The 72,089-nt window shown below is 33.0% G+C and overlaps 2 protein-coding genes across 2 annotated transcripts in view; one reads left to right on the forward strand and one right to left on the reverse strand.

The window, feature by feature from the left end:
- Positions 1-6,449: 6,449 nt before the first annotated feature.
- Positions 6,450-32,774, reverse strand: LOC145248565 (transmembrane emp24 domain-containing protein 2-like). Its single transcript, XM_080110302.1, has 4 exons — positions 32,063-32,774; positions 13,209-13,404; positions 10,224-10,331; positions 6,450-7,713 (listed from the first exon to the last, which is right to left on the reverse strand). The coding sequence occupies exons 1-4, from the start codon at positions 32,240-32,242 to the stop codon at positions 7,589-7,591; spliced, it is 609 nt and encodes a 202-aa protein (XP_079966428.1). The 5' UTR covers positions 32,243-32,774; the 3' UTR covers positions 6,450-7,588.
- Positions 32,775-62,933: 30,159 nt separating this feature from the next.
- LOC145248768 (DNA-directed RNA polymerase II subunit RPB7) overlaps positions 62,934-72,089 on the forward strand; it is a 26,740-nt gene continuing 17,584 nt past the window's right edge. The window contains exon 1 of the mRNA XM_080110419.1: positions 62,934-63,228. Within this exon, the coding sequence (XP_079966545.1) occupies positions 62,985-63,228 (244 nt within the window). The 5' untranslated portion in view covers positions 62,934-62,984. The remainder of the gene's footprint in view (positions 63,229-72,089) is intronic.

A 72,089-nucleotide genomic window follows, 5' to 3' on the forward strand; every position in this document is an offset into this window, starting at 1 on the left:
TTTATGCCTCGTTCACTGTGCACTCACGGGGGACCATGCATGCTTCACTTGTTTTTATTACTGTCAAGATGATATCACCAACATCATAACCCCAACCAATGTCATATTCACCACTGTTCAAAACTTGTCAGATGTACTATTTTTGTTCATACAATCTTGGATTATTTTCATTTTCTCATTAGTATATGATATGGACTTAAAATAAAAAATAAGTTTATCACAAAAAGTTTACATGTAATATAAAGATTTGATTTTGATGTAAAATATATCTATTAAAACGATCTATTGAAATGAATTTATAAAACAAAAATTCATAATTTGAAATATTTTAATCTGCATCAATGTCACAAAATCTCGTGTAGCAGTGTTTCTTTCATAAATTTGCATTGAATTTTATTTAATCATTTTACTGTTAGTAAAATTTTAAAAATGTTTAAATTCATTTTTGTTTCAGTTTTATTAAAACTCAAACATAACTAAAATAATCATTAAAATTGTTTTTCTAACCCTTTCACACAGTAATTTTAGTTTAAATAGTTTCTGCTTTAACAAAAACACTATTTTTACTTTACTAACATCTTTTTATAGGTTTGTTTCCACACCTTTATTATTGCCCCTTCTCTCTCTTGTTATACTTCTAGAACATGTCTTTACTTAATTTTGGCTTCTTAATTTTGTTTTTTATTTTTAAACTCCTTGAAGTATTTCCACAATAGTTATTTCCTTTTATGACATTTTTTACAATTTCTAGATTTTAAAAATTTTGTTAGTCTATATAGTTTAGGTTGGATTTATATTAAAAAAATTTCAAGTGCGTAAGCCTAATAATAAATCCTTTGACAAGTGTTAATCATAGAATTAAGATTTAAATTTTTTCTTCTGTTCTTAAGAATTTTACTTGAACTATCTGGTTTCAAATTCAGTTTGGTGACAGTTTCTCGTAGTTTTATTTCTTTCATTTGCTAACGCTGTACAAAGGTGATGTTTTGTTGTAAGCGCACATTTCTGAGCTGAAAAAAAAAAAAAAAAAAAAAAAACTTTCAGGTGCATTTTTTTTTTTTACTGAATCCATTATTTAATCTGCAAAAGCAGATTAATTTGGTAGAAGTATCAATTCTTAATTATTACTGTCTGTAATAAAGTTTGAAGATCCTTATAACTGATTTTTAACCAATATTTTAAACCATGGCTCCATGTAGAAATTCCATAAAGATTCATTTTTCAGTTGATGTAACCTCTGACCTTTAGGTGTTTCTTCTTGAATTCATGAATTTGTATATAATTTTTTTTTTCATGAAACTCTTTATTTAATCCATGGTGGGTAGCTTGCTCTCATTCTGTCAGCCATGACTGGGTTAAAGGCTTTATTCATAATTCTATTATCTGCCCATACTTAAGATTGAACTTTTAAAAGACAGCCACTTAGGATTTTTATCTGTTGTGAATAATTCTAAGAATTTTAAACATATTCCCCATTTTAAATGTGTAGTCTTATTACTATATATTTCAATGGTTACGTTAATCAAAACATGAAAGATATGGATGTCTGAATAATCCCAATTACAAATTTTCATCTAAAAAAACATTCTGAAACAATGACTTTGAAAAGATGCAATTGTTGAAGGTTGCATTAGTAAAAATGTGAATAGTAGCAACAAGTTTGGTTTGGTTCGTCTTATGGCATATCAACCGTCTATGGATTTTTAATGCCAAATAAAGTCAATTTTATAGGTAGAATAACCTATCCATATAAAATTTTGCATTCTGCAATTATAGGAAAATAAGTGAAGATTTCCAATGCAAATCTTTCTCACTGAACACCATCAATCAGCATGTTTCAATAAAATATTTTTACATATTACAAAAATTTACTACTTTCATTCAGAAATTCTAGAGGGCACAGTCGTAAAAACACTTAATATATCTTAATTCATGCAGATTTCGTATTTATTATTACAGATCCAATTCTCTATTAAACATTATATTGTATCTAATATATAGAACTGATTTAAAAAGAGTTGGATTTTGGCTCAAGTAGCTTTCCAACGTGTTCGCTTTCATTTGAGCTAACCTGACAGAGAAGTTATAAAATTGAACCACTTTTAACTACGATTTAGTTTACGCATGCAAACTAATACAAATGTTGGTAAGTTGAAATTAACATTTTACATTTCAACTTGCCGACTTCTGTATGTGTTATTAATCCATCCAAAATATTTTATTTGTTATAAACCATCCTTGGTATATGATTATTTCCTGTTAATTTCAGTGTTATGTAACCATTAGTTTAAGAGTTTATCTGTTAAATAGTTGCACACAGACAGACACATTTTATTTATACAGCTTAATGCCTTTCCCAAAATCATCTTCCAAAGAGAGGGTGACAATCATTTACCCTCCCCTATATCTACTAAAAAATTTACATAAAGGGAAACAATTTCAGCACATTGCCAAATTTTTTTCATTCCAGCTACTTAAGGATACATTTTGGGTAAACTCTTTCAGTTTCAGCAAACACATTTAATGATTCCCCTTAACAGACAAATATATCTACATCTTTACTTTCTATTGTTAGACAATACACATGAAAGAATGGAAATTGCTTAAAATATCTCAACAATGGCATACATGGAAAGAGCTTGATGATCTAAGAAAGAATTTTTACATTTTTAAAATCTGACCAAAAATAAGCAAGCTATAACCTTTTTTTTTGTGCTTCACATGTTTGGATATTTTTCTGCTCTACAACCATGTGTTTCGTCACATTTTTTTCAATAAAAATATTATATCTTTGTTAAAACTCAACAATGAAATTTGCCATATAAGTGTACTTCTGTAGAAAGAATCCTAATATGGTATCGAAAATCTCCAAAAATTGTTTCCAAGTAATCTACAGTAGATTCACCTTAGTACTGTAATACTATAACAATTCAATTAAAAAAAAAAGTTAGAACTCAAAGTTGAATTATAATGCATTTTATGTACAAGAAACTGAAATCTAATACTAGAACTGTTTAAAAATGAATATATTATAGGATTTTATTTGTATTATTGTAGATTAACACCTGTTAAATCGCCACTCCAAATATGTGATTGTCCTCCCCTTTTTTAGGCAATCACATACAAATACATAATATATATATATATATATATATATATATAAATTTAATGTAAAATAATCTTAGATTTTAGAGCCATTCTAACGTTTTAGGGGAGTTAAACAATTTAAAACGATTGCGTGTGATTCTAATAGTCTCCAAGATGGAGGTGACTTGCCACTTGGCCTTAGGGTTAGTCATAGGGTTATGAAAGGGTTATTTTGAAGTAGGTATCATTTGGACTTAAGGTTAGTGGTAATGTTAAAGGAGATTTTTCAGGGTAGAGTTTTTCACTCAGATTGAAGTTTAATAATACAACAGGTTAAAAAGAGGCACTTTTAGGTTGGCTTGTCACTCAGACCTAGATTTAGAAGTAGCGTAATTGTTTTCATACATATGCTAACTTTTCAATTTATAAAAAAATATCAAACAAATTTGGAGTGCTAACTGCTATAAAAGGCAATAACGGCAGGAAATGGGATATCATCATGCATTAAATTTCTGATATTGATCCCCTCTACTCTAAATGGAAAAAAATTTTTTTCTTGTTTTCCACAAGTTTTTTTAGGGTATGCACATATAATCGCCTAAAAAGTTTAATTTTTTTAGCTAGAAAATCATTTACTACTACAATTAAGGTTAGAAACTTAGGCATATTTGAAGGAACCACTATCATATAACAAAACCACAATTTTAAACAAAAATTGTTTTTTTTCCTATAATACAAACTAAACAGCCAACAATGGCCACTGTTGCTTCAGCTTCTGACTATTCAAATTGTTTACTTTTGCTGAAGTGTTTGAAATTATGAGGGATTAATTAAAAATGGCTAGTACCAAAAGAGAAATCAAAGAATTGTCATTTTAATGCATAAAAAATAATAAAAACACTTCTTTATTTAGTACTTGGGGTATGAAAAATATTTAGAAAAAAAAAAAAAAATGTTCGAGACACGTCATGATGAAGTCTTATTCTGAAAACACAATAAAATAAAAACGAATGGACCAGTTTATTTCGTACTCCAACAATGCGAGATTGAGTTTTTTTCTGATTTTTTCCAAATTTCATATCAAAATTCCTCATACGGAAATGGTACCAAGCTTTTACGCACTGGGATGATAAAAAAAAGTGATTCAAAATGTCAGTTTTATAGCGTTGGCTTTTTATCATTACTTTCCTAAAAACTCTCCAAACATATGTAGATTATTTATTAACACACGTGAAAGGATATTCATTTCTGAACAAAATGGCGGTATTTTGAGAACTTGAAGTGTTTTGTTTTTTAAAATATTACTATTTTAATACAACTAACTTGAAATTTGTAATTATCCAAAAGATTTTATGGTTTATGGGCATTGCTAAGTACATACTTCTACAAATACAAACATCTCCAATTTAATTAGTTTTTGTTACATGGGGTGTGATCCTGCTATTGCACAAATCACAAGAAAACATTTTTAGAGACCAAAAACATTTGTGTAACAAATTACGCATCAACAGAATATTTGGCACTTCTACAAAAGGGCGATGAGATTTTGTAGTCGATAAACGGAGTTTTCAGATTAAAAAAAAACAATGGTTTCTACTGATTTTTTTGTCAATTCTAATGAATTACAAAGGTAGCTTCTAAATTATGCGGTCAAAATTACCTGAATATTGCTGAATTATTAAACAAAACAATTTTAATCGTGTTAGCAGGCCATTTTGTTTAAATCAAAACGGAAAATTACCTCCCCCCCTTTTAACTGTGTCTCGTTATCATTTTCTTTAAATTCTATCTTTTTATTTTCTTTAATAGATAATTTTCTACCTTACTGATTTTTGTAATTGTTGGATACAATCATCTTAAAAATACAAGGAATGTGACATTCAGTATTATGATTTCCAAATCTTCGTCCCAATAGTGTAGAAGTGCTGAATATTTATAACTAGCAAGACCTGTGTCCCAGCGTTGCTTGTGATTGAATATAAAAAGAATGATTTAAGTATAAATAACTGTAATATTTGAAGTTTTAGAGTGGGAAATCATAACTAAATCAATTTTGCAAACTAAAACTTAGTCTACAGTTAGGTTATGATTAGTTTTACTTAGTCAAATGCAGATATCTAAAAAAAAAAAATTTTTTTTCCAAGTGGCTGCTAAGAATTGAGCACCCATTCCAAATAAGTAAAAAAAGAAAGAAAACATTGAAGTAGTACCCCCCTCCTCCTCTACTCATATTTAAAAACAGAAAAATGAAATTAACAAAATAATTCAGGTGTAAATTGTTTGGTGAAGTCGTTATAACTTAACTCCTTTTTTTTTTTTTTTTGTCAATCGCTTTTTTAAGAATTTAGAAAACACCATTCCCCTCTTTAAAAAAGGATTCTGAAATTGTACATTCCCTCATATATATTTAAAGCATGAAAAAAATTAAATTAGCTGATAAAAATCTAAAATGCCACAACCCCAATCTTCTTGTTAGAAAATTGACAAACAATTAAGCCATCAATTTTTATTAATCTTAGTAATTCCTCACAATAAAATGTGAATTTCTTAATTCATTTTTCCACACACATTTTCTGGCGGTTTCAATGTAATTGCAAAAAAGTGAATACCTTACAGAGTTAATATTCTTGATTTAAATTACTAATTTGTTATATGTACTGTTTTTTTTTTTTTTAATTTTCTTACTGTGACAAAAATACTGCTCCATTGATCGATGACCGTCACCGGATAGAAACAAAATTAAAATTGCCTTAGTCTAGACAGATTTCTTATTCATGGATTGGAGTAAATCCTTTTAGCATTTTTGAAGAATATTAACTGTAAGGTTTTCACTTAATTTTTATGTTGCAACTGTTTAAATGTAATCCAGATTGAAAAAAAAAAAGTTTTTTACAAATTACTTATAATTTAATGAAAGATAACTTTTTTTAGAAAACAAGACAAAAGTTTGAAATGATCTAAATAGGGAGTACTTACAAAATACAATTATGGAAATTATTAATTGCTCAGCAAATGACCTTCAAGTTTTCATGGATGTCTCCTAGAAATTACAATTTTTTTTTCTCTAGCCTTTACTGAACTTGAAAAGTAGGTTCATGTATTAAAGTTAAAATTTCATTTTCAAACTACTTTGTTTGAAAATTAAGTTATAAGAACTTGGTTATCTGAAGTAAATACAAAAGCTCTTGTGCAAGTGCCAATAACCCTTGGCAAGCATTTAAGAAAAAAAAAAAAAAATTCTATGAAAGTACAAGAAATTAAAGTAGTGTTTTGTTTGCTTCACATCCATGTGGTGATAAAACTTAAAATATATATTGACAACAAATTCAGTTGAAAAAAAAAAATTGTATTAATACAAACAATTTTCAAAAAAAAAAAACGAAGTTTATTTCTTTATTTTTCACATTTTCTTCAGGGGGAAAAAAAAATCAATTTTACAAGTTTGGAAGCAGCAGTTTGGCTTAAATTGAAATCTATTTTCATTTTTATGCAACTTAAGAATCCCCAACTTATGACAATGTTAATTTCCAAGGTTTGTTCTAAATGCTCCATATCTTTACATAATGGTTGTTGCTGTTACTGACCACAATGATGTATTAATAAGAAAAAAAAATTCTGCGTTTGTTTAATTTGATATAGAAAGGAAAGACGAGATACAAAAGGCCACTAATCTGAGTATGAGACCTTGAAATAGTATCAGGTATGAGAACAGAAAAAATTTATTCAATTTGTGGACAGTGTTAGTAGAGGAAACATACCTTCAAAGATAAAAAGTAAAATCAACAACTGAAACAAAGACTGGTGCAGATATAGAGTTCTAGCAAAGTTGGGTCTGCAGTCTGACTTTAGTAAGATTTTCTCTTATTGCAATTTCCATGAAGAATTCAGTTTAAACAAGTTACTAAAACAAATTACTCTTAATTGTCTGAACAAGGATCAAGAATTGACAACTCCAAATAAAATACCTTTGGGCAAAAGATTAAGTCTATCAAAGAATAATGCAATTTCAACTCAATATTTCTGTACTTTTAACTGGAATGGAATTTTTAATGGAAAATTTCTAGAGTAGTTTGTGTTTTGCCAATAGTTCAGAATTTGTATATTGTAACTAAAGAGGTTACTTAACATGAGTAGGTAGGAATAATCATCCCAATATGACAGAAGATTTATTAGAAAAGCTCCCTAAATATGATGCAGTGTTCAGATACTATAACCACTTACTCATTGCAGTCATTCAATGCTGGGTAGATTAAATGTTGAATGAAAAACCATTTACAACTTATGAGGATGGAAAGAAATGAGTAAAAGTACCCAGCCCTACTCCAACTTTTGGGGAAGGGGGTGAAAGTGTTACTGTTGGTCTCTCCCACTCGCTTCATTCATAGAAATATATATTTTTTTAAATTAAAAAAAAAAAAAAAAGTGCATGGAAAAAAAAAATAACAGGAACAAAAACAGATAAATTAAATTTCTTTAAAAAAATATTTCTTAATTTTACATATCACACAACTCGTCGAACTTCGAAAAATCTTTTAAGGTAATAAACTTGTCCAAGGGTCATAGCAACAAGGACCAAGGCTTCAAAGAATGACCATAACACCACTCTTGAGTTTGTGTTGTCATTGACTGAAAAAAAAAAAAGAAAAAAGTGATAAATTTGTAAATTTTATGTAAATATTTCATGTATTAAAAGATTAACTCCATTTACTAAGTTTATTCTATGGATTTTAAATTTTATGTAAATTATAGGTGTTTCTTCATTATTAGAGCGAAATTTAAACATCAAAATATTGAATTTCAAGTAAAACTTATCTACTTAAATCATCATGTTGCAGTAATGAACATATCTAAAAAATAACAAAAAACGATAAGGTAGAAAATTATTAATGAAAAAGTTTTTAAAAACAATTAGTGAAAATAGTTTTGTTAAAATCGAAAGCTTCAGAAAATTATTACCTCCCTTGTTACCAATCAAACTCTCTGACTGCCTTTACTCAATGTTTGCTAATTATTCAAAAACTATTTTCATTAATAATTAATTTTCTACCTATCAAATCATACCAAATTATATATATATATATATATATAGTGATAGGACGATTCCAATACAATTACTGCTTCTATTTTAAATTTGATTCCAATTCTTTTAAAATCTAAATATTTAGTTATAGAGTTGAATTTTAAAAAATATTTTTCAGATTACTATAAAAACAGTTATAGTCATCTAACATACTTCCTAACTTTCAAACTGAAAGCAGTGACAAGGCAAATCACAGTTCCTTCGCTTCTTTTCCCTCACACCTATATCTCCCGTGTATGTCATTTTTTATTTTATTATATTTTTCTGATTGTCCTTTTTTTATTTAATAATCATTGAAAAGTTTTTCAGTCTTATTTCAATAAAGAATTATGGAAATTAGTTTTTTTTAGTTTTATTTTAATAACAAATTATTGAAATATGTTTTTTTTTTAAGAATTATTGAAAACACCTTTTGTTCTTTTTTTTTAAAAAAAGAATTATTGAAAACACAAACAAAATTTTTTAAAACTATTTTGGGAATATTATGTATTGGATACATTTTTTTTGATGGTTGAAATTTTATTTTGATTTCAATAATTTTATTTTCATACTTTCATAAACATATTTAAGTTAAAAAAAAACAAAAAACCTTTCATTTTTAAAATTTAAAAAAAAAAAAAAACTTTTATAATTTCATAAACATTTCTTATAGAATTCAAATAAAATGAAAACCTTTTTTTTAATTAAAAGTGCAAATAAAGACTAGTTGTGTTATTTTTACCCATATAATTTTGTTAATTTTTATTGTATAAATTCCAATAATGTCCTTTTCTTATATTTTATTTCAATTAATCGCTTCAAAATAGAAATACTGAAAAACAATAAAAGTGAAGGAACTGATTTGCCTTGTCATCGCTTCTGGTAGCAGCCACGGTGGAATTAGGAAGTACATATACTGACTATAACCGCAAAAACCTATTTAATATACTCCCATTTTTCACAAGCATAAAATACACTTGAGGCTATATATACATATACATTTTCATTTTATTGGTAATTTAATATCAATATTTATCCCTTTTTTTTTTTTTTTTTAATTTTTTTTTTTTAAATTAGTACCTGTCATGGAAAATTAAATTTTAAAACAAAAACAAAGCAAAAAAAATGAACAATGAAAAGAATCAATTTTCGCATCAGACCCCACCCCCTACACACAGTATTAAAAATTAGTAACAAAATACAGTATATAATACATATGTATATAATCAAATAACATAACAATGTAAGGTGGGGCAAATACCATAACCAGGAACAGAAAAAACATCTTAATTCCACATCGTAACCTAAAAAATCCGTATCCTAGGGCCTCCATATCCTGAGGTTCTACTGTATTCTGATACCCCAAAATATTCTGATTTTTACAATTCCTGATTAATTGGACCAACACTAATATATATATAAAAAAAAAATTTATAATTAAAATGTAGGATTTCCTGTACAGGATAAATTAAAGTGTTTCTATTGACTATTTTTCTGTACAGTATTTATATTTTTTTAACATATGGCACATTTTGCATGTATGTGCCATGACTATTGTATTTACGTATTGCTGTTTTTCAAATAAATTTCATATATTTTTGTTTCAGGCCAAGACTAAACTGGAAATATTAAGGAAACAGTAACTTTTTCATTGAATTGAACAGAATTGAAGTTTTATCTGAAGAAGGTGATTGTATTTCAGGCGTGAAAACAGAATCTTTTTACTCATACACGTGTGCATGCCCTAGATGATATGAAGCACTGAATTTTCAATAAAATAAAATACATTCATTGCATTCAATATTATGTTTATGTGCATTTCTCTATGAAAGGAATCCAAAACTTTCATGAAATTCTTAAAGGCCTAAAGATATACAGGTGACTAGTCCGGCAATTTCCCCAGGAAAGTAGTATTCGATATTAATTATTTTTGAACTACTTCTTAAATTATAAAAAACAATAGCATGTATTTATGGTTCAGAAAATACAGCAAAAAGAACATTTTCATTTGAAAGTGATTTGAAAAACAATAAAGAAAAATTTATTTACTTCAAACAATAGACAAACAAATACTTACTGGCTCTATGTATCCTCTCTCTAACTTCCATATATTCTTGTTCATGTTTCACTCCTGTCAGCGATGTCGACAATTCCTTGATCATTTCTGCCAACTTGTTATGATGAGCTAAAAAAATGGATTTTAAATATTTGAAAGGTTTCAAGTAGTTAAAATTCAAGTTAACATTGATTGTTTAACTCCTTAACCCTTTTTCATGAATAAGTGAAAATTCTAGCGATCAATATAAATTCGTGAAAGTCCAATTGAATATTTGTCTTATTCACTCATTACAACAAGCAGGATTTTAATTTGAATTCATGTAAAGCAGGAAAATTCTTATAATCAATTTTTACGTATTAACAAATATAAACTTAGAAGTCACTTCTATTCGGTGGAGTCATAAGGAAATTGATAATATAGCAAATGAATAAAGGTTATTTTCAGAGTTAAAATTAAGTTTTTAAAAGATGTTATTACTTGAGGTGGAGTGTCTATCTGATTATTACAATACGTCAATTTTTTGCTTTTATAAAATTCTTTCATAAACTAAAAAGGTTCGTAGAATGAGGAAGTATCCTTTGTTTCCACAGTACTAAGCAAACAGCTATCTTATATACAACCAAGTGGCATCATCAATTGGTTGAAAGTGCCTTTCCCAAGGCTGCATCACAAACTAAAGACATTGGAATCAAAGTCCACCATTTTAACCATTCAACCACAGTAGCTTTTCTTTCTTTTTTTTTTTTTTTTTTAAAAGTAATCTTAAACGATCACTCATTTAATTATTAAGCTTGATGTTGCTTAACTTAGACCAGATGATAATCTGTTTTCAACGGAACATGATAAGCAATATTATTATCATTATAAAATAACAGCTAATAATTTTCTTTGTACAGTAGAACCCTTGGATACAGTAGCCCTATGATACGGTTTTTTAAGGTTATGATGTGGAACACAATGTTTCTCCAGCCCCTATTTGTCCTGCCTTAGAATGTTATGTTTTTTTTTTAATTATATACTGCACTGTATTTTGTTACTAATTTTTAATGCCATATTCCAAGGTTCTACTGTAAAAGGAGATTAAAAAAAATTATATTTGGAACAAATGTTTGAAAATTAAAAAAGTTATAACAGCATGCAAATAGCTGAATAGATATTATAAATTTTTTATTTTTTTATTTTTTTTTTTTTTAGGTACAAAACTCTTTGTTTAAAACCATAAAGGGATATGAATATTCTTTGTTTACCCAGAATAAGACGTGTGGTTATAGAAATAATATTAATGTGTGCATTTTAATGCATTTCTCCTGTGTTTAAAAATGTGACAAACACTGATGTATAAAAAAATATGAGGATATATCTTAATTATTCAATTGCAGTAAATGTGTGAGAGGTGAAGGAAGCATGGGAATTGACAGAAATTGATTTCTTAACTTGTTTCTCAGTCTCAGTCCAGGCTTATTTATAATATTTTTGAATGCCTACACATTCACTTGTAAATGACCATTCTGGGATTTTGCTTTTACTGTCAATAAAGTCACTCTTTTAGAACATTTATTTAGAGATGGGAATATTTCTGTCTGAAGGTGCTTTTTTTTTTTTTTTGTGTGTATCAAATCTCCAGATATTTGATTTTTTGAAAAGTTGTGTTTCCAGGTCAATCAACCACATTGTTTCTTTCAAGTGCCATTTCTAGTGCACAAAACCAGATATCCAGCATTCATTTAGAATACTTTAACCAAATTAAAATATAAATTCAGTCATTTGACAGAATTTTCACAAAAAATTTGTCCAACTTGTTTATTGGAACACAAGATAAACAGTACATTCTTTTAAAGAAAAACGCAAAAATTGAAATAATTAATAGACTAAAAAAAATTACTTTTAATTCAACATAAATTTTACTGTCTTTTGTTTAAATTTACAGGTTAAAAATCAAAACGTTTTTTCTCAATAAACTAGTGAACACAAAGTTTAACATCCTAATTTAATAGAAGTGCTTCTTTAAATACTTTCAGATATATTAGAAAAAAAAACATGAAAAATCAATAGAAAAATTATGTAAATACAAACAACTTTCAAAGTATTTTTTAGTTTAAAAATATAACTTTACTTTTTCAAATAATGTTAAAGTTACTAATAAAAATTTGTTCCCACTGGTTGCATAGTTTTTTTAACAGAGTTAATAAACGGATAATTTTTTCATTATATTTCTTGTGAAATTTCTTTTGTAAATCATATATTGTGGATCTTGTGTGTGAATAAACATATTCTAGTTTATAAACAAATCAACTTGAAGTCAATTTGAATAGACAATAAAACAAAAAGATATGCTTTGTTTTATGGTATCAATTCATCTTTGTGATTATTTAATGACATAAAGTCATTCTGGTAATTTCTTTGTTTCAATTTCTTAATATTTTCAAATATTTATTAATGATGTAAATGTATATACCAACAGATAATATAATCCATGTTGTGTATGAAACTGTTATATTAGACAAGTACTTTCACTCTGAGTAAGAATGGATCTGGGAAGAGTGGCAACTTATGAAAATGACTCCATACTCTTTAAAACTCTCAAATAAGAGTTTCATCACCTGATGTAGCTTAAGGTCATAAATATGCCAAAAATATGAATACATAAAAATATTTTTATCAGTTAGGACGTCTAAGTCACATTGTTTTTAAAACCAACTCTAAAGTTGAGACAAGAAAAGTCAAATCTTTTGTAGGAGTCAAGAGTTGGCTTTGTTCAGTCAAATTCTCCTCACCACTATAAATACATTTAAGAAACTTAGTTTTTAAAATTAATAATCTAATATTTTTTTAAAATAAAAATTAGGAATTTTCTGCTCTTTGATATGCATGTTCTATAACAAAAATAAAGATCTAAATAGATTTCCAATGAAGAAAATGTTTATTTTTTATTCAAACTATAAAGCAATCTTAATTACAAGTCGGAAAAAAAAAAAAAAAAAAAGGCACAGTAATTTTGCTTACCATCTGTGTCCATGTTGTTAGTGTCTTTTGGCTTTTCCCCAATATCCATACTAAACATGACCACCTTTGGTGTCATAGTAGACATCTTGTTGCTAAAGCAATATTTGTAAACACCATCCATATGGGCAGCAAATGTATATTTTCCATTAGATTCCCTGTCCGCAGTATGAATCACTTTCCCATCAGGACCATAGATCTAGAAAAGCAAAAGCTCATATTAAAGGATTTACTTTAATCACGCATTATAAAATTATCGTAAACTTAAGGGAAACAAAAACATCTGCGATATCATAATTTGAGAATTAAATTTGATATTCATTCATTTATATTTCCACAAAATTTTATTTTAAATCAATCTTTTGTAATATTTATTATGGAGATTTGGCATTTTTTTTTTTTTTTTTTTTTTTTTTTTTGCATAAAATGAAACTAAATTATGTCGTTATCTAAAATTAAATTCTTTTACTGCTCAATTCAGTTTACTATTTCAGACTAATGTACTATCAGTGGAAGAGCTAATGTAACATCTTATACCACCCCCCAGGCATTACCCCCTCCTTTTTGTTGGAGAGGTAGTATATTTTGTGGCCATGATACTATCCTTCTAATTTTCTTTGAGGTAGTAATACACTAGCAAAATATCGACCTCTAATCGTATATTTTTGCTAGTGAATTTAATAATACTTGCTCCCATGCAATACTAAATTAACAGAACGCTTAAAACAAAAGTAATTTATTATATTATGGATTTAAGATAATTAGATTCTTTCTTTCAATTGTAAGAAACTAAGTTTGGGGAATCACTGAAACTGATTTAGAAATATTTTGTTCTGCAAACTAAAGTCATTCAATATAAGGACAGTCATATTTCACAATTTTATTTGTTAATGCGAATAAATTGCAATATTTTATTTGCTTAAAATATTGATGAGATTGTCTATAAAAAATTTCTATTTTCATGGCAAGTGCAATATTTTACAGATTCATGACTTAACCAAATGGTAAAACCAAGTTTTGAATAACTAAACACTTGCCATATCTAGCTTCATTAAAGAGCTTTGATATAGCAAAACTGTCTGTGGATGACACTGTATGTAGCCACATTTGAGGCAAAAAAAAAAAAAAGAAAAAAAAGAAAAAAAGCTTAAGAATAATTTAACTGTTTGGAAGAGGTGCAATTAAAATCAATAAAAAAATACAATTTTATCATCGCTCATTGCACAAAGAATAAAAACATTAAAATGCATTAAAAATTTCTGAAAAGTGTGTTCTTAAAACAATAAATTTAAGCGATTAATTGGATTTTTAAAAGTTTTAACTTTTTTGCATCAAACAGTAAACAGCATTTTTTGTACAAGTTACCATTTCAAAATTAAGTAGTAATCAAAAGATCTTTTGGGCATTTTGCAGTATAGACAACAAAACGAAAAAGTGATAAAAAACAAAAAATAAATATATAACAAATATTATCAAAGACAAGATAAGTTTCTTTTCTACCTACCTGGCTAAGATTTTTGTGAATTAACTTATTTTAAAGCGTTTATTTACTTTGAAACACAGATAGTAATGAGTCTCAAGTTAGAATTGCTGACATGAGATACAAAACAAAATACTTTTAGAAAGCCACTCATTAAATATCATGGTGACATTTATTTTGGAGGGCTTCTAACAGTATTTTGTTTAATTATTGATTTTTAAGCGATTACTACAACTACTTAAAAAACAAAAAAAAAACTTATCCGGGTAGGTAGAAGAGTAACTTATCTTGCTTTTGGTAACATCTGTTTGTTATATATTTGCTTTTTTTACTTTTTCATTTTGTTATCTATACTGCAAAATGACTACACTTTTACTATTTCAACCCTTACCTTTGAAAGGAAAAAAAATGTACAGAAGACTATAATTCACAGGATACAAAAATACATTTATGGTGCAATTAAGAATGAAAGTTGAACACAATCTCACACCTCAATTATTTCCCCCAAAAGCTGTCTGTTTTTTTTAAACTAGCTCCATATAAAATTCATTAATAAATGAATACTGAAAATTTAATTTAAAATTGAATTCACTGATTATATATATTTTTAAAATCTGATCTAGCCTTTTGTAATCGTGCTTTTCATTTTGTCAAGACTAGTCCCACATTTTTAACCAAACTCCGACCTCTGTCTCATTGACAAAACATTGTACCTATTTTACAAGTATTTTAATGATATGTTCTCCGACAAACTCCAAGCCTTTGTACTCCCTCGGTGTAAATACTCCTGACTAATCCAACAAGCAGCAAAATCTTACCCTTTCACTTTAGAGATCTGTAGATGCTGGAAAACCTACACAAAGTTTCTTCCCTCCAACTGCTTGACTTTAGAATTCCCTCCCAGGTTCCTGTTTTTCTGACTGCATCAACATGCAGAAGTTCAAGTATAATGAGAACAGATATCTTTCTGGTCAAATCCATACATAGTATCGCTGCAAATTTTGTCCCATATAGTAGTCCCTTACATCACATGACACTGTACCTTGTTTGGGATTAAAAAACAATAAAAAGTTACAAAGGTGGAATTAACTCAAAATTTAGAGAGCCGGACATAAATTATGAATCTTATTTAATGATTTTAAATGTTTAAATTTTTTTTTTTGCTAACTTTAACATTAATAACTTATAAAAAGATTGTTTTTAACTGTTCCAAATCAGACAATTTTAAGAATTAAAATAAAAATGTTGGAATTAGTAGCAATAAAACTGACTATTTTAAAAGGAAGTGAATTTATTAAGAAAACAGTAACCATATTAATATTGTGAAAATATAAAAACTTAATTAAAAAAATTTTTTTTTCTAATATAACTAATTTCTCCTAGTTAGTTGGGAATTGAAATTGTTATCAATATAAATAAAACAGTAGTTGTCTGTGGGTGTCTGTGTGTGTATAAAAATATTTAACTGATAAACTCTTCAACTATTGGTCACATAACACTGAAATTAACAGGAAATAGTAATCATACACCAAAGATGGTTTATAATGAGTAAAATCTGTTTAAGTGGATGAATAACGTGTGCAGAAATATGTCGGCAAGTTGAAATGCAAAATGTTCATTTCAACTTTTCATAGCTTGAAGTGGTTTAATTTAAAATCTCATCTATCGATCAATAGCTCAAACAGTAAGGAACGCAGCTGGAGTGCTAAATGTTTTAATTCTAGCTGATAGCACCTAAGTTTTTTTTTTTTTCAACTTTTGAAACCAGTACTATATATTAGGTACAATATAATAAATAAAGAATTAGCTCTGCAATAAATACAAAATCTGCATGAATTAAAAAATATTTAAGCATATTTTACAACTGGGCAAGACCCCTACCCCCACCCTACACTAGTGTTCAAGTAATATTGTAATATTACAATTTTCTTCATAGTTTTTTGTTATTTTAAGCAATAGCAGCAGATATATTATAATCTTGATCAATTTATGACATTTTTGGCAGGTCAAGGTTGCTTCATGTCAAATTTACTGCAATGCTGTTAATTAGTTTGAGAGCCTATAAGTGGCACACAAATACTTGATTATAATATAAATTATTAGCTGAAAGTTTGCATGGACTTTTGTTATTATGAGGGGCAACAAACTATTATTGGCCTTTTTAGGTTTCTAAATTTTTGAGATGAGGATTGCTCATTCATATTATTCAGATTGCTGATCTCATCTTGAGTATCATTTTCACAGGAAAACCTAACTCTGTGAAAATGACACTTAAGATGGGAACACTAGTCCGAATAACAAATACGAATTGGCCTTTTTGCTTACTTTAATTCGCCCCAAACAAAGCAGATTTGCCACAGAGACGTAAGAGCTACTGTGAACTAGGGGCCATACCTACAAAGACATTGTAATTGGAGAGTTGAGTAGAAAGATTTGTTTACATTACATCAATTTTTTTATGTTGGTGCAATCAGAGAAATGGGGCAGAGAAGGAATTCACAAGTCTAGCAGTTCAAGAAAAGAAACTATCACAGTAGAAAGCTTTCGAACACCCGGTGACCTCTACAGTGAGGAGGAGGGATTTTGCTGATTGTTGGATCCGTCAGAGATATTTTTGTTGAGAGGGCACAATTACATGGAAATATTTGTAAAATAAGCACAGGGAATGCAACATTGCAGTGATGGGACAGAGACTGAAGTTTGGTAGACTGCATGCGACCTATTAAATTAGAGGCTCTTTTTTTCGATCCTTAGAGGGAGAGACTGGTGTACCAGCCCAGATAAGAGAATAATACTTCATGCATGGATAAATAGTGGCTTTGTTGACATAGGATACTGGCAGGTGAGATAAATTTTCTAGCATGCTAGAGGGAACCCACCTCCCTTACTGCAGCCTTGGCAATTAAAGTTAACTGTGAATATTAGACTGAAGATTTTAAATGATAAAATTCCAAGTAGAGTGCTATTAGCCATTGCAATCTGTGGTTGAAAAGGTTTCTTATAATAGTTTAAGGAAATTAGTTTTATTACCATTTTTGTTACCATCCATTTTTGTTCCCATCCAACTACAGACTGCAAGTAATTTTCTAAGGACACTATTGCATCAGGGAGGTAGTTCATGAAAATCAGAAATAACATTTCAAGGATTGACCCCTGGAGCACATCTGAATTAATAACAGGCTTAAATGTATAAACATGGAGGCAAACCTTTCTTTAGACTAAGAATCTGATTATATTAAATCATTATCCAGTAATTTTCATAAGATCTTCATGCCAGGCGTTGTAAAAAAGCTTTGGCTATATCAAGTGCTACTGACCCAATTTCACCAGGCCATGACATTCAGAGATGATCGTTAGGATATCCACAGTAAGAGGAACGTGTCTAAATCCATACTGATGGTCAGAAAAAAAATTTACCAATTAACAAGGTCGTCAACGATTGTGCAATTGATTAATCCTTCAAAAATTTTAGCAGACTGATGAAAGGATAATTTGCAAGTCAGTACTTTCACTAAAAACATTGGTACTGCAGAGACAATTTTCTAGCTAGCAGGGAAACAAGATCTGACAAAGTATTTGTTTTAGAGTTTGGAGAATAAAGGCCAGCTTAGGGGCTTGGAAGAAGGAGCTATTATAATAAGAACCTCTCACGTCATACTTTCCAGTTATTTTAATCTAAATTTGACTTACTTTTGCATATGATAATAATCTCAAACTGAAATGATCCGAAATTGGTATCTATACTTTATTCTATGTTGATGGCAGTTTGGTTATTGAGGTTTTCTCAAATTAAGAGATTCTATAGAAGTTTAAAACAATATCAAATGAAAACATCTAAATCTTGTGATTAAAAGAAAAGTTAGATAAAAAGTGATGATTTTCAATTGTGAGAAAATAAAAACGAATAAAAATCTATATACATATAAAAGATAAAGTAAAAATAGGACCTGACAAATGGCTTACATTGGTTGGTCAATTGTCTGTTCAGTGAACAGGTGTGTAGGTGAAATAAAAGCTGTTGTTTATACAAGTAACACCATGAATGTTGGTTGGTTGTTTTACTTTTATGAGTTATCAATCCTTTTCAGGTTATTTAATACTAAATCCAGTAACTTTGGATAAAATTTTTATGTTTCAAGTTTTTAATATCTTCAAATATTTATTCAGGGTGTTTGGTTTATTTTGTATAAAAAAAACTTCTAGTTTTTACTTTGCAGAACAAGGAAAAAAAATAACAATTAACATCAATGTTCGGTGCATTTTTGTTCAGGAAGCCAGTATCTTCAGACAGGCTGATCCGATAGCACCAGGCGCACTAACAGATATTACTAGTAGCAATACCATATTATTTTTTATCTTTAGATCAAATAAACTGAAATCAAGCATTATTGAAAAGAGCATAAAAAAACAAGGAAATAATCTTCAGTTTTTTAAAATCGGCTCATTAGAACTGGATTTATGACCATTCAAAGTATCAAAAAATGTGTGGCTCACTGGACATTTTGCCTTAAGTTAATCCTATTCAAATGCATATAAGCTTGTGACTGAAAATGGTAGGAAATTTGCACAATTTACAGACTAACCCATCTTTAAAAAAGCTGTATCTTCAGATCTTTTTAAGATATGATGAATTGAACATATAATACCATGAAGGTTCAGTTGGGTTCATTTACCACCATCTCACTTGGTAAATTACAGACTAACATTTCAGTTTCATTTTAACAGCTTTAAATAGAAGCATAAAAACAGCTAAGAAAAATGGTAAGTAAGGCTTTATCATCATAGGAAGTATTATTCTGATGGACATTATCATTTGCCATTATATCATGAAAAATCCATTCAAAACAATTAACAAAATATGGCTTGTAGGCATATCAAATAACAGAAAATTTTGTACAGATCAGAATTATGTTTTCAAGTACATTAAACTAATTAGCATAATTAAGTTTCATTTTAATGGCTTTAAATAAAAGCATCATAAAAAAGTTTAAAAAAATTGGAGGCAAGCTATATCATCATGCAAAATATGATTCTGATGGACATTATCATTTGTCATCATTATACTGTGAAAAATCCAAGATGGCAACCAAGACACAATTAAAAAAAAATTAACAAAATATGGCTTGTAGCATATCAAATGAAAGAAAATTTTGTCTAGATTATAATTATGTTTTCAAGTACATTAAATTAATTAGGATAATTAAATTTCATTTTAACAGCTTCAAGTTGCAATGACAATTATTGGGTGGGTTTTTACCACTATTTTGCATAATTTTTTTTATTTTTAAGTCATTGTTGAGACTTCAAGAGACATTGCGGCTATTTTTTCTTGGTCTCATGTAATGCTCGACACTATTTGTTTTTTGAACAGAATAAACATTTGCAAAACCAAAAATTTATTAAGGTAGGTAGAAGAGTAACGCCTTTGTTATGTATTTGTTTTTTGACCACTTTTTCATATCTCTGGATTGTAAAACAAACCCAATAAATGTTATCATCTGCAAGGTAAGTTATTCTTTTACTTGTCTGGATAAGTGGTTTGTGTGTTTTAACTCATTTAAAATTCTTTTCAAATTTTTGGACAAAGTAAATTAATATATTTGCTGTTAAATAGCGTTTGAACAATTTCTATCATTACTTATCTTTGTACTATTCTAACTTTTGACTGGAAAGGTGTGTTGTGTTCGAATTCTGTAGCAAAGACAATTCTTTTCCCTGATAAGCTAAAACAACTAGAAATGCTGACGACAGGTATAACTTTTGTTTCAAGTATTTATGTGAACACACCCTGATCGCTTGTTTGCAAAAAGTGATTTACTGCCAGCGAACAAGCTAGGCTGACAGGTTTTGTCGTTAATAGTTGGATTTAAATAATGATTTCTTTGAATATACAAATCATAACAAAAATAGTAAAATACCATTTTAAAGTAAATGTTATTATGAATCCAGTTATATAAGTTTTATTTTGATAGATGCAGGAGAAATGTACTTATTACTGATTTAAAGACTATTAAGTAGCAGTATGCACCTTGTCCAGCACTGAACGTTCTGGTGTCTGGTATTGCTATTACTACCCCGAGTCAAAATGGTAACTAAGGAGCAACTCCACATTTCCCACAGGCCCCAAATGGGGCCTTACCACTGAATGCCTTTTCGGGTTATACCCAGGGCCACTATGAATGATTTTACAGTATAAAATTACGAATGTAATGTGATCATAATCTTAGAGAATAAAAAAAAAAAAAAAAAAAAAAAAAAACGGAACAAATTGTAATGTTTGTAATACAGGGTTACTCCCCCCACCCCAAAAAACAACAACAGAGGACATTCAATTGTTTTTCTGAGCATTTTACAGTCAACGGAGAAAAAAAAGGCAAACCCTAGTGTTTTGATGTGATGTTTTGAATACAATGAACTAGTTATGTCCAAAGTTTCATTTCCTTTGGACAAAACACTAAAAAACAGGGCCTAATTAGAGTTTGGGCTCGTTTTTTTTGAAAGGAAATACATATTTTTGTGCAAAGAATGGTTTATACATAGATAATGAATCAACAACACTGAACCATGGTTTGCTTTCTGACTAATTTGCTGACATAGTTTCAGGTTTTTCAACATCATACTATTTCAACCAGTAAACCAATCTTGCTTTAATCAGAAACTGACAGTCACCTCAAAAGTACAATGCAATGACATGTCAGGTGAAAATTTTGGATTTTTTTTTTTATCTAACATTGAGTGAACTAATACTTGCATAAATTTTGGAATTGTCAGATGATTTCAGGCTTTTATGTTACCAGTACATTAGGTATGTCAGAAATTTTATGAAAAATAGTGAATAATTCCACTCCGTCTTTCCAAGCTTATAAATCCTCGAAAAATGTAATTCAAGCCCTAATTTTTTTTTTTTCAATTAAAAGGAGCAAGGACCAAGGTTTCATTAAAAAAAAAAAAAAAAAAAAAAAAAAAGAAAAAACAAACAACGTGGTTTAAAAAAAAGGTTTTAAACTTCGAGATTTACAGGTAAATTTCTGAAAAACACTACTTTTTTTTGTTTTAAATTTGAATATATTATTTATTGACCTTTTCTCTTCAATTTGTGATATAGAAAACTTTGGTGAGTAAATCAATTATTTACTTTTTAATAGACACTTGAAAATTGGGGGGGGGGGGGGGATTTAAAAAAAAACAAAAAAAAAAACGTTTGTTTAAAATATTATATTCGGTTTATTGGAAAGAACATAAAATTTCACATTGACCCTAAAAATATTGTAAAAATAGAACCAATAGAAAAATTTTGATAGATTTTTAAAGTTTAAAAATTGAAAAATATTGAGTTCGTAAAATTCATTACCGTTTTAAAAAAAATAAATAAAAATATTTCTATTACTTTTAAAACAACTTTAATAGTTTATTTTGGAAGTATAATCCATAAAGAAAAACAACCCACTTTTAAAAAAAAAAATTACGAGTTTTTTTTATATTTTATTCGCAGTTTCGTGTTAGGGGTGTCAAAAATTCCTACAAAAATTCTGATACGCCTACCAGTACATTACTTTTAATTTTCTTTTTACAAACATTTCATTTGCTTACAGTGGACTTTTAAGCTTCATTTTGTTTAGCACAGGATCTTCAGGGAAAAATGTTTTAGTGCAATATCTCACACATCCCTGACAAAAGTTCCTTCAGTAGGATTCCTTGTTGGAAACCATTTCTGAAATCAGTTACCATTAGAAACTGTACACCATCAAAGTGAACAAAGATTAAGTTTGCAAACCAGATAGAAAATAGTTTAAACTGAGAAGTATATCAACTAATGAAAATATATGTACTGAGACATATGCATTTCTAGATTGATTACAATCCCTTGTACGGTTGGTAACAGCTTTTCTCAAAGGAAGCTCTAAAATATTCAAAAATTCCTTTTCCTGCTGACAAAACAGGTTTCCAAATAAAGAAATCGATACACTCCCAAGGAATATAAACGCCACAAGTTATGAGACCCAAGTTGCACAACCAGATAAATAGTTAATATCTAAATAAACATAAATGCCAAGAGTTTAAAGATTATTTAAAGATAAGATATCAAATTTATATTTTTTAACTGAGTAAATATGTAACAGTAAATAATCAAATCTTTATAAACGATTTCTTCATAATTAGTAATTTCAAGCAAGTATTCGAAACACTAATTGAAAATTATTACTAATAATATTTAATATTAGTGTTTATATTCAACTATGCAATTAGTTAACTAACATTAGACATCACCCATAAGAGAGTCACTAAATCTAACAAATATATTTTAACATCTGGCTATAGCCAGAAATCGCATCGGTTTGTCAAACCCCAAATTGGGAGCTATGGAGAATGTGGAGTTGCTACTTACTGTTACTCACAGGTCCATTCTAACGAGAAATGCCTTTCAAAAGCACATTTATAGCTTAAATAAAATTTGTGTAAAGCACAGCATTAAACTCATCAGACTACCTTGGGCAAGATGTTTGTCTCTACCCTACTCCCAAATCCATCTTTCTCAGGAACTTTAAAGTGTGGAATCATCCCATAGTTAGCACTACTCTCAGGTCTGACTAAGAGTGGTAATACCTAATAGGTTCTGATCTAGGATGAAAATAGAAACTGTCATTTACAGATTATTTATTTACAAAATATATGCCTTCTTGTGTCGTGGCATGTTCATGCCGTAGACGTAATCATGGTTAGTGCTCTCCATATGCTTCAGTCCATTGCTTCTTCTCAGAGTCCAATGATACTGTTGACACCCATTGCCCTGCACATTTAGTTTAATATTCCTATCCTTTGCCTTTCCCTGGCTCTGTTTTTCCATCGGTTTCGACACCCTCTTTTTCATGCAATAAGTGTCCAACAAAACGGTACTGCCTTTCCTTGATGGCCCACATCAGCAAGCGATTGACCTTCATTCTTCTTAGGACTTAGTATTTGACACTATCTGTCCAAGAAATGCTAAGCATTCGTCGATAAAACCACATCTCAGCTGCCTCCAAATGTCCACTCATTGCTTTGTGGATCGTCGAAGACTCACATTCATAGGTTAGAACTGACCAAATGTAACACTTTACCAGCTTATAAAATTAATTTACAACCCAGCCTACAAAATTTACAACCCAATCTATAAAAAGGTAGTGAGTTATGTGTATGTTTGTCTGTCTGGCTAAAAGTAAAAAAATGACAAAACAGACAACCACAAAGTTGGTATTTCCTATATCAGTGTAACTATAGATGAATAATATCTAAAATGTAAAAAAAAAAAAAAAATTCATTCTTGAATCTTAAACTAGCACAGATTTTATTTTAGGAGTCGGTTTTTCAGCCAAATTATGTACTATGGTGAAGATGAAACTTATTGTTTTTAATCAAAGAGTTAATTCCCTAATGCCAATTCATTCCTCCAGGAATCTATAAAAACGACTTACCTGTGTGTCCATAGCAAGGGATGGAATGGGCAGAAGAGAAAGGGTGGATGGGGAGAGTGAAGAGAAAAGAGAAAGGGTGGATGTGAAGAGAAAAGAGAAAGATAGAAAGAAATAGAAGTTTTAATAGAAATATGTTACACTTTACCCTGGGCAACGCCTGGCAGCCCTGCTTGTCATAAAACAAATGTATAGTTTCGGCATAAAATGACAATAATGGTTAAGATGCCATAAAATCCAACAACAAATTCTAACAAAAGATGCCTGATGTAATTTTTCATATTGTTTTTGATTGTAGATCTTTTCTATCAATATCCTATTTAAAACTTAAATAATGAGGTTTTCATTATCAAGAAAAACATGCTAAGATCCAAGTAAAACAATTTTTAAAAAATTTGTAAATTAAAAAAATGACTATATTAAGTAAAATGAGATTATTCTGATAAGAAAAATAATCTTGTCTTTTCGATACTCTCTTACCAGATGGACATTTCACATGGTGTTAAATAATGAAATACTCATTGATTTCAATTATGTAAACTATTTAAAGTAAATTTAAAATTACTTTTTATTTAAACATGTGGCAATTTATAAAGATTATGGCCATGGAAGAACATAAAAAAAAAATAATGTTTAAGGTATTGAGAATAGTTTTATAGTGTTGTTTTCGTTAAATATTATTAAATGATAAATTATTTAGAGTTAAAATTCAGATTTTGTTGTTAGATAAACACGACATCAGGCCAAATTTGGTGGCCATTTTTTTTTTTTTGCTTCAACATCTTAACTCATATTGTCAGGGCTCTATGGGCAAACTTATCTTTAGTTGACCTTTGACAACTAAATATTTTTGTTTACGAGCCAAACCCACATGATTTTTGCAATATGACATCTTCATTCTGTGACGATTATGTACATAAAGTTTTTTTGTATTTTTTTATAAGTGTAATTCTAAATATGCAATAAATTTTATGTTGATACTTGAAGATATAAACATTCTAATTTCTTCAGATGTTTTTTTTAAACAGCCTACGTAAAAAAAAAATGTATTCTATTAAACTTTTATTGTTTAAATAATTTTGTTCGTTTTATTAAAAAAAAAAAAAAAGTTGAAAAGATATTTTTCGCTCAGAAGTGAGCTTTGAAAGATTGTCAGTGAAAGAAATGCAATCGCCAAGAGATAAGTGTTTCATTATTTCTAGTCGCCACTTTGAAAAATCACTCGCAAATGCGACTGTTTCACTTGAAATGTAGAGCCCTGATTGTAGACACTTTTCTCAATTTTAGAGATGGATAACATAATTGGATTTTAAATGGAAATTATTCCTCATTTAGTAATATATAATAAAAATAGAACTACTTTTAACGCCTAAACAGATTTTTTTTCTTGCATTCTTCCATGACAAAGCTTTTACCAAAAATGTTTTTCTTAAATAATATTAAATTAGCAAGTTTAATTGCACATGTGAACGAAATAAAAGGTCGACCAGAATAAAAGTCAGGTACTTATGCAGGGCAGGTACGCACTGAAATAATGTTATTTAGAAACCCATTCTTAACATGGGGAGAGGAGGGTGTTTTATAACTATTCTGTACTCTCACTTAATTTAATAAACAAAAGATACTGTAAAACTTAAATTTAACTTGGAAATACGGTCAAAGTGCGATAGAGTACCACCTAAAGAATTGCCAGTGCTTATTCAGATTGGCAATTATAGTTTTTCACTGGTCGCAATGTTTGTTTTTGTGCATGAATCTTGAGAACTCAATACTAAAACATACGTAAGAATTCTAAATTGGTAAATTCGACAATTTTTTTTTTTACTTGTAATCATTTTTCTACTAGATCATTTTTTTTTTTTGAATTTATACTAATTTCGACAGTGATGCAGAAGAATAGACGACTCTAAGATAAATCCACAATATGCATAAAATAAAAATGCTATCGTTTCATTATTTTTAGCATTATAAAAATAGAGCTTGTACAAAGAAAGCCGACGGATCGATTTTGATTTAAGATTACAGATCCAGGGGACATAACTCAGATTGCATATTTTAGATTAATTTCAATGTCAGATAAGACTTACTTTATTTTTCAATAGTTACAATCAACTTAGTCGACTTTTTGCAATCGCAGAAGTTATAAGCTTAGGCACAGCCAAGATGAAAGGAGAGAGTAAGTATTTTTGACAAGTCTCTTTAAAAAAAATCTACCAAAAATCAATTATCTAATCAATACGAAATTTTCACCGATTATTACGTGAAGAATGGTGTATTTTTTTTTTTTCATAATTGATATTTATATTTTCTGCCTACAACCCCCTTCTTTACTTGTGGGTACAAATATGCTTGAAATAATTAGCCGAAACTGAGCAAAATATATTGTACTATGGAGAGGGTGAGGATTGTAGATAAAAAAAAAAAAAATTTTTTTAAATGCGCACGTATCAAATTTTAAGGTTGAAAATCCGAATTTTTCATCTTGTGTTTTGAAGTGTGAAATTCGTTGAATATGTTAATAACTATTAACTTTCAGATTAGAAAAAAAAAAATTTGTTATTTTTGTGAAAAACACTACTTTTAAATCTTTGAAAAATAAATTTTCTTTTAGGGAGTACAATATTGCTAATATACCATTAAATAGGAAATGCTTTGAAGAATCGATACAAAAGAAAATCACAAAAAAAGTCGATAAATAACTGCGTATTTTGCTAAAAATACGATAATTTCTTTCGGCAATTTCTTGTTGATTCACCTATAGTGGATCAAGCGTGATACTAGATGCAGTTGTTTTCAACACGTACAATGACTAGCATTCCCAAAATGGTCACTAATCTGGTACTGGCCAGTGGCCAGCCTCATTGTTGCTTAACTTCGGGGGTTATGTGAGCAACAAATATATATATATCTCGCTTATGAAAAAAGATTAAACCCTTCACTTAATCGTCAAATCGAACGTTAAGAATACATGGTTAAATATAGTTTATTTAGTCCTATTCAGACCTCCGTAGTTAATTTTAAACTATCATTAAATTTTGATTGTTGTTTTTTGGGGTTTTTTAATTCTTTTTTTTATTTTGCTACGTAAATCTATAGAGTGATATAAAAAGTTGGAATTATTTGAAATTCAGGTACTGATAATATTGTTGCATATTCTTATAGTAAATCATCCTAAATCTTTAAAAAATTGGTTCAAAAAGCTTTTTAAAAAATATTTAAAAAAAAAAAAAGAAAAAAGGTGAATAATGGAATAGTGTTGTTTTGGAAAATTAAAAATGTTCAATTCTATTAAAAATAGAAAAAGTTTTATATTATTCTGCTTTGCATATGATAAAATTTAGACTTTTATCTTTCTGGGGAAAAATGCTCAATAATGGATTTTAAGGGATTTTAATTCGTTTTAAAAACAACTTTATTTTTCCATTTTTTTGGCCGTGCCTATAGTTGGTGAGATTACTTGTTCTTTTAAAAATTCTTATTCAAAATTGACGAAAACACAAGAATTGGAAAAATATTCATAAACATGTTGCTTATTGTTCGATATTTCATTAAATTATTTTATTTATAAAAAATAAGTTTGTTTAAATTCGTATTTTGAAAACGTTTTTTTTTTTTTTTTTTTATTTCCCTTGTTTGATCCGTCGCCTTAAAGTATACTACTTTATGAAATATTTGGTGTTTTTTAAATTCTTTTTATTTATTAATAAAATTTATCTAACATTTTGCTGCGGACTTCAAATCACCTTTTCTTCCATTTCGACATAACACATAAATGTAATGTTTTCATCTGAAATGTGTTAACTTTAAAAAAAGCACTAATCTCATAAGCAGCACGAGGCAAGCTAGAAAAGAACGATAAGTTCATAGTCTGTCCGTAGCTTGGAAGTTAGGTGCTTGCTCAGAATCCACAATTTGTTCGTCACGGATACGTTCAGCATAGCATATATATTCTTATTTTATTTTATTTTTTAATATAAGGGGGGGGGGTTCCTGGACAAGAACAGAAAATTGTGAAAGTTAATTAGCGTTCTGCTTTAAAGATGGCGACTATATTTTCTCGCTGTTTGCTATAGTTTAGTATACCGTAGAAAAAAAATCATTAAATGTGATTGAAATAATAAAAAAAAAAAAACACACTTAATACAATTTTTAAAAAGTAATGTTGGCGCTTCTACACTTCATTGCCGAAATTGGAGACGCCATTTTATTTCACGCACCTGCTGGAAAAATGTACCTATTTACTATGCCTCCCCACGGGACAGAGTTAGACACCAGGGTCGTTTTTTAACGTGGAGAAAAGGTACAAAAATAAAAATTGTCTCAGTCGTGAAGGATTTCTCCTCCACCGAAAGAGAACAAGAAAATGAAGTGCAGCACTGCAGCAATACCAAAAGAATGTAAGGGAGACAGTGAGACACCATTATTTTAAACTCTGGCCGAAGCAAGCATGAAATAAAAACAAAAAAATAAAAATAAACTTCCGGAAAGAATTATGGAAAAAAAGTAAATAAATTACTTAAAACGGGAAATGAAAACCAAAACATTTATTGTATAAAAATTTATCAAAATGTAATTGTAAAAACATTTATTGAAAAGTTTCCGTAAGAAAAATATAATTTTAATAAAACAATTTGGGTTTGTATTACTGTACACATAGATTCGAAAAAGTTGTCAAAAAAAAACAAAAAAAAACAAAAAACAAAAACAAATATATAACAAATATTAAAACACGAAAAATATATCCAGTTAGATAGAAAAGTAACTTATCTTGCCTTTGATAACATTTATTTGTTATATATTTGTTTTTTGACAACTTTTTCGAATCTATGTGTAATACAAACCCAACAATTTTGTAATGAAAGCAACATTGGATTTTTATAATATAGTTATTTTTTATTTTTTCGAACAAATAAATAATTGTAACCATGCAGAAAGTCTATCATCCTGATATCTAAAAAAAAAAAAAAAAAATAGATGCCTTCTTGAGTAATATTGTCAAGATTCATTTTCTCCACTAATGTCGGTTTTACCACGTTTCTGAAAGTAATAAATGATAATTTTAGGTTAATTTATTCTTTCCCTTTCCGAAAGTAATCGTTATCCACTTTAATTTTGTTATTTATTTCATGCTTCGGCCATAGTTTAAAATAATGCAATTGGACAGCAGGTGCGTGAAATAAAATAGCGTCTCCAATTTCGGCAATTAAAGTGTAGAAGCACCGTAATGTTTTCAATGTATAAGAAATATGGAGAAGAAATGATTTTTTGGTTTATGGGGAAATACAAGGTCTTTTCTTTTAATTAATCAATTTTATTTTTTTCAACACAACAGTCGTCAACTCATCATCATGTGTAGATGTAAAAATTTAACGGTACGCGTACAGTTTGATCAAGATGAAGTTATATTGTACGTACTCGTTATTGAATAAAGTTTTCATAAAAAAAAAAAAAAAAACAATCAATTTAATCAAGTATTTATATTTTTACAGTGGAAAATCAAATTTTAATGAGATCGATTGTATCGTTGTCATTTGCTTATTTGCAGAAACGAGGAGGGTACTTATAAACGAAAAAGTCATTAACAAAGGACAAAATGAAAAAGGGATTAAAAGTGACATAGAAACTCTGTAAAATAAATAAATAAAATATTCATCTAGGTATTTTTTTTCTGCCCATATTTCAAAATCTCGTCAAATTTTGACAAACTTTAAGCGGTGATTAGAGTTATCTCCCCTAGCGCCCTCTCATCATCCGCGAAAAACAAGATGGCCGCGACACGATCAATCTCATTAAAGTCTGATTTTCCACTAAAAAAAAAAAAAAAAAAAAAAAAAAAAAAAAAACTATTTGATCAAATTAAGTAACGTTTGGAGTTTGTTTTACTATACACAGATTCGAAAAAGTTGTCAAAAAAAAAAAAAAAAAAAAATATATATATATATAATTAAAAAAAATGTTATCAAACGCAAGATAAGTTACGTTTCTACCTAACTGGATAAGTTTTTAGTCTTATATATATATAAAATGTTTAATCGGTTAAAAAAACATGCAGTATTTACGATATATTTGAAAAAGAAAAATGGCAGCGAAGTCTCTTGAATAAGTTAAGTTTGGGAAAATGAATTCAAACTAAAAAATTATACAAAATACTGTTAGAAACTCACTGAATATATGTCAGCCTATGTCACGGTAACATGTATTGGGTGGGTTTCGAACAGTATTGCATTTTTGGTATTATTATACAAACACCGTGACAGCGTTAGGGTTAGGGTTTAGGGTTAGGGTCAGGGTTAGGTTTAGGGTTAGGGGTAGGGTTAATTCGCTGTCACGGTGTTTGTATAGTTTTACCGCATTTTTTTTCGTATGAAAACTTTATTCCATAACGAGTACGTACAATATAACTTTTCAATATTTATTTTTTAATATCTGGATTATATTGTACAAGTACCAATTTAACACTTGAATTTGTACAACTAAATTAAAAATAAGATAGTTAAAAAAAAAAAAAATATGCAAAACCCTATTAAGTGTGAAGAAGCTCAAGTTTTAATGTAAAGTGCTGAATAAAGTGCAGATCGGCTCCCGTGGCCACTAATATATTGGCTCAGTAAAATCCGATAACCAGTTAAAATAGCAGAAGGCGATACAAAATGAAACCCAGGTTCCTGGAAAAAAAAAAAAAAAGACATTTTGATTTATTTACATTGTATTTTATCTTTTTACTATTGACATTGTATTGCATATTTTTTTAAAATTTATTGTTCCTAATCACTCCAATTCATCGGATAGGCTAGTTTATTTATTGTAATAAATATGGTACTTATACAGATTTGGAACGTCCCGTCCGGTTCAAAATCCAAGTATCAAATAAATAAATCAGTGCCTTAACGTTTCATCAAGAACCATTGTTTCATTTTGTGTGGTCGCCTTTTGGATCTTGCGTTACTGGACTTAAGTGCAAACACGACCTAACATGTACATTTAACTAAAAAATTTTCCCTTAAAGTCTACATAAGAGGCGTTGCTTAAAATAAAACCCAAATTTGTTTTAGCAACATAAAAGGTACTTGTACAGTTTAATCAACACATTAAGGAAAATATCGAAAAAAAAAAAAAAAAAAGTTATATTTTACGTATCCGTTTTGAACTGTGGATCTCCGAAAAAAAAAAAAAAAAAAAAAAAAAAAATCAAATCACTTAATTTGATCGAGTAGCTTTTTTTTTTTTTTTTACAGCGGAGAAACAGTAAACACGTTTTTATGAGAGCGTGTTGAAGGCAGACATCTTGAATTTTTTGTAAATTTTTGTTTGAATTTTAGAAACACCATGGGGAAATAACTCCAGTTAAAGCGCCGACACTCCCTCCCCATCTTTAATACTAGCTTTTTTTTCCTAAACATCGGACCTTTTGCTCGGTAGCATAACAAATTGTTTTTTCGCTGTTTAAAAAAAAAAAAAAAAAAAAAACCTACTTGAGGAAATTAAGTGAATTTTTTTTTCGGAGAACTTCATAACGGATACGTACAATTTAAACTTTTTTCGATATTTTCATTTTTTTAATGTCTTAATTAAACTGTACAAGAACCACATAAAATAGTATAAAAAGATTGTGACGATAGCCAACCCAAATAAATGGAGAATCACAAACTTTTATTTGATGTTTCCTTAAAAATGAAGGAAAAGAAATAAAACTGGGGGGGGGGTTAAAATTAAAGGTTTAACAAAATGTCAAGATGTTTTTGGGTTTTTTTTGTTGTTAAAAATGCCGCTCGAGGATTCACGAAAAAAATGAGGGGCTGAAGTTAGGATTTAAAAAAATCATATCCTGAAAATTATGATCAAATAAAACCAGCAGAGATAATTAAGATTCTTTTAATGTAGAAATAAATGCAAAACAGACGAAAAAATCAGCCATTTCTCTTCGTTACCTTGACGTCGATGTCGAGAAAGCCGCCTTCTGCCACTTCGAACATGAGGCTCATTTTAGTCCCAGAAGCGACCTTGTCAAAGAAACATTCTTCGGCGTGGGCATCTATATTGACAAAGTAAGCACTTGCTGTTGTAAATAAAAATAATAAAGACAGTGTTGGTATCAAAATATTATCCATTATGGCCAGATTTTTCTTTTAGGGAAATCTGTGATCGAGAGATGGAGAAACTCGAACAAAACTAATGCCACGTATTGTAACTACAGTAATGATTAGCCGTTGTTATGATGTTGTCGATGATGATGGCTACACGCAAGTCGACCGGAAGTAACTTACGCTACCACTTACTTTTGGCTACTCTAACTACGGATGCTTAAAATTGCTATAAATTACAACTTATATGATTACCAGTAGTATTAAAAGTATACGCATAATTTTTTTTTTTTACGTTTTTTGTATGGTGAAATACTTAACATTTATAATTAATCTCTGAAATCTTATGTATCAATACAATAGTTGGAAGGATTATATGAATATGCAAAGATGAACAAATGCTGTTTTACATCCAGTTTGGTGGCAAACGGTACTAACTTCTTTCTTAGCTGGATTGACTGGTAAGGGTGTTGCGCGTTGCGGTCTCATGTTACCGCTCCTTTGTTTACAATTAAGACGAAGCAAGTGCAAACACGCCTGGTTAAAATATGATACGACCACGTGTGCTACAACCGTTTTCAAACAACAAAGAGAAAACAAAAACTTCATCTCTCACGAACTAAACAAACACAAAAGACTATTATTTCAAATGTAAATTAAAATAAACACAGTTAATAAACACTGAAGACATTTTTAATTGTAAGTAATATCGTGTGAAATTAATTATAGTCATTTGTTGTTTAGCGACACTGTCACTGGTGAAGTAAGTGGTGCCTGCATCACGAACGACTCTCCATAGACCTAAAAGATTAGACCATTCCTGAAAAAATACAAAATAAAAATTAGGCCCATTCAAAAATTGGGAATAGGTCTATATGGTCATCATCCTCGTCACTGTATTTTTGCTTTTCTTTGCTAGTCCCCAGCTAAAGTTCTCATTCAACATAATGCCGCAAGCACACCAGGGGGTTATCCTACTTAATATTCCCAAATCATATTGTTTTTTAATTAAATATATATATATATATATATATATATATATATATATATATATATATATATATATATATATATATATATACTAGCAAAAGTACCCGTCGTTGACAACTACAGAAAATGGACTCTGATTTATGAAAGTATAATAGGTTATGAAAAGGAAGGGTTGTAAAGAGATAGCTTCGAATTTGGGGGTATCAAAACCAAAGCAAAATATGATGAAAGTAAAAATAAAATAGATAAACCCCATAATTTATTATACCATACCTGTTCACACTGAAACACTTATCACAATATTCTGTGGATCTTTATAAAAAAAAACCTTGTTAAACTTTGTGACATATTTCCATTCTATGGAGGTTAGGTACAAACGAGCACCCCATAATTTTATTATACCATATTTCTTCAAACTGAAACATAATTATCAAAGTATACTTACACAGATAAATATGAAAAGTCTTTATTAAAGTTTGTGCCTATTTCCATTCTATGGAGGCCAGGCGCGAAAGAAGACCCCACAATTTTATTATACCATCCTTATTTAAATTAAAACATACTTAACAAAGTATTCTTATGTACATCTATATCAAAAACACTTGTAAACGTTTTTTTTTTAATTTTTAAATTTTTTATTTTCATACTTTGTGGACCAGGCGCGAAGCAGACCTCACAATTTTAATGAACCACTGTTCTGCCAGAGAAGTAAACCATTGGGGAGAGTGGGGCTTGCTTTAAAATTTGCTTGCGGGAACATGTGCTTCAATTGCTGTTTTGAACCATTCAGTGGCCTCATTTGTGCAATGTTCAGCAGGAAGTGAAAAGATATTTTGCCATGAGGCGTCCCTGATGGCTTCCCAGTCAGCCTTTTTATAATATCTCGTTGTTTTGAGCATTGGCTCTTCAGTTCTGGTTCTAAAGTGTAGGGCTATTTCAACCATGCATGCATGATCAGCATTCCCAAGTGATCTGTGGGCATTAGTTACACAGTCATTGTGAACTGTGGTCAGAAACAGATCTAAAAGTGACACGTGTTGTTCATGCTGGTCTAGGAAACGGGTTGGAAACGTAACCATCTGTGATAGGAAATAAGATATAGAGAAGTTATGCGTTGTGGTACCAGCTGCGTCTGTGTGAGTAGAAAATCCAAGCCAGTTGCTGTGGTTAACATTGAAGTCACCAAATACATGCACTTGTGCGCTAATGTCAAAGGAAAGTACTGTATCTATGCTGTCAGAGACTTTGTTTATTAGGGTACAGTCTTGGGTCGAGGGAGAGCGGTAGAGAAAATAAAAGTAGCTAATGTTATGTTGCATGTTGTCTAAAGCACATAAAGGCTTGATCGTTCGATTCTAATTTAGTTTCTCTAGTCAAAGGGAGGGTGTTTTGAATATATACTCCAAGCCCGTGCATATGTCTGTCAGAGTCTTTATGGCAGAGTGGGAGATATCCAGCGATGTTAAAGTAGTTAAAGGGGATAGAGGAGTGTAGGTTAGTCTCACTTAGTGCTAAGATATCCAGGGTGTTTGTTAGGAGAAATGCTTCAACATCATTTAAATTAGTTCTAAGCCCACGGATGCTCATAAATGCAAGCCTCAAGGGAAAAGGCAGGTTGGTTTTGTTTGAGTTTGGGCTTGGTTTTAAAATATTTATCATTTTATCATTAGTACGAAATATGGAAAAGTTAAAAAAAACAAAAAACAAATGAAAGCAATGTAAAGAATCGTTTTTGATATTGGAAGGACAAATTTTATGGGGCACAGAGTGTTTGGTAGCTGAGAGAACTCAGAGAAGTTCAAAGTTGCTATGAATTACGGCATCAGTGAAAAAGGGTGCAATCAATTTCTATTGATTACAGCTTTAGGGTATCATCACAAAGAAAAGTCGAATTTCGCTTTTTATAGCAAAAATAATAAATAACAAGTGAGGCATGCATGGTCCCCCGTGAGTGCACAGTGAACGAGGCATAAAAAATGACTAAGTTCAGCATTTGCTCCCACTCCCATTTAGCCCTAAAAGTGCCCAGGAGACGTCAAATGCTGGTGAAAATGAACAAACGGTGCAGTTTTAGGCCTTAGCATATGTATATTTGAGTTCTGCACTATGCAAAAAAAAAAAAAAATCATTATCATGTGTCCCCCACCACCCATTTAGCCAAGGCCTTAACATATTTAAATTTGAGTTCAGCACCATGCAAAACTGCTAAAATAGACATACACAGAAAATTTTGGACAAATATGGTAAAATAGTCCCAAGAATGGAGTGTTTTTTATTAGCCTTAAAAGAGCCCCTGGAGCACATCCAAGAGTTATTGCAAAGTATAGACAAACAAAATTATATAGAAATCAGTTAGTTACAACTTTTCAGAAAGTTTTATAAAAATCCAAGGTATCATTTTTTTTTTAATACGCACAAAAGTGTCAATTTTAGCAATTTTAACCCGAAAAGCACCCCTAGGTTGGCAACCGGAGTTTTCCGGGAAAATCCGCTCTGTTATTTTTTTTTACTCATATCATGTTTAATGTTCATGCAAAATTTCAAAAAGTTTTAAGGTGTAGTTATTGAGACAAGTAATGACAGATGAATAGACGAACAGACAAGGGTGAATTTACAGGTCCAGCCCCCTTTGCCGGGAGGACAAAAAAAAAAGAAAAAAAAAAAAGAAAAAAAAAGCGGAACATAATAAAAAAAAGACTTCTTTGTAGTAAAGCATCTAAAATAAACGTTAAACTGAATATGACGATGAGAAATCTGTCTCAAACTAATACGAATAAAAAACTTTTTTTTTATCATTTTTGGTCATCCGTAAATGACATGAAGCGTCTTATACTGTAAGGCGTACACGCTGTAATTCCAGTAAATACAAAATTTAAATTCCATGTTGATTTAAATGTTGAAACTTGTTTTTAGTTAGATATTGTAGTTAAGAATATTTTCTACTGATTTTTTTAAATTCCTTATTTGAATATTTCCTTTTAACCGGATGTTGTATTACTGCAGATCTTTTATGATCAGCCAGGTGGTTGCTATTGATTATTTTTTTTTTGACGTATACTTTTTTCTTGTTGTTCATATTCGCGTTTGTTTTATTTACCGCCTCTTATTGTGACCTTTTTTTCTTTTTTTTTAGAAGAATTTCTCCGTGTAGTTTGTTTTCAAAGAACTGAGTCGCTCTTTTTTGTAAACTGTTATTTCTCTTCGAGAATGTTTACTGTTTCTCAAGTTTCTGGAACACTTTGGCAGCACCGGCAAAATATAGCAATAACAGAACGACTAGGCGAAATATGGTTTCTAAAAGAAATCGCGGTACTTCTGCAGTTTACAGATCGCGCTATATTTTAGATAGAATTTTCAAATTGAATTAAATTTTTCCAGGATCTTCTATTTTATTAAATTGTTGGGTGAAAGTACAGAATAGTTAACAAAGTACCCCTACCCCTCTCTGTCTCAAGAATGAGTTTCTAAGTAATAACGTTATTTCAACACGATCCGTAAATTGCAGAAGTACCAACATATCTTGTGGTGTTGTCTTTGGTGCACTTTTTTTTTGTTGTTGTTTTTTTACAAAGGAGTCACTACTAATCAAGTCCCGAAGACTACTCAAGGATAAGGGTTACTGAATGTACGATAGTCAATGGGACAATATCGTAGTAATCGTTAGTAGCGGAAATTTGGTAAATTGGATTACTTAAGGGCACAGCTCATCAATAACTTAACGTTAGATTTGAAGACGACCATAGCTGGAAAGCAGGCAAACAGAAAAAGAGTTCCACAGGCGTGCAGTAGTACTTCAGTTCTAAGAAAGAAGCTTTATTCATGGAACGTTTAGATTTTAGAGTGGGGGAAAATTATTGATCGTGGTTTCAGATGGACAATTGCTTTTCGTGAAAAAAATAAATACTTAATCAATTCATTTCGTGACAGATTCGTGCATCAAAAAGATGTTTCTGTATTTTTATTTTATTTTTTTTTTATATATAATTAGTGTGAATTATGGATATGAACTTAAAATTTACTGAGGGGGGGGTGCTGAAAATTGACACTGAAATCAAATTAATTTGGATAATACCCACACACAGCGCTATAAACTGGATAAACATTTAACGGTATAAATTATTTTAAAGAAAATGCAATTGGGAAATCAATCAAAAACATTTTGTTTTGGTGTTATCTACTTCTTTATAGCGTATTTGTATTAAAAAGTTTTAGGGACGAAACATATTGATTCTGACTAATAAGAGGTCAGACCTTTTCTTTAGTCACCGGAAGCAAGGTACTTAACCTGCTATTCATGGTTTACTATGCTCAGAATCGATATTTACGGTAATTTAACACGCTTATATCTTCTATTAACATTTTTAACACAAATGTCACAAATGCCCTAAATAAATTGTTTTTGACTAGTTTCCCAATCTTTTTTAATCAATTGATTAATAACTAGCAGAGTCCGTTCCTGGCGTTGCCCGGGGAAATTTAGGAAATCAAGAATTGCAAACCCAAAAATAAACTGACTGGAAAAACTTTATCCACGATTAAAAAAAAAAAAAGTTTGTGATGGTCGGGGTGCAATGCTCACTGACCTATTTGCTTGGCCGTCGTGTATAGTTTGTGGAAGGTAGCTTTGTTTATAATTTAATTAAAGAATAAAACGCCCGTTTTGTGTACAAAAGAACCGAAATGCATTATGATGGAATTTAATTTCATAAAATTAATATGTGCATGTGTGGAGTACTTCTTGACTTGTTTGCTGTGTCCTAGTGGGTGGGTGAATGATTACTATTTACAATAATGAACCAGATTGCTACTTCAGAAGTAAATTACCCCCCCCCCCCCGCACAATCTAAAAAAAAAAAAAAAAAAAATATGTGTAAAATTAGAGTTTTAAATAAATGTATATTTTCCTCCTGTTTTACAGGAAAGAGATTAAACACATGTTTCTCTTTATTCAACATTTTTATGAGATATTTTTAACAAATTTTATGTCGTAACGTTTTTCAAACGAGAATATTACCTTCCTGGAATACTAATACTGAAAATCAAACTAAAAAAAAAACATCAGACACAAATTTAAAATTTTATCAAGTCCAGAAATAAATTAGTTTAATCACTCTTTGCAACTTGGCAAGTCCATGATTTCAAATAGGTAGTAACAGGTGGTAATAATTCTATTAATTTATTACAAGCATATTATTATAAAGATGAAAGAAAATAGGCAAATAGAATAAATAATCTAACAACTCTTTACATTTACAATATTTTACTCTTTAAAATAGTTAAGTTACATCTATATTTATAAAGTAGTAGTGTTCATGTGTGTGTCTGTGTGTACAACTCTCCTACAGTCAAACCACTGGACTGATCATGACCAAACCTGGCATGATGATGGTCCCACAGGTTTGAGTCATCTAAACAATTCAGAGTTCTCTCTCACCTGGCGATTGGCCCGAAATGCACTTCCACTCAACAACATACAATGCAGTTCTGGGTTTTTGGAGTTACCTGATTGTCCCCGTTGTGGGACAACGGCCGTAGAAACGACTGATCATGCTTTCTTTGATTGCTGCGAACTCCGCTGGTACTGGTCGTATGTTGGTGAGGTGACGGCTCACATCGATCCTGAGCATCCTTGCCCAATTACCGTATCCAATGTCGTGGACAATGTGAGGCCACCGTGGGTCCGGGAAAGACAAATGGTCTACGTTACAATCCTGGCCGTGGCGAGAATGGTGATTTGGACGTCGCGTCTGCAAGATTGCCGGGGGGTGTTGTCTTTTTCTGATCAGGATCTGATCGCTTTCTTTAAACACCAACTATGGGTGAAGATCAGATGTGATAGAAGAAGGCTGCATCGCGCGGCATTTGACAGAAAATGGATACATGTAGCAAGTCTGTGTGTACGAAGAGGAGCCAAATTTGAATATGTGTTCCCCGCCTAGGTGTGGAATGCGCAGTTCCGTAAAGTAAAATTTAACAAATAGCCTCTCAGCTAGCTGAGTGTGTGTTCCATCCCTCCCTGATTAGGAAGCCTCCAAGATCCCCACCCTCTCTTTCTTGCAATTTTTGTTTTCACACCCTCCTCTAAATTTCACTCATCTTGGAGAGAAAGAAATACAAACTAACCCCCATTCCTTACCCACAAAATTTTCTTTTCTTTTCTTTTCTCCATTCACCCCCATCTAGAGGGTATCCCCACTTAGAGACTGACCCGCAGAAGCCAGGTTCCTTTTACAAACCTAGTGGAACGGGCAGTCTATCAACTAGACGGGGTTGGGAGGGTCCTACTACCCCCCCCCTTTCCCCCTAGCCCCCCCTCGACACAAATGAATTATTGTACCATTTTTATTGTTATCTTGTTTTGTTTTTACATGTCAATAAAAAATGTTTTAAAAAAATTGGGAGTTAAGTAGGATGTCCCCCAGTATGAAAGGGTGAATGTAGTATTATGGTGAAAGATACTAGCTGGGAGAAACTTTTGATTTTGTTTAGTTCTGGAGAGACAAGGATGACCAACGACACCCACAATCCCCCCTTTTGAGTTGGCCATGTGCCTAAGTTTTTTGTTCATTTTCAATGTATTTTTAACATGAATAAAGGATTTAATATCTCAAAATGTAGTATCTGTCGGAACAGATACTGAAAGCAACGACCCTATGTGGGGGTGACCCCACAGATAAGACCTTGATCAATGTAGGGGAACCCTTCATACCAATTGTCACTATCCAGCTCCCCTACTCCTCGGGGAGTTGGTCCCCATTTCCCCTTCACTCCTCACATTAAAAATCGGCCTTGTGCCTAATTTGCTCGGTGGGGGAGCAAATAAATACCTGGTCCCACACCTAGGGATGGTGCACACCATTGTCAAGGTCAAGGTCATGGCTTATGTATATATATATTCTCCTAGAGCCCACACCACTGAACCGATCATGACTAAACCTAGCATGATGATGGTCTCTGACCTAGAGATGGTGCACACTATTTTTCAAGGTCAAAGTCAAATGTAAAGGTTGGGACTTTGCTAGTAAAGAATAAAACTTGATTTAAAACTAACATAAAATATGAATATTTGGTATTTAATTTTATCATGTTTAACTGCAAACGTGGGGAACATATGATTAATTTCTGCACATGTGAACAATCATTATTTAATTTGTATTATCTTTGGTGACAGATACAGTTGTATTGTATAAATATATGATATGTGTATTGGAAAGAAAATATCATAGGGATATGGTTGAATAATGATAACATTTAGTTTATTTACAGTTTGTCATGAATGAACATACTTGAAGGTAAGAAGGACATGGACTATGTAAAGATGCATGAATGGAATAACTAGTAGAAACAAGTCCTAAACAATAATTATGCTCCAATGATAATAAGAAAGAATGCATGTTATCGGAGGCAAAGATAAAAGTTAATGCAAATGCACAGAATATGTACAAGGGCCTTCAATAAGTTTTCCAGACATTTTTGTACAGGCATTTAAAATTGCTGTAGACTCTTGAAAATTCAGTATGTTATTGCTATACATCTTATAAGATGACTAACCAATTTTTATGATTTTAGATTCAAATGAACAGCTACCGCAGGAATTGGAATACACATTACTAAAGCCTGATTGTCACAGCTGGTAAATTTCAAAAATGCAATCTGGAAATAAGGACACTTGAGAAGACCGATATGCAATAAAATTGTGTTTTAAACTTGGAAAAGTGCCAAAGAAATGCATGGAATGCTTCAAACTGTTTTGGGGCCATTTTGAGCATCGGTTTGTGAGTGGCATAAGGCAGGGAGTCTGAGGGGGATGATGAGAGGTGTGGAGGGAGTAAAGAAATCAGAACACCAGAGTTGATTGGCCAAATAAAGAATTTCATGGATAAGGACCGTTGTGTGTCAACAAGTGCACAGTTTGATGTCAGTATTGGAACTGTACACAATTATTCATGAGGACTGAAGATGTGCAAAATTTGTCCCAAAGATGCTTAGAGAAGATCAGAAAGAAAGACGTTGTCATGACAGCAGGAAGATTTCCAGGTTGTTATCTGGGGCCACATTAATTCACTAGGAGAGATGCACCTCTAGTCTTCGTTAAGACGTGCATCTAGGAAAAGGTAACTCTAATCCATATATTAGTGGCCTGGCAAAACCACAGGGGAGACAACTGAAGCAGCAAAACTAAAGCTGGCTTGCAGGACACTATATATACAAATGTAGGTAAATTTGGGCATATTTTATTGGTTTGAAAATATAGGTTCTTTTTTACCAATTGTCATAAAATTTTAACCACAGAATAGTATTATAATCTTCAAAAATTTTCATGTAGTTTCGTTCAATAGAACCACAGATATAAGCATTTCCATATTCAGTTTGGATATGAGTATACCACCTTTTTTGGCAATTTGTATCTCAGCAACTATTGATCAGAATTTAACAAGTGAAGGCTCGTTGGAAAGGTAATGACCAGAATTGTGTAGTGGGCTATGTGACATTTTCCCTTAAGATGGCACGTTAAAAGTATCATCTACCATCCAAAGCCTATTTTCGGCACTTGTTTTTTTTACAGCCATAAAATGTTTCAATCATAGTCATTTGTTTTCCTAGTTTGGAAAATGAATTACAAAATATCTGATATGTTATATCTCCCTTCTTTGGTTTTCATACATAAATTAAATTTCACAGTGTATAAGGATTATTTGACACTGGAGATATTCATAATCGTACCCTATTACCAAAAGAAGGGAGATTTAACATATGAGAAATATTTGGAATCAAGTCTTCCCTTGGTGTTATTTCAGATCATTTGAAATGACAGCAGCAAGTTTTAGTCTGCCCTCCATCAAGGCCAGAGGTTTTGGGGATATATATATATATATATATATATATATATATATATATATATATATATATATATATATATATATATATATATATATATATTATGTGTATGAAAAATATTTAAAGAGTGCATTAATAAGAGCATAATATATTTATGTTAAAATTATGTGCTGATTAACAATCCATACTAACACTTCTGGAGCAGTAGATGTTTATAGGTGACTCCTTATGAACGAGTAATTTACAAATACCTATTATCCCAGAAACTACTGGTATCATAACTGTATGATATTATTAGCATGTATATCATTTTTAAATAAATACTTTTATATCCAGACATGCATACTTCATCTTATTCCTTGATCAGATCCCAAGTGAGCTTATATATTATGTTTTAAGAAATATTTTGGTTTTTCTTCATTATAATACTGAAATCTGAAAATCGAAACATTGGCTTCCAAGTAAAACCAATGGTATCTACTTAATTGCCGTGTTGCAATTATGAAATTATCCAAAAATAACAAAAAATGATAAGGAAGAAAATTAATGAAAACAGTTTTCAAAGACAATTAGCAAATATTAAGTTTTCTTAAATTGAGCAAAGATTTTTAGTTTTCAAAAAAAAATTTACCTCCCTTTTGTTACAATTAGAACTCTCCAGTTTTTTTTTTTTTTCTGCAAAACTTAAGTTTTGTTAATTGTCTTTGAAAACTATTTTTTTTAATAATTAATTTTCTACCTATCGTTATCTGTAATTTTTGGATATGCTCATTACTGCGACATGACAGTTAAGTAGATATTGGTTTTACTTGAAATTCAATATTTCAATTTTCAAATTTCGCTACGAAAAAGAATCAATATTTTTTTTATATCTACAGACATTCATGTTTCATCTTAAGATGACTGGTCAGTGTAGGTATATACAACTGACATTGGTGATTGGTGTCCCGTGTCCTCCCAACTCAGCCACCCAATATGTTGCTAATAGTGAAAGAAATTATATTGTATTAAATGAAAGTAGTCATTTTATTTAGATTATAAAAAACATTCTTTTTTTATACTGTTAAGCGAAAAGATCCAATTCTTTTCATGAAAGAGTATATTGATTTTTAAATATTAAGTAAAAATAAATTTATTATTATTACTCACTAGGAGTTCTTAGAGGTCATCATCAGTGATTACTCACTAATAAAAACTGGTGGTGTTACCTGGAGTTCGGGTAACAAAAGTCTTTCCAGATTACCAGTCCTTTCTACCTTTTTCAACAACCATTGTAATGACTTTGCATTACTGTTGATTTCTTACTGGCAACAACCATTGGTCTTCTCTGAGATTTAGGTGACAATAAACCTCCCCAAGCTCCTAGTACTTTATGGACTCTTCCAGTGAGGTCTGGTTCATGCTATCTCTGATTGTATTTTCATCCTCTTTGATTCTTCATACTTATTTTGTGTGATACTAGCCAAAACTGATGCCATGGGGGGGGGGGGTCACCTTTGGGGGGCTTTCTAGTAGTTTCAGTTTCCTTGGTTTCATGTGATGTTCCTTTCATGTTTTTATTTATTTCTGTTGTAATTTCATGTGGCTGGTTAATGTTGTTAATAATATTAATATTATTATTATTAAATGAAAAAATATATGTAAGTGTCTTAAAAAATTGCTTTATAATGTGCAAACAAATGAAGGAAGATGTTTGATTACACAGCTGTTTCATCTCACGTGATCTATGTCTTAAATGCACAGTAAAAATGTTTTTATGGATATGTGATAGTTTTAAGTAAGAAGAATAAAGAAAATCCCTCAGCATTATTGTTGACTGTTATCAAAGGATAAAAGGATCAGGAGCAGATTTAGATGTTGCATGTCCTCGGGCAACTTCATGTCGAACTCCTTATACACATAGAATGTATTAGTATAGAGTGTTGATTTAGCTGAATCCTAGAACCTGGTCGGTTTGAACCTGTGTTAATTGCAACGCTTATAATTTTATGAGCCTCTTTGTTGTTGTTACAATATTATTATGCACAACTGAGCATTGATTTCATTTTTGATTTTATTTATATTACAATACATCAAACATTATTATTATTCTGTAAAACTAATATAATAACTATTATCAGCAATTCATAGTTATTTTTAACCATAAATAATACGATATATGGATTGATTGTAATCAAGGGCGACCCAAATGCTCCAATTTCATTGGCTACTATACCAAGATGTAGGGGGGGGGGTTGCTACTCTTTTCGATGGATTGATCCAGAAAAGTAGAAAGTGGAACTTTGGTTTACTTTCAGTGGCTGCATAACTTGTTTCTCTTATTTTATCCTTTAGTTCTCTTATTTAATGAGCGATGTTTCTGACAAGGGGGAAAGAATTGCTGTTTTTTTTTTTTATCCGAATCTATCCATTTAACACTTATTTGCTAGTTTTTGGATTTGAAGTAGCATTATTTTTTTCCACCAACACTGCAGGCTACTATTAATAAGCTGCACAGTTTATTAGTACTAAACTTTATATTACTAGTAGATTGCTGTCATTTAAAAGAACTATTTTCTAGTGTTATTAAAGTAAGATTATTAGAGATTTTTAGTTACGTGCTCTTGTGTGCCAAGTCTGAACGGGACTGGAGGCTGATGTATTTGGTTTTTATATTAAATGCAATATATTGGTGTGGAGGCATATGGTTTCTGCACTTTTGATTGGCTGAAAGATGTTGGTGTTAAGATCTTATCCAATTTAGAGTTGATACTATTAAACATTTGCTGTCTGTTAGGAATTTGAGGCTCCCAAGCTGTCCCTCATACCATATCACAAGTATTTGTAGTAATAAGTATGTAACTTTATAAACAAGGTCAAATCAAAATTTTCGCAACAACTTGATATTTTTAGATGAAGTCTTGTTGTTATTTATATTATTTGCATGTTTGTTGGTTGCTGCAATTTTGTTCAACTTTTGTACACTATGACCTTCATCAGGTACAGTTTGTAATAGTCACCAATCCTCTGTGAATTTGAAACTGAATCCTTTGTTATCCACTGGGGCAGATTGCTATCATTCTACATTCCATCGATTTTAGATATTTTGTATCAGTTGTTTTTCAGTTCTTTCATCAGAGGTTGTACTTACACCTGCAGAAATGAGATGCACTTCTATACTTTAGTAGCAAGTAACAAAAAAACCATCACGCAAAAGGAAAAAAAACAAAACCTTTTTATAACAAAAACGAAAAGATTTATTCAATAAAATTGCCTACATCGCTTTGTACGGATGGAAGAAAATTGCACAGTATCCGAGAGAGGATAAAAAAGTAGAATGTTCTTTAGTTTGTCAAAAGTCTGCCAGCAATTATCTTCAGGTGAAGATAGTAAATGTCCAGTGGATAGGGATAGGAGAGAAAGATAGAGGGAGAAAGTGGGGACATTTTTCCTTGTTACTTTTAAGGTTTTCTCTGCTAACCAATCATGATTCACAAAGAGGATGAAATAGCAAGCCCCACTCTCCCCAATGGTTTATTTCTACTTGTACAGCTGCCATTGCGCAAAGGCAGCACGCATACCGCAGATTTAACCGACATGAGTCCAGTTCAAACAGACAGAAGTATATAGAAACCAGAAGTAACTGTAAGAAAGAAATAACAACAGCTAAGAGAGAATTTATTGAAACCACCAAAAAACGCATCGAAGCACAACAATTAGGAACCCGCGACTTTTGGAAAATCTACAACAGTGTAGTAAATAATGAGCAATCAACTATTCCCCCACTATCCAACAATCATGAGGTTGTTTGCTCAGCAACTGAGAAGGCTAACATGCTTGCCAGTCGGTTTGCCTCCAACTCCACACTGGACCCTGCTAACCATCACCTCCCTGACTTTTGTTTGCAGACAGACGCCACACTAGACAATCTGAAAATCACCCCTTCTCAAGTGCATGCTATCATAAGAAATCATGACACTGCAAAAGCATGTGGACCTGATCTCATCCCGGCTGTGCTATTAAAAAAATGCTCCGCTGAAGTAGCTCCAGTTCTCTCCAAACTTTACAACAAATGCTTTAATGAATCTTGCTTTTCTGCCTGCTGGAAAACTGCTTCTGTAGTACCAGTTTTCAAGAATTCTGGAGAAAGAACTGACTCAGTAAATTATCGCCCCATTAGCCTACTCCCACTTTTTGCCAAAATATTTGAGTCCATAATCAACCAAGCTCTAGTCCATCACCTTCAGACCGACCAACAATATGGATTTAGGCAAGCCCGTTCCACAACAAATATCCTAACTGTAATCTCTGAACATATATACCATTCACTGGACAAAGCAGGGGAGGGTAGAGAAGTAGCTCTAGATACATCTAAGGCTTTTAACAGGGTATAGCATGAAGGTCTTCTCAAGAAAATCAGATCATACGGTATTACTGGACGAATACTGAGCATAATTAAATCCAGGTTGTCCTCGACAGTCGTACATCTAAACAATATGATATAAATGCAGGGGTGCCTCAGGGGTCTATCCTTGGACCTTCATTATTCCTAATATTCATAAATTACCTCCCCTCTAACTGCCTCTGAGATGGGTATATATGCTGATGACACTATGCTCTGTAACAAGCATAACAGAAAAACAAATGAACACATATCTAAAGAAATGGCAGAAACACTAGAGGATGACCTCCAATCTGTAGTGGAATGGGGACAAAAATGGATGGGCACATTCAATGCTGCCAAGACTAAACTTGTTTCCTTCAATAATTACAAGAAACCTTCTCTACCATCAATAGCAATGGCCAAAGACTCTTTATCTGAAAGTACATCTTTTAAACTCCTTGGTCTAGCGTTCACAGGAAACATGAGTTGGAACAATTACAATGAGAGTATTGCCAGGACCGCTGCAAAGAAGATAGGTTCTCTCTACCGTACTAGAAAGCTACTAACACCCGAAAGTATCCCGTACCTTTATAAGGCCACCATTCGCCCATGTATGGAATATTGTTGTCATATTTGGGCTGGTGCATCTGCTACTAGCCTCTCACTCCTGGACAAGGTTCAAAAGAGAGTCGCCAACCTGAACTGTCATCTAAGCTTCAGCCTCTGTCCCATCGACGAAATGTTGCATCCCTCTGCCTGTTCTACAAGTACTTTAACAGTGAATGCTCTGACGAACTGCAAGCACTTGTACCCCCCTCGACGTAAATACCCCCGACAGACCCGACAAGCAGCTATATCCCATCCTTTCACAGTAGAGATCCCTAGATGTAAGAGAACCTTCTACTCTAGTAGTTTCTTCCCCAGAACCGCTAGACCTTCTGGGACCCTGCTTCCCCAATTGTACTGACATGCTGAAGTGCAAGTGTAGCATGAACTGACATCTTGTTGCCCAACTCTCTACATAGTAGCCCTGTAGCTTATGTCCCTGATAGTAGCTCCCTACATAGCAGTGGCGATGTACCTTGTTTGGGGTGAAAATGTAAAAAAAAAAAAAATAATAATAATAATAATAATAATTCTACAAGGGATAAATGAAATCAATGCGTCCTGTGAGCTGATTGGTCAGTGTGTAGCCAAATCGTCTAGCAGGGATATTTCTCCATGAGAGAAAATATGTCTTTACTTATGACTGCTGTTGCTACACAACTATACACAGCTCTAGAATATTTTTTTAAATCAATGCCTTTATCCACTTGACCATGTGTCTTTAACAGAAGTCACCTGAAGTAGGTCAAAGAGTTAGAGGCCGAAAAATTGTGAAAATGGCAACAATTAAGATGAGGAAAACAGTCTAAAACAGGCAAATAATTTGTTGAAGAAGTTGAAGGTATTGTTAAGTATCCTTTTGTCTTAGGCACATAAAATGTATAGTATATGAAGAAATTGAAAATATTAATATGAGGAATTATAAAAAATAAAATGTCATATGGATTATTAATACCAGTAGAACAATTGAACATCTCTTCCCATGTTACTTGACACCTGGAAATTTCTTTCGTTTGTTGTGTAAATTATCCACAGACAAAAGGAATGCCAATAAAAGATGGAGTTATCTCCCTTGACATATTTTACACTGACAATAATGATAATATTTATTTACAATATTGAAAAAATAAAAATAAAAACAATAAAATTATCTATTATATTTATTCTTAATATATAAAGATAGATAAATAATTTGCTAAAAAAACAAGTCGAAAAAACAAAATTATCTGTCATATTTATTTTCAATATAAGTAAATAAATGTAAATATTTCATGAAAAGAAAAAAGCCAGAACTTTACGCATAGTGACAATTTTCATTCAACCAGCGCCTTATTCGACTTTTAGGTCTTCATGAGAGAAGTACAATGAGTTTGCCAAATAAATTTCATAATTCAATAAATTAAGATTTTTTTTTTAATATTAAAGTTCATGGGAATACAAAAAAGTAGAAAACTATTTCTACTGTTAAATAGGGTGAAAAAAGTTATAACAAATTCTTGTCCAATAACAGAAATTACATTGTTTCATTTGAAAATAACACATTTTGTATTCCTATGACAGTCGCCATATGTAAAAAATTTAAAAGTAATTTCAGTTTTATTTTCTCTGCTTCACAACTAAAATAATGCGAAAAAAATGTTTATTTAAAAATCTCAAATAAAACTAAACTGGAATAATAAAAAAAAGCAATAAAACAAAATAACATTAAGAAAGTTGACTATTTTTCTTTAACATTACATTTCTTTTAGGTGAATTTCTATTTTAATCACTCAAATTATTTATAGCAGCGAAATGGGTTATCGAATTACTTTTAAGTAATTTATTTTTTCTTAAAGCATGTTTTAGTAAAAATAAATAAATAAAAATAAAAAACTTGCACGTGAAACGCTGAAATAAAAAGGCGGTCGGAAAAACAGTTACAATTTTTATAAGTAGTAGAAACGCTCCTAAAGAGATTTATTTCTTAATAAGGACTGAGGATATTTTGGTATTATTATACAAACACCGTGACAGCGTTAGGGTTAGGGTTAGGATTAGGGTTAGGGTTAGGTTTAGGTTTAGGGTTAGGGTTAGGGGTAGGGTTAATTCGCTGTCACGGTGTTTGTATAGTTTTACCGATATTTTTTCAAGAATAAATACAAAATTATAAATTGAGTTATCATTCTATTTTAGGTAGATTCATTTAGAACTTTTTTTTTTTTATAAAGATGGCGACTATATTTCACCAGTCAAGGGTAATTTATGAAAGCCATAAAAGAACACAAGAAAAATTTGCTTAGGTATTAAAAAAGTTTTATGTTGTTCAAGTTAAATGAGGAATCATTTCTAGTGAGCACCCAGTTAGTATTATGCATTTAAAATCGAGAAAAGTATGCTTGAAAAGTCAACGTTATGTTTAAGGAGCCAAAACAAAACAAAATGGCCACCGAATTTGAACTGATGTCGTGTTTATCTAACAATCAAATCCGAATTTTAACTTGACATGATTCCTCAGTTAACGAAAACAAAAACATAAAACTACTTATAGTGCATAAATAGACTTTGTTCTTCGTTTTTTTTATTGTTATTATTTTTTTATTTAAAAATTTTTTTTTCATGGCTGCGAACTTTATAAATTACCTTGTTTATTTACTAAAACATGCTTCAATATAAAATAAGTTGTTTTGGAGGACTGCCAGTCATTTCACGCTAAATAATTTGAGTGTATGCAATCGGAATTATTTTATCTTCTTTTGTTTTCCAAATTAACGAAATTAAATAATTAAAAAAAAAAAAAAATAGGAAAATCATCCATAAATCAGTTTTTACTTAATCTTCCGAGTCAAAGTCAAATCGCATGATACTTTTATTATTCTTGATTACCCGATTATTGCTTGTGTTCCATATTTTTTATGGTAAAGTAGCCACATCTGAAGATGTACTAATTTCTTGTTGTTCTTGAGGAGAAATGGCATAACCTTCTTTCACCATGGCCTCTGAACAATTTTCACAGTTGACTTTAGCATTATAAACCACCTCCATCATATCAGGGCTGAACTGAGTGCACAATTCCACCCAAAGAACGTGATAATTAACCTGCGTTTTTAGCATTTCGTCAAGTAATCCTTCAAGAATTTTGTTGATTTCATCCAGTTTGGAATTAAGTTCTGAAAAACTGAAGTTCTCCATTGTTGTTATCACCAACACAGTAAATTAAAAATTAAAGAACAAAAAGTGCAACCAGCTCAAAATAATGACGTCTGCTTCCAAGAGCGTCTGCACGTAACTTCTTTTATTTCATTAAAAACAATATTTAATTATTTTTTCACTTTTTTTAAAAAGTAAAAGCAAAATTACATCTTTCGAAAAAACAAACAATAATAAGTAAAAAAAAAAATGCAATGAATGCATACCATAATTAAGTTTATTTTTATTTTTTCCAATATTATTTAAAAAAATGTTCAATTTAAAAAAAAATGAGTAACTTCCGGTTTCTTTCACATCTTTCAATTTTTACTAGTAATTATTATTTTTTATTTTTATTTATTTTTTTTTTTTTGCATATATTGCATTATGATATAAAACAGAAACAGTTTTCATAGAATCTAACAAAAATCAAAGCTCCCCATGTTCTAGTCATCTAATTATGAAAATAATATTGCATAAATGAGTCGGCGATTGTCTAGAATAGTTAAACAGACATAAAAAAAAAAAGGTCAACAAATAACTGTTACCAAAAGCAATAAAAATTACTTTTCTATCTAACTGTCCTAATTTTTGTGCTTTAAAATCTTTGCAAATGTGTGTATTATTTAATAAAAAGTATGGTCAAATATATTACATTAAACTCGACACCGAAGATTGTGGACAGACGTTATAGCCTGTTGACTTAGTATGAGTGTTTATGCCAAACTCCTAGAGTAAATGTTGTATTGTGGTGACATTTCCACATATACCATAATACTTAGTTTGCTGCACCTTAGCATAACAAAGGTCCTTACAAAATTTCGGCTAGACTGACCCAATAGTTTCCAAGAAAAAATGGAAAGGACAAACAAACAGACAGACAGACATTCAGACAGACAGACAAACTAAGAGAAATATGATATAGAAAACAAAAAAAAAAACTGTTAAAAATATTGGAGAAAGAGAGAGAGAGAGAGAGAGAGAGAGAGAGAGAGAGAGAGAGAGAGAGAGAGAGAATCCAGGTAAGCAGAAAAGTAACTAATATTAATTTTGTTAGGTTATCTGATGACTATTTGTTTTTGTTTTTTTGTTGTGTTATGTTGTTTTTTTCATCCCTTTTTCTGTTAACTGTCTTTAATACATCATCATCATCATCATCATCATCATCATCATCATCGCCGCTCACTGGAAGTTCTCACACAGGTCATCATCAAAGATTTCTCTGTGAGAACAACCTGTGGTGTTCTCTGGAGTCTGAGTAACAGCAAGTCTCCCCAGATTTCTGATAATCTCCACCTCTTTCAATAACCTTTGCGAATAAATTTATGCTATCACAACAGCCACTTACTATAGATTTCTTGTTGACAGCGACCATTGGACATTTTGAGTGGCAATATGCCTCAGTCCTTTTTGCACTCATCTAGTGGAGGTCTGGTTAGTACTTTCCCTCCTCGGTATTTCCATCCTCTTTAACCCTTTATCTATTTGGTGTGGTGCCAGTCATAGTGATGCCAGTCTTTCTTTTGGGGGTGAGGGGCTAGCCAATTGACAATTTCGGTGTTCCAGTTTTCTTTGTTGTGTTTTTTTGTTTCACTTCTGTTGCCGTTTTTACATGCCCGGTTAGTATTTGTTGTTCATTTGGACTGGTTTTCACACTTAAGAGTTTTCCTTAAGATTTCAGCCGTTTTCAGCATTACGGTTCGTTGCATAATTTCAGTCTTCCCATCAATTCCGATTTCTCTTAGTCTTTTTTTTTCAAATTTTTTGGGACTGTTCCTAGTGTTCCTACAATTATTGGTATTATATTAATTTATTTCAGGTTCCATATTCTTTTCAGTTTTCTAGTAAGTTCCGCATATTTTTGTTTTTCTATCTCTTTGATCCTTACCCTGTGGTCTGCTGAGACAGCAAAATATATGATTTGGACATTTCTTTTCTTCTTGTTAATTATTATGACGTCTAGTCTTTTTGTTTGGATGGATTTATCTGTTTGTATCTCCATATGCCAAAAGATGTTGTCATTTTTGTTTCCCTGTATTGTCTCTGTTGTGTCTATCCTTATATTCCTTTTGGGCCAGTTTGCTGCATTCACTTATTATGTAGTTTATTCTTTTGTCTCTTTGCCCACAGTCTACATTTACTGTTTTCTTGTGTTTTATCTATTTTAACTTTAATGTGGTTGGTTATAATCACATTTTTCTGTGCAGCTTCCAGTAGGGATTCTGTTTCTTCGTTTATATGTCCTTTTCTTAGTCACATCCAGGTGCTTGCATGATTCTCTTCTTTTGTTATTTTGATAAATCGTCCATATAGCTCTCTTTCTCTTCCTACTTTTTTTGGTTTTATCATTTTCTGCATTGTTCTTCTTGGGTGGTGTCTTTCGCTGCGTTGATCAATCTTTCTGTGTTCTGATTTATGTACTTTTCCAAGTCGTTTTTGTGCCTTCTATGCAATCTTCTACATTTATCAGTTCCCTTTTTTCTTCGCCCCTTTTCACATAAAATCAGTCAGTTTCGTCTTTTTGGTGTAACACACTGTTATGATGTTATGATTTAGATCTCGTTTTGACTTGGGGACGCCATCATACTGTCTGCCACGTGTCACCGTGACGACCACCACTCAAGTTTCATGATTCCTGACCGCTTTGGGGAGAAACTGACTACGTAGGGATTCACGCTACGATCGCTACCATGGCACCAAAGTCGAGGCACATGATCATGGTTACCTCCACAAAATTACGGGCAAAACGCTTAGATGCCTTACACACCGTAGCGAAAACAACAACCCAAAAGAAACACAGTTTTCTCGACATGGAGGCAATTTCTTCATCACTAACCGTTTGTCTACAACTACGTCCGCGTGCTTGCTATATTTAGCGAAGCCAAGGAAAAGACAGCAGAAGGACCACCAGCCTCGCCATCACCACAACGCTACGGCTGTCGCGACCAATGCTACTACTACTACAACGAAGGCTTCGGCGTGCCTTCTAACAACAACAACTATCGCTATTGACACACGATTATAACCAGCACTGCTGCTACTACCATTACCAACGAATACTTCGTCGCGCCTTCTAACAACAACAACTATCGCTATTGACACACGATTATAACCAGCACTGCTGCTACTACCATTACCAACGAAGGCTTCGTCGCGCCTTCTAACAACAACAACTATCGCTATTGACACACGATTATAACCAGCACTGCTGCTACTACCATTACCAACGAAGGCTTCGTCGCGCCTTCTAACAACAACAACTATCGCTATTGACACACGATTATAACCAGCACTGCACTGCTGCTACTACCATTACCAATGAAGGCTACGTCGCGCCTTCTATCAACAACAACTATCGCTATTGACACACGATTATAACCAGCACTGCTGCTACTACCATTACCAACGAAGGCTTCGTCGCGCCTTCTAACAACAACAACTATCGCTATTGACACACGATTATAACCAGACCAGCACTGCTGCTACTACTATTACAAACGAAGGTTTCGTCGTGCCTTATAACCACAATAACAACAACTAACAACAATCTGCCATCTTCACCCCAAGGACAGCTCGTTATTATTCTGTGTTATTTATTAGAAAATAAATTGTTGAGTTCGTTCAAATCTTAATCCTGTGTTGTCTATTCTTTTTGCTTGTCACCATACGCTTCGTAACATAACAACTGGTGTCAGAAGCGTGCGACAGGTAGAATGGACTACTCAGGGTGCACCCGTAACGAACTTCTCAGTTTTATCAGAGACCAGAAATCGGCACTCCTCCAGCTAAAATCGAGTACATCACGACCAGACGAGGCCCTTATCCTCGAAATAAAAGCGGACCTAGAGATTATGCTCTCCACCCTCAAATCGACCACCTTAAACGACACGCCCAAAGCCGATAATAACGACTACAATCTGATGATCAGATTACAGGCCATACACGATTCGGTAAAGGACATAAAAAAGTTCAACCCCGGGAACGATGTTAACCGCTTCATCACGGATGTAAACAAAACATACATGATACATGTCAAGCCGGAAATCAGTACACACCCTAGTATCGAAAAAGAGTTTGTCAGAATCTGCAAACAGCTTCTGAACGAAGGGATATTCCAGCAAATGACGGACTCCCAACACGACACATCTACCTTCGAGCAACTCAAAGCATACCTCATAACGACCCACGGCAGCCAAATGACAAACTTCCAGCACCTCAGCCGGGCTTGGGATTTGCAGCGTCGAGATGGGGAGAGATTGACAGATTTCGCCGGCCGACTGGAAAACACGATTAGAGAGGCTGCAGTACACATAAAGGCAAAATTTAAGTCGGACCACTCACGGGAAATACCTGCAGATACTGTCTTCTCTCTCATGGGTGCAATGCTAATGAGTGAGAAGGTGAAAGCCTGGACACCGAGCTTATACCCACACATCGTCAAAACAATGGATAAGCATTATACGGCGGGTGGGATAGCTAGTGATGTACAGCGGTACATCGACTGTGGTGTCAAAACGGACGATGGAATCAATGATAGTCCCATCGCGTACTACGCAAACAGGCCACAACGATCTGATCAAAGGACCAGGCGAACTGAACACAATGTGAACAGGCAAACTCTCCGCCCACAGGCAAGGAAGGATACCACAACACTGCGCAACACCAAACCCACTGGCACTCGCGGCCATTTTCAGATGCGCAGGGATGATGAACACAATCAGGATGCTGAGATCTGCCAAAACTACATGAAAGGCTATGCATGCTTCCATGGACGCAACTGTCGGTACCGGCACCCACCTCGTGCCCAGGCATATATCACAACAGACGACAAGGATATGCCACCGGAAGATACTCTCCCCACTACCATGGCCGAGGATTTTCAATACGGACCAGGCGAGATGTGATGGCTCACCCCGTGGTCCAACAGACTCACCATCACATATTTAACTTTCATCAACACTCGGCGCAGAAGTCACCTTTCGTCAACACACATTTCATGATCGAGGGAGCTACGTTCTCGGACATATCTATGTTGGACTCAGGCTGCTCCACTTGCATTATGCCAGTGTCTCGAATACCTGAAGAGGTCAGACGTCGAATAACGCCATCCAACGTGCATGTGAGAGGCATAAACGGCAGCATCCATATCCTTGGCGAACTTAATTGTGGCATCGCCATCGGCAACCACGATTCACCCAGGTTCGACGGGATCAACATGCTGATAACATCCGCTATATCTCCAATCCTGATCGGCCAAAGCATCCTTGTTCACAGCACACTAGACTCCTACACAATCGACCACCAAAAATCAACGATCGAATTCAGACGCATGCTCGCGTCCACTCCGATAACTCACACGGCAGCAATACTACCAGCTCTTACACAGAAGATACCAGCTGATGATACCACATTTGGAGCCCACACCATCGATCATTCCACTAGACTCACACAGCCCAGCCCCAAGACACTAAATGAAAAACTACACTGGCTACAGAGTAATGTGGGTGTGGCATTGCCCAACCATCCAAACCGCGACGAACTGGAGGCCACAGCAGACTTAATCATCCGCTTCGCCGACATCATGGGTACCGAAAAGGGAGAAAAGGGTACCTTCATCAGACCAGTTCGAATACCAACCAATGGCCAATCCCGCTGTCAGAAGCAACACCCAATCGCCCAGGCTCTCGAGGCTGACGTCGATGCTGAAATCATGCACATGGCCGCCAGAGAGATCATCGAACCATGCAAGGACCCCAAGGGTTTTAATAGCCCTGTATTTGCCGTTCGCAAGAAGAACGGGGCAATCCGGGTAGTTGCCAACTTCAAAGCAACACTCAACAAGGTCCTAGTCGATCTCGACCCCTACCCCATACCTACGATTGACCACCTGTTCCACAGAATCGGCGAAGGAAATAAATATTTTGCATCCCTTGATCTTCGCAGTGGCTATTGGCAGATCGCTATCGACGAGCGTGATCGACACAAAACTGCATTCACATGGAAGGGCAAATGCTACCAATACACACGACTCGCCTTTGGTCTCACATCTGCCGGACAAATCTTCTCCCGCTGCATAGCTGAAGCCTTGGCCACTGTTACATCTCGCACCAACATATCCTCGTACATTGACGACAACCTAGTCCACGCCAAAACATTTGAAGGATACATACTGGCACTGGAGCAACTATTCACCGCCCTACGTAAATTTGGACTAAAATTGAATCCGGATAAATGTACCTTCCTCGCGAACGAAGCAAAATTCCTCGGTCGCATCGTAAATAGCAAGGGTTTCAAGGCCGACCCCGAATACGTCCGCGCCATCATGGAAATGAAGCCTCCAACAACAAAAAAGGAACTGCAAGGCCTCATAGGTCGTTTAGTGTGGATACGGCAATTCCTGGAGACACGGGTACAGGAACAAATCAGGTCGGACACATTTTCCAGCATCATGACCCCCATCCATGAACTGAATAGGGCTGGCAAACCATTTGCATGGACTGAGCAGGCGGACAAGGCCTTTAATAAGATAAAGAAACGACTGTCCTCGCCTCCTGTCATTTCATTCCCTGATTTTGATCAACTCTTCACGCTCACCACTGATGCGAGTGACACCGCATGTGGGGCCATCCTAATGCAAGAAGATGACAGGGGAAAGAAGAAGATCATAGCAGTCGCTTCACACATATTTAACACCACGGAACAAAACTGGTCCACAACTGAACGCGAGGCATACGCAATAAAGTGGGCCATAGCAAAATTCGACTACTTCCTACACAGCCGCCCCTTCGTCATCTTCACCGACCACAGATCACTAACCTATCTGGATCAGCGGGTATTCAACAATGCCAAAATCCGCAGATGGCAGGAAGAGATCGCATGCTATAAATTCGTCCTGGAATTTGTGGAGGGCGAATCCAATGTCTGGGCCGACATGCTCAGCAGAAGTCATGGCCAAAGAAAAAATAACACACCAGCTGACGCCAACCCTGCAGGCAAAACATTCCGAATCCAGGGTTCGGACCTACGTATTTACATCCCATCCTGGTGTATGGACGAAATTGATGGATCAATGCTCATCCCCGAAGCACACACACCTCAGAACACCCGCCACCACAAGAATATTGTGGATGCGTTCTTTGCCTATCACTCTTCATCGACCATCCCCACAAAATACAATTGTGACCATATCAATATCGCTGCTGAGCAATGCACAGACAACACACTGTCGAGAATCATCAAAACCCTCCAGACGAATAACTCCAGCAAAAACTGTAACATCGACCCCGATGACCATCGGGCCCCCATACTCAACAAATACATCCACCAGTTCTACCTGGAGCCCGGCACATCTGTCTTGATGATTAGGGACAACAATCATTCCCCAAAACTGGTCGTACCATACAAACTCCGTCCCAAGTACCTGCATCAGGCCCATGACTGCATCAATCATTCAGGTATCGCCCGCATGCGCGAACATCTATCCGGCTACTGGTGGGAATGCAAGGACCATGACATCAGGACGTATGTCAACTCCTGCGAAACATGTGCCAAGCGGAAGGGTAACTATGGCAAACGTAAGGTCTGGCCCACCGGGCACTGCAAACGTGGAGAAAGACCGTTCGAAATCATCTACATTGATTTCGTCACGATGCCAATTTCAAAGGGGAAACGCTACATCCTAACCATGCTGGACAGTTTCAGTAGACACCTTACGGCTGTGCCGTGTTCCAGAGATCGTGCGATCGATGCTGCCCGTGGAATTTACAGTTTCTTCCTTCGACACCGGGAAATACCACGCATTGTTTCATCCGATCGCGGAACCCACTTCACGGGGGAGGTATACAGGATCTTTTGCCAACTCACATCAATCACGCAGGAATTACATTGTGCCTGGCGACCACAAAGCTCAGGTAACATTGAACGACAGCATCGCACGATGAAAAACGCCATATACATGCTGTGCGAAGATAGAGACTGTGAGTGGACCGACGTCCTCGAATCCGTCATCTCATCAATGAATGCTACCATCAACAGTGCCACTGGAGCGTCACCACACTATATAATCACTGGTCGGCAGCCCAACATTGGTTTGCCAAGATTACCCGACAACAGTATCACAAACCCCAGCCCCACGGCTTACGGCATGCAGGTCAATGCCCTGTTAAGACAAGTTCATCGACACGTCGCGCTGGCCAACAATGAAGCTGACCACGCCCAAGACCCAAATTTAGACAAGGACATGAATAAGGAACCAATACAAGTCGGTGATAAGGTACTAATCCACCGGCCTCAATCAGCTATCGCTCACGCATCTCACCTACCCTGGATCGGTACCTTCGAAGTGGCCAAGACCAAAAGCATGGTGATCCAGATAAAAAATGATGATGGCCAGAGTGAATGGGTTCACCGGGCACATGTCCGCCGATTAATACCACGTCCAAAACATTTGTCCCCCAATCTACCTCCTCTACCCTACCCAACTCGTCAATCTACCGAAGAGACAACGCTTCCACCCAAGGCAGGGGCACACAGAGCGTTGCAGGACCCCATATACGTAGAAACCCCTCGACTACCGTCCGGATACAGATCGGACCTGATTTGGAATCGGTCAACACGAGGCCAGCTTCCTAAACGGTTTAAGGATTTCATCATGGGTTGATTCCATTCACACATGCAACTATGACCGCACTGGACAATTCAAGCCAAAATGAGATCTGGGGGAGCTGTTATGATGTTATGATTTAGATCTCGTTTTGACTTGGGGACGCCATCATACTGTCTGCCACGTGTCACCGTGACGACCACCACTCAAGTTTCATGATTCCTGACCGCTTTGGGGAGAAACTGACTACGTAGGGATTCACGCTACGATCGCTACCATGGCACCAAAGTCGAGGCACATGATCATGGTTACCTCCACAAAATTACGGGCAAAACGCTTAGATGCCTTACACACCGTAGCGAAAACAACAACCCAAAAGAAACACAGTTTTCTCGACATGGAGGCAATTTCTTCATCACTAACCGTTTGTCTACAACTACGTCCGCGTGCTTGCTATATTTAGCGAAGCCAAGGAAAAGACAGCAGAAGGACCACCAGCCTCGCCATCACCACAACGCTACGGCTGTCGCGACCAATGCTACTACTACTACAACGAAGGCTTCGGCGCGCCTTCTAACAACAACAACTATCGCTATTGACACACGATTATAACCAGCACTGCTGCTACTACCATTACCAACGAAGGCTTCGTCGCGCCTTCTAACAACAACAACTATCGCTATTGACACACGATTATAACCAGCACTGCTGCTACTACCATTACCAACGAAGGCTTCGTCGCGCCTTCTAACAACAACAACTATCGCTATTGACACACGATTATAACCAGCACTGCTGCTACTACCATTACCAACGAAGGCTTCGTCGCGCCTTCTAACAACAACAACTATCGCTATTGACACACGATTATAACCAGCACTGCACTGCTGCTACTACCATTACCAACGAAGGCTACGTCGCGCCTTCTATCAACAACAACTATCGCTATTGACACACGATTATAACCAGCACTGCTGCTACTACCATTACCAACGAAGGCTTCGTCGCGCCTTCTAACAACAACAACTATCGCTATTGACACACGATTATAACCAGACCAGCACTGCTGCTACTACTATTACAAACGAAGGTTTCGTCGTGCCTTATAACCACAATAACAACAACTAACAACAATCTGCCATCTTCACCCCAAGGACAGCTCGTTATTATTCTGTGTTATTTATTAGAAAATAAATTGTTGAGTTCGTTCAAATCTTAATCCTGTGTTGTCTATTCTTTTTGCTTGTCACCATACGCTTCGTAACATAACAACACTGTGCATTGTAATTAGTTTCCTCATTCTGTGATCAAAGTATCTAAATTATTCTGTAGTCTATCGTATGAATAGTCAAGAAGTCCTTATTAGTGATACTGCCCAGGTTTTTATACTTTGATTAAATTTCTACTGTATCGCTTTGTTTCTAATAGTTTCCTTGTTCTTCTCTTGGTACTCTTTTCAGGTCTTTGCTTTCATATCTGTAGATCTAATGGTGTCTGCTTCAAGCACCCGTAGATATTTGTAAATATCATTTTCACCAAGCGCTTTTATCTTCTCTTGATTGGGTAGTTCCATACTTTCTGATATCTCTAGTTTTCCCTTCTTCATCTCTAGTAATGCACATTTTCCCATTCCAAATTCCATTCCAATGTTCTGACTGACTATTTTGGTTGCATTTATTAGCTTCTCCAGTTCCTTTTTGCTTTTAGTACACAGCTTATGGTCCTCCATATACACGAGGTAGTTTATTCTTTGTTCTATGTCTGTAAATTTTTATCCGGCATTACATTTCCTTAGTACATAGTTTAATGGCATCATGGCTATGATAAACAGTAGTGGTGAGTCGCCTTAGAAGTTGCCTCTCTGTATTCTTATCTCAGTCAGGTGCTGTCCTCCAGCTGTCAGTTCCAGTCTCCATATTTCCATTGCTTTCTTAATAATATCAATATATTTCCAGCTACGGTATTACTGGAAATGTTTTCTCAATCATTAAATCATTTCTCTCTGATACGTTCATAAGAGTAGTGGTTGATGGGCAGAAATCAGAGGCCCACAGTATTAATGCTGGAGTCCCTCAGGGGTCCATCCTGCGCCCAACTCTCTTCCTGATCTACATCAATGATCTCCCAAAACACATACTTAAATCATTCGTTGACATCTATGCTCATGACACGACCATCTATGGCAACACATCAAAGGCCATAAATGACAAAGTTCTCTCTAATTCTCTCTCCTCTGATCTTGAGCACGTGGTACAATGGGGGAAGAGGTGGCTGGTCACTTTTAATGCATCCAAAACCAAGCTTCTATCTTTACATCATCAACGCTCTGATCCCCATCTGGCATCAATTGAAATGGATGGCTTTTGTCTTGGGGAGGCTCCATGTTTTGACAAGCTTCTGGGTTTGACCTTTACTCCTGATCTGAAATGGAACACATACATCAAATCTGTTGCCAGGGACGCTGGGAAAATGGTGGGATCCTTCTACCGCTCCAGAAGATATCTCACTATTGATGCAATTCTCTATCTATATAAAAGCCAAGTACATCCAAGGATGGAGTACTGCTGCCATATCTGGGCAGGAGCTGCTAAAAACAGCCTATCCTGCCTTGACAGAGTACAAAATAGACTTCGTAATTTAGTGGGGGATGCCCTTTTCTCTTCCCTGCAACCTCTCTCCCACAGAAGAGACTTTGCAAGCCTGTCTTTGTTTTATTGTTATTTCCATGGCAGGTGCTCGTGTGAGCTCCAATCCCTCGTCCTCCCTCGCCAATCTTTCCCGAGAAACACCCGTCTGGCTGAAACTACTGTCAATAATTGTTCCCACTCTCTATCTGTGCCTTAATCCAAACGTAGATTCCATGAGCAAAGCTTCTTTCTTAGAACTACATGCCAGTGGAACTCTCTGCTGCTTACCTGTTTCCCACCTGACTACAACTTGGACGTCTTCAAGTCCAACATAAACAAACTCCTGACAAACCGCCTCCTTAAGTAAGACACTCTATCAAAACCCCCAATACTAATGATTGCTACAATACTACTCCATTGATTACTATACACGCAATAACCCTTATCCCTGAGTGGCCTTCGGGCCTTGATAAGTAGTGACCCCCATGTAAAAAAAAAAAAATAATAATATCAATAACCTTGTCAGATATCTTGTACATTCTTAGGCATTAATTATCCATGTTTGTGGGATTCTGTTGTATGCTTTCTTGTAATCAATCCATGCCATGGCTATGCCTTTTTTCCTGTTTTTATCTTTCTCATATTATTATTATTATTATTATTATTATTATTATTATTCACACAGGTCATCATCAGAGATTACATATTGACAATAAGAGCTGTCTGTAGACTGGGTGACAACAAGTCTCCCTAGATATCTAGTACTCTCCAGCACTTCTGATAACCTTTGCAAATGAATATGCGTTATTACAAAAGCCGTTTGTCATTGATTTCTCACTGGCAACGAACATTGGTCTTTTCTCAAGGTTCCAGTCTTCTTTGCACTCATCCAGTGGAGGTCTAATTAGTACTTTCTCGCCCCGGTTTTTTCAATCTCCTTGATCCATCATCTATAATATAAATCTCACCTGTCTATTTAAATGTGTGTATGTATGTATGTATGTATGTATGTATGTATGTATGTATGTATTTATGTATGTATGTATGCCTAAAACTTTCGACAGAGACGACAGATTTTCACAAGATCGGTATCATTTTGAAGTTCGACTCTTCAGACGACAAATATGAAAAAATTGGCTAAAAACATTCCTTCACCCTCAAATGGGCACTTTTCTACAGGGAAGGGTCGCTTTTTTCGAAAGTCATCAACGCCGGGCAGCGGGCACCCAGGCTAGTTTTAAATATAAGGCGAATTCTAAACAATCACTAACTAATATTTTATTTGGACTATCTTGGCATTTTCTTATGTGAAAGCCTTATAATAGAAATTAAATTCAGTAAAATTTAAACAATATATGCAAGTTAATCGTATTTATTCCAAACGAAACATAAAGATAATATCGATTAATATTTATGTTTGAAATTTAGAAAAAAATATTGTAACTTTCTCCGAAGTGCAAAAAATTCAAGGAACTTTTTAAAAGTTTGACCATTGATGGAACTTTATTTAACGTGGTATTAGTTTTAAACGACACCGCCTGCGTTTGGATCACATTCACGTATTGGCGGTCTATCAAAATGTTTTATCACGTCTCTTTAGAACATGAAATTTTACTCCATCCTCGGTATTTCGGGCCAAATTTATTGAATATAGTGAAAAAGAAACTGTTTACTGAAGTGGAAGGGACGTGCACAGGAAAATATGGTTTTGTTATCGCCGTAACAACAATAGACAACATTGGAGCTGGGATCATCCAACCTAGTCGAGGTTTTGTGGTATATCCGGTTAAATATAAAGCCATAGTCTTCCGTCCGTTCAAAGGTAAACACATTTTTATTTTATTTATTTACCTTAGGATAGATTATAAAGGTAAGTAGCGTTTAAACTAGAAAGATTTTTAAAATACTATTTTGATGACAAAATACCATTTAATTGAACTCAATTGTCCAACACTAAATATTTGGAATTTAGTCGAGGGTTGGACGTACCACACGTGTTTTCTCTTTCTAAAATGATTATTATTTATTTTTAATTAATAATCGGATTATTACATCGATTAAATACAATTCTCAGAGTATGAGACATTTTCGGTGCTTCTACACTATTAGGACGAAATTTCGTAAATCGTTATACTGAATTTCACATGTAAACAATGGTATGTACGTATTCCTCGTATTTTTAAGATTATTATATCCAAAAATTACAAAAATCGATGAGTAGAATTTAATGAAAACGATCGAAAGACACAGAGTTCTAAAGAGGGGTAATTTTCCGTTTCGATTTAAACAAGATGGCCACAATTTTTCACCTGCTAGCACGATTAAAGTTTTTTTTTTTTTTTTTTTTAATAATTCAGTAATGTTCAAGTAATTTCGGTCGGTACTGGTCGCGATTTGAGTTCCCTGCCGAACACCATAAAAAACACTGACAGGACATGTTTTAGTTGCCATAGTAACTAAACGATCATGAATTTTTATCGACTTTTTATAAGTTTTACTGTTTATGAATATTGAAATAAAAGAAATTACTACACATTTATTAATAATATCTCACTTTTATCGCCTTTGTTTTTAATCACTTTTATCGACTTTTTTTTTTACTATGTGTTGTGTCACTTTTATCGACTTTTTCTTTTCTTTTTTAAATAGCATTTTCTTTTTAAATGACGACGTTTTTACTGTTTATGAATATTAAAAGAAAAATAATTACTAAACATTTATTAATAAAAAAAAAATGGGTGCTAGTGCACTTATTGATCCGTGCTGAAATAACGTTATTATTTAAAAAGCCATTCTTAACATGGGTGGGTGTTTTGTACCTATTCTCTACTTTAACCTTACAATTGAATAAAAAAAACATTAAACTTTAATTAAACTTCGAAATACGATTTAAAATATAGCGCGGATCATAAGTGCACTTGCACTAGCACCCATTTTTTTTATTAATAAATGTTTAGTAATTATTTTTCTTTTAATATTCATAAACAGTAAAAACGTCGTCATTTAAAAGGAAAATGCTATTTAAAAAAGAAAAGAAAAAGTCGATAAAAGTGATAAAAAAAAAGGCGATAAAAGTGAGATATTATTAATGTGTAGTCACTGGCGTAGCTAGGGGGGGGGCACACCCGAGGGGGCGGCATTTTGAGAGGGTAAAAATAGAAAGTAGAAAAAATAAATAAAAATAAACAAAAGTTAACAAAAATATGAAATTTTATACCAAAAAGGTTGTAAAAAATCGGAATTTTGGGGGGTATCGGAATCAGAAAAAATGTGTCCCTATTTTCTGAGCGTCGGGGGGGGGGGCGGTATGGGGGTGGCATTTTGAGATGGTAAAAGGGAAAAATCGAATAAAATGCTAACAAAAAATCTGAAAATTTATATCGAAAAGGTTGTAAAAAATGGGAACTTTTGTAGTTATTGGAATCGCAAAAAGGTGTCCCTATTTTGCGAGCGGCAAGCAAGCGGCATATGTCAGGGGGCGGCATTTTGAGAGAGTAAAAATAGAAAGTAGAAAAAAATAAATAAAAATAAACAAAATCTAACAAAAAATCTGACATTTTATACTGAAAAAGTTGTAAAAAATCGGAAATTTTTGAGGTATCAAAATCAGAAAAATGTGTTTCTTATTTACGAGCAGCAGAAGCACATGTCAGGGGCGGCATTTTGAGAGGATAAAAATAGAAAATAGAAAAAATATATAAAAGCTAACAAAAAATCTGAAATTTTATACCGAAAGTTTGTAAAAATCTGAAGTATTGGGGGTATCGGAATCGGAAAAATGTGTCCCTATTTTACGATTCCAAAACCGATTCTTTTAAATTTAATTTTTAATTTAATTTTTTATTATTTGTACTAATTATAAATATTTATTATTTTTAAATTATCACTAAAACTAAAATGAGAATAACCTCAAAATACGATGTAAATTACTTTTATTTGTAAAACAATTTTTTTAAATTGCATAAATTCTCTATGTAACCTTTCAAAGAAAGCAGTTGCTTTACATGTTCTGAAAAATGTTGAAAAATTAAACAGCAACAGTCTTTGCAGCCCGCGGCGATCGTAAGATTTGCCCCCCCCCCCCCTGCATTTGATAATCTGTTAACCTTCAAAATTCCAAAAGCCCTCAAAATATTTATTTTCATGGAACTAATGACTAATGACTGGACTGCAGCTATTAATCCTAGATTTTCATCGTATTACAGTACTCGTCAAAGAAGACCAAAGATTTTTCAAAACAATTATATAATTTTCTTCGGATTAATGTTCACACAATTCCCTTCAGATTAATGTTTACATACTTATTATTATTGAAAAGAAATTGTTAAATTGAACTAACTGGCTACGTAATTGTATATGTAGCCAGTTAATTTAACAATTTCTTTTCAATAATAATTGAATATTATTATAATAATAATTGAAATTTCTTTTCAATAATAATATATGACTTGGGTGCCATGAGCTAGAATCGAAATCGAAACACAACTCTCCACCCTCATTCCCTAGCCTCTGAACCACTAATAAAATAAAGACTGGGTACGCAAATAAAAGAAACCAAATATTTTTTCAAAACAAAAACTTATAATTCAAATTATAAAAAAAATGTTAAATTAACTGAATTAGCTACACAAGCAAATATAATAATAAATTTAAATGAGAACATTTGAAAACCTGAAAATGTTATGAAATGATAAAATCATTTTTATTTACTTTTTTGATGTTGTTAAAGTCCGAATTTTTGCCAAATAACATGGATGTATCAAGGAGAGAATAGTCCGATGTAGTTTTCTTTTCTTTGTCTTCATAATGTTATTATTAAGAGGTCGAGCCCTCCGAAGAGAAAAAACGTCTTGTATCGGTGCTTTTTTAAATCCGTGTGTGTAATCGCTCGGTTTTCAGAAATTTGTTGTTGTTAATAACGTTTCAACTCTTTTAAAAATAGTTTTAATATATTTTAAATAAATGTATTTATGAATGGCAAATAAGGCTATAAATTCATTTTTTGTGAGAGAACTGTCGCAAGGCATCAAGTCGGTTGAAAATTTACAAACAGATTTTTCGCGCCTTTTTTTCGGCAAAGTTATCAATGACTATCAAAATTCACTTCCTCGACAAGTTCCCTCTCTATTGAGAGGATTGCCAAATCTGTAAGTCTTGTCTGGCTCATTGCTGATCTAAAGTAGTTTTTTATGAGCTTCAGTTTTGAGAAAGAGCGCTCACAGCTAGCAACGCTAATAGCTCTGGTGAGGAAAATTCTCAGCAAGATCACAATATTAGGGACGGAATCCCCAAGTTGGTATCTTTGTATAAAGTTCAAAAGTTCAAGAGGTCCATCGATTTTGTCTTTTTCTGAAGCTTTTACAACATACTGTAACCGCTTCCTTTCAACAAAGAATTTCTCTTTTTCTATATCTTCGTCAAATCCACCAAGCTGACAATCATAATTATCATGAAGCAGATTTGACGGTATAAGAAAAGCGTATTTATTTGCAAGATTGTGAACTTGTTGAAATCTGCAAGATATTTCTTCAGTCAATCTGTCTATGACAGACAGCATTTCCCGTCTCAACTCAGTATCAAACCCCAGCGCTGCATCAGTCAATCCTTCACCATCCATTCGTTTCTTTTTGCGAATACGATGTTCCATGCTTATCCCCATTTCAGAGCAGAGTGTTTTTGGACTCGTCTATTGCAGTGTCCACTATCTTTTCTCTATTCTGAAGAAGGAAATCTTTCAACACCGTCAGCCTGACAGAACTTTGTTGCAGATCCAGCCCTTTTTTTTGAAGATATTTCTGGGCATCATTGATTTCTGGGAGAATAGTTTTCCAAAAGTTCATAAATAAAAGAAACGGAAACGATAGTGTCGAGTTGAGAATTAAAGATGCATCTGATCTTGTGGTTGCATTTTCTCCTTCTTCTGTGAGCTGTTCCAGGGCAATGACGACTTCCAATATTTTTTTTATCACAACATCTACAGCATCTGCTCGACTACTTCATCTAGTATCCACAGTCCGTTTGATACTTAGACCGGTCAACTGAATCAAGACGTCCCAGTGATGTGTAGATGCAGAAAAGAACAAGAATAACCGGTCCAGTGTGCCAAAAAATGTAACAGAGTGAACCGCTACTGAAGCTGCATGTACACAAGCCAGATTTAGTGAATGGTTTGTGCATGGCACAAATAGAGCTTTTGGGTTGATTTCAGAGATTCGTTTCTGCACACCCAATCGGTGACCTGCCATAACAGCGGCATTGTCAAATGCCTGGCCAATACAGTCACCAATCTGTATCTCATCATTCTCCAATTCTCTCAAAATGAGTTCAGAAATGTCCTCCGCGCTTTTACCCTTTGTTTCGATGAAGCGGAGAAATGACTCCTCCACCGTCACTTCATTTCTGTCAACTTTCACGTAGCGCAACACCTCACTCATCTGGTCCTTGTGAGATACATCGGGAGTACTATAAAAAATTATACAAAAATACTTTCTATTCTTTATCTGATCGATAATTTTCTTTCTGACCTGCTTTGCTAAAATGCTCACAAACTCATTTTGAATTTCTGGTGACAGATAAGAAATAGTGGATTTCTTCCCTAGGTTAACTTTAACCAAATGTTCACGGAGTACAGGGTCATATTTAGCCAATAGATTTACCAATTCCAAGAAATTTCCTTTGTTTTCTTGACCCCTTTCATCATTATGGATGTCTTCCCGGTGACCTCGTAGCGCCAGATTCTGCTTGGCGAGAAATCTGATAATGTCCAGCAATCTAGCTAGGATTTCTCGCCACTTCTTTGTTTCTTTCTCAATGATATTTTGCTCAACTTTATCAACTACCTTTCCTTCAGCAAGTCGGATCTCTAGCTCCTTCCAGTCAAGAAACGCCTGAGCATGAGATGTGCTTGCTTCATGTTCATGTACTTTTGGATTTAATTTCCACCAATTCTTGAAACCCACATCAGCAGAAAAACTCGAGAGTCCAATTGAAAATAGTCTGCAGCAGAAGCAAAATAAGGCTTCTCTGGCAGGAGAATACACCATCCAAGTTCGCAAACTTTTCTCACCGTTCCGCAATACCTGATAGAACCAGTGTTTTGTTAGCTTTCTTTTGTTTTTGTCCCTGGTCGCACTATTTCCTTGAATTCATGATCAGGGTGCTGCACAGCGGCAGATCCCTGCCGAACAAGCATAGCATGAATTTCATGACTAATCTCAATAGGCCATAGACCAACATCTGTAAAATCGGTCGCGACAACCAGTGATTGCCTTTCCAATTCTTCAACTTCACGCGCATCATCATTGGCAGTTGTTGATGTATCAACGCGGGCAATGTCGACTTCCAAAGTAACAGTATCAACGTTAACTTCATCTTCGGTTTCAGCAAGATTTTCGACTTTTGTTTCCGCCATTTCGGCCATAGAAGTCTTTTTGATGAATTTCAACAGCGTGCCTTTATTCTTGTTTTCTTCCTCTTCTTTTGTTTTTTGCTTTTTACGGAATGCCGCACCACTCTCCTTAATTCTCTTCATTTTAAAATTCACGTAAATATTCTGAAAAAAAATTTAAATACTATTTTTAAAAATAGCACGCTATTTCTCTGCATAAGCACCTTTTGTGTTGTTCCGTAATAGTACCACAAAAGGTGAGATACCCCCCCCCATAAAATCTTAGATGCCTATCCCTAAAAATACATATATACTTAGAGAGCGAGACCCGTCACTACCCCCTCCCCCATAAAATAGAAACTTACGGGGGGGAAAGAGTCTTTCAAACTACTTTAAAACACCAATAAATGATTCAATTAACTTTTATAGCCAATAGGAACATTTATTTGTTGTATATTTTATTTTTTGCACCTTTTCAAATCTCTTTGTATTGTAAAACAAACCTTAAAACTAATTAAACTAATAAGTAAATATTTTTCAAAGTATTTCCTTATTTAAGGAATGTTATAGAAAAATACAAGGAATGGTCATCTTCACTAAAGTCGTACGCAAGATGACAGCCACAAACGGATGTAAAAAATTGAAGGAAACGCAAATTTTAGCGAAACGAAATTTAGCGAGTTGACTGTACAATCTAGCAAGCAAAAAACAACAGCTGATAATAACAACTAATAATTTTAATTTGTAAATATTCTGTACTTGTTATGAATATCTTAATAATAAAATAAAATAATTAAGAAATTTTTTTTTTGTTTCACATTACATTTTAATAAATACAAGATACCATAAATATTGAGTTTCATGGTCTTTTCTCTGCATAATTACCAAAACAAAACAATCAAATGAAAAATAAAACAAACAGAATCAAATGAAACAACTAAAAAATAATATAATCTTCCAGAATATCAAACAAAGCAATTTTAATGTCTGTTTTTAGTTAAGAATAAAAGTAATATTAAAAAATGTAAATAAATAAATTAAAAACCGAAAAAAAATTATCTAGTAAGGTAAAAACGTAACAGCTTGCCTTTGGTAACATTTGTTTCATTCATTTTTTAAAATAAAACGAAAAACAGTTTCTTGTTTTTTTTTTTGTCATTATGCAGAAAAAGGACGATGAAATTCAATTTTTACTGTATCTTTTGTATAATCTCATGTAAAACTACAGTATAGTTAAAAAAAAAAAACATTTCTTATTCATTTCATTTCATTATTAACATATTCATAACAAGTACAGAGTAGTTAAAAATTAAAACACGTTTATTATTTTACATTAAGTACAAACACTATAACTTATCCAGCTATGTAGAAGAGTAACTTATATTACCCTTGCTAATATTTATTTATTATATATTTGAGACATTTTTGAATCTGTGTTGCTTGTAAAACAAGCCCCAAAATCACGTAAATTTCCTATTAAAACCTCCAAAATAGTTTTAAAAATGTGAAATGTCGGATATTTTCTCGTGTTCTCACGTAACTAAATAAAAGCTTTAAAATAAGTTAAAATACTAAAAAGTTATCCAGCTCGGTAGAAAACGAACACTTAGAAAAATCAATTATCGGTTTTAAAACAAAAGTAAATAAGTAAAAATATTTTGTTAAATATATTTTTAAGAAAAAAAGGCCAAATTCTAAAATGAAGCCTCTCTTTTGCTGTAAAAAAAAGGCCCCTCAAAAATGCCAAATTGAAAATTAAAGAAAAATTTCATATGTTGAAGATGTTAACATCTATATTAGGCACCGCCAAAACTGGGGGGGCAGGTCAGTACTTTTTGACGGACCGTCTTTTTAAAAATCTACCAAAAATCAGGTAATTATCCGATCAATACGAAATTTTCAGCGATTATTAGAAGAATGAACTTTATAACAGTGTACTTATTTTTCATAAACGATATTTATATATATTTTTTTTTTTTGCTTACAAAACCCCCCCTTGTTTTGAAGTGGGAACAAATATGCTTAAAATAATCATCTGAAACTGAACAAAACATATTGTGTTGTTGTAAGGGACAGAATTATAGATTAAAAAAAAAAAAAAAAAAAAAAAATTGTTTGCATACCTTATTTTGACGTCTGAATATCAGAACTTCGATTGTGTTTAATTATCCCGCTTTTGAGTTTTGAAGTGTGAAATTCGGTGAATATGTTAAGTAAAATAATTAATTTAAGCTAAGCAAAACAAAAAAAAAATTTTTTTAATATTTATACGAAAAATGCCATTTTAAAATTTTTGATAAATAAATTAACAATTTTTTTTTAGCGAGCCGAATAATGCATGACCATTATTAAACAGGGCATGCTTTGAATAATCGATACAAAAAAAAAAAATTCAATAAATATTGTGCCCTTTGTGTTAAAAATAGCATCCTTTTTTTCGATCCCGTTTGAAAACGTTTGCCGCCTTTCGACTACGGTGGACCAAATGCACTGAAATAATTTTTTTTATTCTGCTTTAAATTGCCCCCCCCCCCATTTTGGGGAGCCTGGCCCCCACACACATACACATTAAAAACCAAACTCATACAAATGGTCACCCATCTGGTACTGGCCAGCCTCAGCTTAATAATACATTGAAATTTTCGTCACTGAAAAACAAGTGTTTTTGGCCTGTTTGGTCTTCCATAGTTTTCTTATCAAACGCAAAACGTAAACAGAGTCGATATAAACTCTACATCGACGCGAGATATCTGGTTACCTATATGAATAAGTGGAATTATTTGAAATTCAGGTACTTATATTATAATATTTTTGCATATTCTCTTAGAAAATCATCCTAAATCTTAGTTAGACAATAAATAAATAAATTAATTATTTCAAAAACCTTTTTTTTTTTTAAATATTTAAGTACGTTTTTTGTGCAAGACAAAAAATGTCAATTGTTAACTTTTTGGGAAAATTTAACATTTAAAATTTAATTAAAAATAGTAGAAAAAGTTTTACATTATTCTGTTTTCTATATGATAAAATTCAGGGTTTTATCTTTCTGGAAAAAAAAAGTTACTCAGAAATAATGGATTTTAATAAATGTAATTTAGTTTTAAAAAACAACAACAACTTGATTTTGCGGCCATTTTTGGCGGTGCCTAATCTATATCTTTGCATTTTTATTTCTCTATTAATTTTGTAGTATTTTCTTAGCAATGATGAAGCAAAAACGTTAATAATGAAACCAAATCGAAAAATATACTTTGGCTCTCACATATTTTTCTGTTTAAATTAGTTCTATGTTTAAT

The sequence above is a fragment of the Euprymna scolopes genome, chromosome 1, assembly GCF_053919585.1.
Source record: "Euprymna scolopes isolate OS-2025 chromosome 1, ASM5391958v1, whole genome shotgun sequence".
NCBI classification, from domain to species: domain Eukaryota; kingdom Metazoa; phylum Mollusca; class Cephalopoda; order Sepiida; family Sepiolidae; genus Euprymna; species Euprymna scolopes.

Coding starts and splice junctions, on each gene's coding strand:
- LOC145248565 (XM_080110302.1), bottom strand. CDS start 32,242: ATGGATAATATTTTGATACCAACACTGTCTTTATTATTTTTATTTACA. Junction 13,405..32,062: donor TTCTCGACATCGACGTCAAG/GTAACGAAGAGA, acceptor TTGCTTTTCTAG/ATCTATGGTCCTGATGGGAA. Junction 7,714..10,223: donor AGAGAGGATACATAGAGCCA/GTAAGTATTTGT, acceptor TTTTTTTTTCAG/TCAATGACAACACAAACTCA.